We start from the raw sequence: 72089 nt of genomic DNA, 5'->3' as shown, positions 1-72089 counted from the left end.
TTATAGATCAACCTGATGAGGTAAAACCTATAGGTTGTAAATGAATCTACAAGAGGAAAAGAGGTGTAGATGGAAAGGTACAAACTTTTAAAGCTCTACTTGTGGCAATGGGTTATACTCAGGTTAAGGGAGTGGACTATGATGAAACTTTCTCACCTGTTGTCATGTTAAAGTCTATTAGAATTCTCTTGTCGATAGCCACATATTATGACTATGAGATATGGTAAATAGACGTCAAGACTGCCTTTTTGTATGGTAATCTTGAAGAGACCATCTACATAAATCAACCAAAAGGATTCATTGAACAAAATCAAGAGCAAAAGGTTTGCAAGCTTAATCGGTCTATTTATGGATTGAAACAAACATCTTGATTTTTGAATATAAGATTTGATAATGCAATCAAATCTTATGGCTTTGATGAGAATGATGATGAAGCTTGTGTTTACAAGAAAATCATCAACAGCTCAATAGCTTTCCTCGTGCTGTATGTGGATGATATCCTACTCATTGGGAATGATGTAGGTTTTCTGACTGATGTTAAGAAATGGCTAGCCACCCAATTCCAAATGAAAGATTTGAGAGAGGCACAGTCTATTATAGGTATCCAGATTATAAGGGATCGTAAGAACAAAATATTGGCCTTGTCTTAGGCAACGTATATGACAGGATGCTTGTCAGATATTCGATGCATAATTCCAAGAAGGGTTTATTACCTTTCAGGCATGAAATTTTATTGTCTAAGAAACAGTGTCCTAAGACTCCTCAAGAGTTTAAGAAAATGAGATGAATTCTCTATGCATTGACTGTTGGCATATGCAATGTTATGTACTAGACCTGACATTTGCTATGCAGTAGGGATTCTCAATCGATATCAGTCCAATTTAGGATTAAATCACTAGACGGCGGTCAAAATGATCCTCAAGTATCTTCGGAGAACGGGGGAACTATATACTCGTGTATGGAGATAAAGATTTGATCCTTACAGGATACATAGAATCTGACTTACAGATTGATCTGGATTCTAGGAAATCCACATCAGGGTCAGTGTTTACTCTAATAGAGGAGCTATAGTATAGCGCAGCATCAAGCACGGATGCATCGCAGACTCCACTATGTAAGCCGAATATATAGATGCTTGTGAAACTGCTAAGGAGACTATTTGGCTTAAGAAGTTCCTTACTGATTTAGAAGTTGTTCCAAATATGTCTTTGCCCATCACTTTTTATTGTGATAGTAGTGGTGTTGTGAAAAATTATAAGGAACCTAGGAGTTAACGAAGAGGAAAGTACATAGAATGGAAATACCATTTGATTCGGCAGATCGTGCATTGAGGTGATGTGATTGTCACGAAGATTGCTTCAGAGCACAACGTTGTTGATCCGTTTATAAAGGCTCTCACAGTAAAGTATTTGAGGGTCATCTAGAAAGTCTGGATCTACGAAATATGCGGCACATTGTCTAGGGTAAGTGCGAGATATTACTGGGGTATAGTGTATGCCCTAGTATGTTGTATTTTTTTACTTTATTTGTACTGTACATTAGTCTCCCTAAGCTTTAGAACAAGAGATTGTTGGGAATGGTGTCCTAAATCTTCTTGTAATCTTGTAGTTTGTAAACTTTGTATAAACATATTATTGTTAATAAAATAATGTTATTTTATAAGCATATACTCAATCTAATAAACTACGATTTGAGGGCTGATATCGGGTCTTGAACATAGTGGTCAGACAAATTGATGCAAGTGATAGTAGACATGCGAGTGGTGGTATCCTATATTCACTCATTCCTTGATGCAGGGGCATGTAGATAAATTGCTCCCTTAAGGGCTGATATCGGGTCTTGAACATAGTGGTCATACCCTCTCCTGGCCCGAGAGGGACTTGGTCATAGTTAGACTATGACCCATTGTTCATCAGAGGAATCAGTGGTACTTAAGAAGTTAGATGTAACTATAGGGGAAAAACGGTATTTTGGCCCAGCTGTACTTACGAGCAATTTATGAAGGGTCATCGCACCGTTGATTGGTTATATCCAATGGACACAGAAATTTATCTGTAGTGCAAAGAGTGTAGCTGTCGGTCTTTAGTGGAGTGACTGATGGTTAATGGATGTTGGGTAATTTAATTAAAGATTTTAATTAATTATTCGAGTACCGTTAGAGCTTCAATCTAAAGGTTCATAAGGTCCTCTCTGTAGCTCAAAAAGGGATTTAATTGAGATTTAATCTATGGATTAATTTGAAGAGTTCAAATTAATTGATGGAATTAATTATATATGATGTAATTAATTATAATATATTTGATACATTATAATTGAGGGGAAATTGAATATGATTCAAATACCAATTATATGAATACGGTTCATATAATTAAATATAAATTTGATTTATATCGAGATGAATTAAATATTGGATACGATTCAAATAACATTTATATGGATGAGATTCATATAAGTGGATTTAATATAAATGTGATTTATATTAAATGCCATGTTGGTGGGACTCAAGTTATTGGTAGAGTATTCTAACTTCCTAATTAGCTCAAAAGAGAAGAATTCTCCCAAGAGAAAGGTCTCTCTAGAAACTTCCCTCTCTTCCTCTCCATCTTCTTTCCCTCTTCCAAGGATTCAAACAAAGCTCAGAACTCTTGCTTGAATCCTTTATCCCAAGAGAATGCATAGGGTTCTCAAGTGGTGATGTTCGTTCTTGAAGAAGGAAATCCACGTGGAAGGAGTTTCGTTTGTGGCCTATACGATTAATTTCTTTAAGAAAGAGTTCTTCAAAGGTAAGGGTTTCTGAAACCCTATGTAATTGCTTTAATGCATGCCATAATTTTAAGTAAATGCATATCTTGTTGTTGTTTTACTGTAAAACTTTATATTCAATAAAATTGGAATTTGGAACGATCGTTGTTTCTGCTCAAAGGATTTTTTCTAAAAATTTTCTTTAGGTTGTTCCCTTAAGCACCGCTTCCTGGTCTTAAACAGATGGGCCCCGCCCTCTCATGGCTGAAAGGGTCATGATTTATTAGTTTGACTATAATCCAATTGTTCAATAGAGAATCAGTTGGAGCTTAAGGAGTAAGATGTATTTATAGGGGTAAAACAATATTTTTTGACCTAGCTATAAAAATAAACAACCTGTAAAGGATCAACTTATTGATCATGGTTAAATTAAGTGGACATAAATATATCTATAGTGAGAAGAGTGTAACCATCGAGCTACAGTGGTATGTTTCGGTGGTTAACGAATACTGATTAACTTGGGTTAAAGAGTTTAACCGATTAATCTCAAATCGTTGGAGCTCATGATTTGTAGGTCTATAAGGTTCTTCTACTACCTCGTAAAACATTACATCTTGGATTAGAAAATTGAGCGAATTTGAACTGTCCAAATTCGAAATTAGGGTTTTCAATTTGAAATGTTCAAATTCAAATTTAGGTTTTGGATAATTATATTCAATATAATTAACGTTTAAATTTATCAAAATTAAACGTAATTGGAGAGTTTAAAATATTTAAATATTAATTACATTAATAGGGATTCATGTTTAAATTAGATGTTTTATGAATTTAATATTTGATATTAAATTATTAATTAATTAAAATAAAAATAATTTTTCATTTTTTAATTCAATTTATGGAAATTGAATTAAGTTTTAAATTATTCTTAAATTGAATTAATTTAAAACTGAAAAATGAAATTGCTAGTGGATTTATCCCAAATTTGAGAATTTTAGTGGATTTTTCCACAAATCAACACCTTGTCCACTCAATTAGTGCTAATTGAAGTGTGATTAACTGAAAATCTAAGTGTTTGCATGCTTAAACTTGTTAAATACTCTAAATTTCAAGAAGATTTTTATGGAAATAAAAGATGAAGAAGAAGAAGAACACAAATGGTTTAGGCGGAAAACCCTAGAACTAAAGAGAAAAAACCATGATAGAGACTTATATTTTATTATTGAACTGATACAAAATATAGGAAGACTTGCTTAAAAAAATAGACAGATGGAAACCCTAGGCCCATAAGAAAATTACAAAAAAAAACCCATAGGGTAAAGTAACTTCTTTCGACACTCCTCCTCAAGTTGGGGCATAGATATCCGTAAGACCTAACTTGCTGATACAATAATTAAAACTCTATCTCAATAAACCCTTCGTAAGAACATCTAAAACCTGCTAATTAGAATGAATATAGGGAATGCATATGCTTCCATTGTCCAGTCTCTCTTTGATAAAATGTCTATCAATTTCAACATGTTTGGTTCTATCATGCTAGACCGGAATGTTTGCAATACTTATTGTTGCTTTATTGTCACAGAAAAATTTCATCGGATCACTGTCTTGATGAAGATCTGTCAATACTTTCTTCAACCAGATTTCTTCACATATCCCTAAACTCATGGCCCTGTACTCGACTTTTTCACTACTTCTGGCAACCAACCCATTTTTTTTACTTCTCCAAGTGACCAGATTGCCCAAGACAAAAGTGCAATATCCAGACATTGACTTTCTATCAACAGCAGACCCAACCCAGTTCGAATCAGTATATGTTTCAATGCAACATTTATTTGACTTCTTGAATAGTAGGCCCTTACCAGGAGTGCCTTTCAAATAGCGTAAAATGCGTTCAACAACTGTCATATGTTCCTCGTAGGGAGCTTGCATGAACTGATTAACAATACTCACTGTATATGATATATCAGGTCTAGTGTGAGATAAATAGATCAATTTCCCGACTAATTGCTTATATCTCTCTTTACTGACAAGAGCTCCATTGTTAGTATTGCTTAGTTTTTCAATCCCAAGAAAGTACCGCAATTTTCCCAAATCTTTAATTTCAAATTCTTCGGTCATCTTTGTTTTAAGTCTCATAATTTCAACAATATCATCACCGGTCAACATAATGTCATCGACATAAACAATAAGCACTGAGATATTTCCTGAACCAGACTTCTTTGTGAACAACATGTGGTCTGAGTTCCCCTGATTATACCCATTTCTTTAACAAATGTGGTGAGTCTGTTAAACCAGGCTTTTGGGGACTGTTTCAACCCATACAACGACTTCTTTAATCTACAAACCCAGTGGTTAAACTGGTTTTCAAAGCCAAGTGGAGGGCTTATATACACTTCTTCTTCAAGTTCTCCATTAAGAAACACATTCTTTACATCTAATTGATAAAGAGGCCAATCTTTATTAATAACAATAGATAACAAAACTTGGACTATATTGAGTTTGGCTACAGGGGAGAATATCTCAGAGTCATCTATACCAAAGGTTTGAGTAAAGCCTTTGGCAACCAGTCTAGCCTTGTATCTACCAATCGTGCCATCAGACTTGTACTTAACAACAAAAACCCATTTACATCTAACCGTCTTGTGCCCCTTAGGAAGAACAACCTATTCTAATGTCCCATTTTTCTCTAGAGCTCTTATTTCTTCCATAACTGTAGCCTTCAACTCAGGAGTTTCCATGGCAACATGTATACTATTTGGAATCACCACTGTATCTAGGCAGGTATTGAGAGCCTTGAACTCGAGAGATAAGTTACTGTACATCATATAACTTCCCCCCATAGATATGAAGGAAGAGAGGTAGATTTCATAAGAGAACGAGTGACTTCTACAAAATGCCTATTTTCCTCTCGGCTACTCCATTCTACTGAGGAGTGTAGGCACACGAGCTTTGATGGACAATCCCTTTAAAAGCTAGAAAGTCCCGGAAAGAGTTGCTAACAAACTTATGCCCATTGTCACATCGCAAAATTGTAATTTTTGTGTTGAACTGGGTTTCCACGATAGCATATAATTGCTGGAATACAGAGGACACCTCAGACTTATTGGCCAAAAGAAAAACCTAGGTAAGTCTGGTATGGTCGTCAATAAAGGTGACAAACCAACGCTTACCTGTAGAAGTGGTGGTTGGTGAGGGACCCCAGACATCACTGTGGATAAGATTAAAAGGTCTAGATGATTTGTAGGGCTGAGAATGAAAGGGGACACGACTTTGTTTGGCCCGGACACACATCGCAATGTAAAGATGATATATTAATATTATGAATTAAATGCGAAAACAGATACTTCATGTATTGAAAATTAGGATGTCCAAGATGGTAATGCCATAACATAAAATCAGTTTTAGCAGTAGAAAATTTTAACAATCTCTAGAAGAAGTATCATTAGTCAGGAAACAGAGCCCCCTATCGTGTCGGGCAGTGCCAATCATTGTTCTTGAGCTCAAATCCTGAAAAAAAACAAAGTTGGGTGAGAAAACAGTTTGACAGTTCAGGTCGCTTGCAATTTTATTGACAGTTAATAAGTTGTGTAAAATCTTAGGGACATGCAACACATCACGCAATATTAGACCCTCGAAAGGAGAGGGATGTCCTTTTCCTGCAATAGGGGCAAAGGACACATCTGTAATTCTAATTCTTTCATTGTCGGCACTCGGGTGATATGATATAAAGTGATCAGAAGAACCAGTTATGTGATCTGTGGCTCTTGAATCCACAATTTAGGTTTTTTTTTTTTTTACCATTAATGCTAATAAGACCGAAGGACTGAGTCGTACCTGAGTGTACAATAGTACTAACCCCGATAGCACTTAAGTTATTTTGACCATCTGCTTGAGTTTGAGCTTGGATTTTATCACTCATCGAATCGCTCACCAGAGCTCGTCTAGGGCCAGACTTGTCCTGTGACTGACGTCGTCTATTATTTGGAGGTTTCCCATGCAACTTCCAGCATTGGTCTTTCGTATGCCATGGTTTTTTGCAGTGCTCACAAACAGGTATCAGGCCCATAGGATTTCGTGGCGAAAGCAGCAGCATTAGTAGATGTAACTACTGGATTATTCATCGCACTAGATCTGTCTTCTTCCAAGCGTATTTCAGAACACACCTCCATAAGAGATGGCGTAGAACGTTGGCTTAGTATCCTACTACGAACACCATCAAATTTTGGATTTAGCCCACCTAGAAAATCATACACTCGACCAGCTTCTTCAATTTTTGAATACTGAGTCCTGTCATATGTACATGTCCAAATAATTTCACGGCATAGTTCCATTTCTTGACATAACAAGGATAATTTGTTGAATTATGATGTCACGTCCATAGTCCCTTGCTTGCATTCGTGGACTTGCTTGCGTAAGATATATAGACGGGATGCATTCTGCTTCTTTGAACACAACTACTGTATTGCATCCCAAATACCTTTGGCAGTCGCCATATAGAGTAACGGTCTGCCTATTTGGGGTTCCATGCTATTCACCATAACTGACCGTAGTAATGAATCTTTTTCTTTCCAGATGCGTTCTTGGGGGTTACCAGGCCCAGGTTTTGGTAGCATTCCAGTTAGATACCCAAAAAAATTTCTTTCTTCCAGAGTCATTCTGATGGATTGTGACCAAGAGAAATAATTTTGGTCATTCAGCTTTTCTCCAATAATAATTCCTGCAGAATTTTCCATTGATCCCGACAACAAATTTGCAGTAGGTATAGTATTGAAAGAATTTATCGGGTTTTCAGAATACAACTGAAGATTGGATGGCTCTAGTTGATCACTTTGTGGATGTGTGCAAATAACCGTTCCAAGATCTGCAATCTGTTGCTCTAGGGAAGCAAATCGCCTTTGAATCTCAACAGGGAAGACACCCAGAGACCGCCCATTGCCCGTATCTTCCATTCAAAGCTGCAGGAATGAAGCTGTGAGCCGCGCCACTACAGTCGGACGTAACTGTTGTTAAATGAAAAACCCACAGCTAGTCAAGCTGAGAAGATCGACGCGGCTTGTTGTCTGCGACCGAGGGTTCGAAGCTGTTTTGGGTTTTCGTGATCCGCGGTTGCATTGACGGTTGGGCATTGAACAGTCGGGCATTGTCGAAGGGTTGGATGCCACTATCAAAGGGTTCCTTACAACGTGCGGCCTGGGCGTCGTATATTAGCTGGGCATGATCATCCACAGCTGGGCGTGATCTGGTCTGTCCGTCGACCGGTTGGGTTGTCTGTCCTACAACACTGATCTATTGAAGAAGACACGGAAAAGCAACCTCTAGGTACTATTGGACAACCTTCTTAATCGTGGCAGCCATCTCAGAGTTGGTCGTTGAAGGGGACTCATCAATAGTGGCTAGGGTTTCGTCGCCTTGCTCTGATACCATGATGAAAATAAAAGATGAAAGAGAAGAAAAACAATAATGGTTTACGTGGAAAACCCTAGAACCAGGGAGAAAAACCACGATAGAGACTTATTTTTTTATTATTGAATTGATACAAAATATAAGAAGGCTTGCTCAAATAAATAGATAGATGGGAACCCTAGGCCCATAAGAAAATTACAAAAAAGCCCCTAGGGCAAAGTAACTCTTTTCGATATATTTCATTCATGTAATTGATTTTCTGAGAATTTCTGAAATTCTCTCAACCCAACTCCTATACTTCTCAATTTAGAGTTTCCACCACTCAATCCAAGGTTTTGGAGATCCAATTCGTGGAATTCAGCAAGGAATTGAAGAGAATCAGCAAAGGTATACACAAATGAGACCCTCTTTCTATAAAACTTTTTTTTAGCATGCTTTGAACTCACATTAAGTGTAAATAGAGTGCTTATGATTCTGTTACCTTCTGCTTTATGCATGTTTATCCTATCATTAAAATGCATAAACATGCTTAATCTATGGTGGGATTTATCTAAATGATATCCATAAAGCATTTAATTTGCAAATGAACAGGTAGTTTGACCCCTAGGATAAAATAAAACAATAAATTACAATAATTATGCAAAATTTATCTTAAAACTACTTCTGCCGCTCCAAAACCAAATTGGACCAACTCAAACTTGAAGGAACCTATGAAGGTCCCTAAGCGAAAGCGTGAAGATCGATCCAAGTTTTATTTTCATAGAAACAAAATTACATAATACAAACATTATGCATAGTCATAATTTTACAGCATGCAATCATATATGGAAAAGAGAAAATTAGGGTGACAAAATACTTACCATTAAAAAACCTTTCTTCTCGAAAACCAATTCCATCCTTCGGTTTTGTCACAAACAATCGCGAACGAAAAAATGATCCAAATGAACACCACCACGATAAGAACCTCCTGTATTCTTTTTTGGGATGAGAATAAGGAGTTGTGGGCTCTTAGATATTTGGAAGAGAGGAAGAGACTGAGAGAAAAATAGTGATTTTCCAAAGAAAAGCTTTTGTCTTTTTTTGGAATTGGAAGAGCACACCTTCCACACCACCACATGCACACATTAATAGAGAGAAATAGGGGGAGAGAGTTGAGTTACAACTCCCTCCCAAAATCATTTTCAAAATAAATTAAAAATTATTTCGAAAACCATTTAATATATATATTTACATGATATCTACCTTATCATATAATATATATTAAACTATATGTTATATCAAATATAACTCATAACATATAGTTTAATATTGTATCTAATACAATAGAACTTATAGTTTTCATTCTCTCAACAATGCATGATATATAAATCCTATTTGTACTCAACTTAATTATATGAATCTAATTCATATAATTAATATTTGAATCAAATTCGAATATTTATTTCCTCTGAAATAATGTATCAAATACATTACAGTAATCATATCAGATATAATTAAGTAAAAAATTAATTATATCACATATAATTAATTCCCTCAATTAATTTGAACAATTGAAATTAATCTAAAATTGATTCTCATCAAATCCCTGTTGAGCTACAAAGGAGATCTCATGAACCTGTTGATTAAAGCTACAATGTTAATTAATTAAACTTCTTTAATTAAATTGTTCAACATCTATTAACTTTCGGGCACTCCACTAAAGACTGATAGTTGCACTCTTCGCATTACAGATATATTTCTGTGTCCATTGGATATAACCAGTCAACAATGCGATGACCTTTCACAAATTACTCATAAGTACAACTAGGCCAAAGTTACCGTTTTTCTCTGTTGTTACATGTAACTTCTTAAGTACCCACCGATTTCTCTAATGAACAATAAGTCATATTCCAACTATGATCAAACACCTCTCGTGCCAAGAGAGGGTAAGGTGCCACATTGTTCAAGCCCCAGAATCAGTCCTTAAAGGAGCAATTTATCTACTTTCCTCGACATTGGAGAATGAGTGAATTCCGTCTTGTGTAGTTCTATTCCTAGCTTCCCAATCAGGCGAATCCCCAAAATGGTAGGCTTATTGAGTCGATGATCTGGCGACTCTCACCTATACAAATCAAAAGACCACATTCATAGGCAGGAGTTCACAACTCACTCAGGATTCAGGTCATATCACCTATGGTCATCTTGGTGAAATGTAAGTCTCTATTATTAACGGTGTTATATAATGAGACTAGTTATTTCATGGTCCGGTCTTATACAAAGACCTTTGTATAGAAAATTCCCGATAACATGTCTCCACATGAATGATTTGGATCAGATCATTTGTAGCATTTTACAATAATTGTAACATCTACAAAGGAGGTTGTATTCATAGTGTCACCAGGATAAGGTATCCGACCTTATTCGTCTACTACAGACCATTAGGTTATCACTTAAACATGATCTACCTGTATGTCTCAACATACATGTTTAAATTATAGATGATCTTGGATATTAGTTTATTTGTTTAGTGTCAAATAAAACATCTCATATGTTATTAAAAAAAAATAAATCATTTGTACAATACAACTATAAATTACAGAACCATATGAGATTTAGGGCATCAATGCAATAGAACGACTCAAACCGTTTTGAACTAAACCCCAAAACCACGAACCGAGCCAAAGTTAGTGCAAAACCGAACCGAACCACTTTGAACCTACTAAACTGGACTGAAATACTTTGGATCGCTACTTAACGCGCACAACACAACCCTAATATTGCATGTGTCGTAACGTTGCAATGTCATGAGCAACGTTTTTGTCAAAATTGATCTCGATCTTCATCAATTACAACCCTAGTTCTAGACATGGACTTACAAAAGACTCGAATTACATGATTAAATGCCCATAAACATAGGAGCCTTTAAATTCGATCAAATAAAAACATGAAATTATACGGCCGAAAACTACCGTAAACATTCATTTGCAAAACTACATTTACAATGCAACTAATCCCACCAAAACCCAGTGCAAATTTCAGAAACCTAAATTAATTTTATGACATGGCTCTGATACCAATTGCAAGGATCAATGCCTTAATGCAGCAGAAGAATATAGAACATACTCGAAATTAATTTAGGAATTCGTGAAATACCAGTACATTGGGAAATTCAGAATATCACAGAGTTTTATGAAATTAAACCTACTATAAATTAGATCTAGGTTAAGCATGCTATAGGAAAAATTCTATAGAGAAAGAAACAAAAATTCTTACTCTCGTTTGAAGACTCGAATGAAAAACCACCAATTCTCCAATTGAGATTGAAATCAACCCACCAGTGTTCCTCTAATGAATAACCTGTTTATGGTCCAACCATTAAACAAAAACCCTTCTCGGGCAAATGAGAGGGTACGACTCATTTAATTACCCTAAAGTCAGGAAGGAGTGGAATCCATATTGTATTATTATGTTTCCAACTGTTGATCGGTCTTGATCCCAAAATGGTAGGCTTATTGAATCGGCGAACTGGCAGCTTTCACTGATACAAATCAAAGGACAATTCATCGTGAACATGAGTTCATGACAGACTCAAGATTAAGACTAAGTTACCTAGGTCATCCTATTGAAATAAAAACCTAACTAGTCGATGAAGTTACATCTAGTAGTTACTATTTTACAACCCAATCTTATGCAAACTCATTACATAGGATACCTCCACTTGCATGTCATCTATACGAATGCGTTGGATCATTATATTTGTATCAAATACAAAGTGGATCATATCCATAGTGTCACCAGGATAAGATACCCAGCCATATTCCTATACTATAGACCCTTTAGGTTGTACCTTGAACATTGATCCCCATATATCTCCACATACAATTCAAGGCTCATAAGATAGTCTAGGATATTAGTTTATTGAATTTAGGGTTATTAAGACAAAATGAATACAACACTATCGGTAACACTTATTGAAATAACATTGATAACTCTTTATTGATAACAGTCAATTATCTACATTTACTACTACGAGTATTAGGGCATAAAATCAAACAGAACGAAGCGTGAAGACGTTAAACATCACTTCTCTCTATGACATCTAACATCGCATCTCCTAACATATCATGTGTCCAAGGCAATGCAAACTTCCAAACCTATTTTAAAAAATAGTTTACATTCATTAACAAAGTTTAAGAATTCAACTCAGTTTATATCATCGTACTATTTAAAAGGATTTACAAACCAACAGTAGGATTATTTTTTTTTTTTTTAAAAAAAAAGGCCTCCCAAGACATGAAACTCACGAGTTTTAACTATCCTAGAATATTCTCAAATATATGCACAAACAATACGGAAGATTCTAATAATAGTAGTGGCGTTTGACAACTCAGCAAGCACCAGGAACTTGATCGCCCTGAGGGGGAGGAAAACATAAAACATTAAAACATGAGCTAAAGCCCAGTGAATGGTAATTTAATATGAACATACACTTTCTCTTTTGTAAAACATCAGTGAAAACCATTAACAAATTTGGAACGTCAATAGTTCTTCAAGTCAAGAATCATTCAACAATGTCATAACACATGGAACTCATTCATGAAAACCATGATCAACACATAACACAGTATAAAACAGAAGTTAACATAATCATTAAGCACTCCAATCACACTTAATTTGAGACAAAACCATGCTAAAACATAATTTATTCACAAAGAGGGTTTCAACATATCTACCTTTGAAGATTTCCACTTACTCCTTGCTAAATCCATGAAATTGACCTTCAATTTCTTCAGTGGACCACCAAAAGTATCTTCTCTACTATTCTTAGCCTTGGATTAAGTGGAAGAAACTCAGAATTGAGAGGGATTAAGATGGGTTTGAGAGAGCTTGAGACCAAAACTATTTTTGCTAAAAATTTCTCGAAAAATAGATTGCATAAAGCTTCAATCTTAGATTATTGAAGTTGTTATCATGTTCAAGCATGCAAGTACTAACTAATTCAGCGGATTGACACTTCAATTAGAAATTAGTGAGTGGGATAGGTGTTAAAATGTGGATTAATCCACTAACATTTAGTGAATTTAGGGTAAACCCACTTTCACATTTTAAAAAAAAAAACAATTTAATTTGATTTTAATGTAATTAATTTTACTTTAAAATTAAATTAGACAAAAACTAAAATTCAACTAAATTGAATTTTGTAGATTAAAAATTATTCATTTAAACAATTAATTAATTAAATAATAATTTAATATCAAATGTTAAATTAATAAAACACCAAATTCAAGCATGAATCTTATTCATATAATCAATATTTAAGTATTTTGAACTTTTCAATTACATTAATTTCATAAAACTAAATGTTAATTATATCGAATATAATTAACCAAACGCTAGATTAAAATTTGAACATTTCAAATTCCAAACCCTAATTTCGAATTGGGATTTTCAAATTCGCTCAATATTTTAATCCAAGGTTTAGTGTTTTACGAGCTAATAGAGGAATCTTATGAACCCACAGATCATGAGATCCAACGATTTGAGATTAATCGATCAAACTTAATCTGAATTAATCAATATTCGTTAACCACCAAGAGACACCACTATAGCTCGATGGTTGTACTCTCCTCACTGTAGATATATTTCCGTCAACTTGATTTAACCATAATCAGTAAGTCGATCCTTCACAGGTCATTTGTATTTACAACTAGGTCAAAATTACCGTTTTACCCCTGTAAATATATCTTGCTCCTTAAGCTCCCATTGATCATCTATTAAACAATTGGTTTATAGTTCAATTAGTAAACCATATCCCTCTCGACCATGAGAGGGTGAAGCCCCTTTGTTCAAGACCAGGAATTAGTACTTAAGGGAATAACCTATTTGCTAACCCTAAAGTGGGTAGGAGTGAATTCTATCTTGTAGGACTATGTCTCCAGCTATCTATTCTGTCTTATCCCCAAAATGGGAGGTTTATTGAGCACTGTTGTTTAACTACTCTCACCTATATAGTTCAAAGGATAATCCCGAATAAATAGGAGTCATAGTTAGCTCAGGATTAAGATCGAATTATCCTAGATCATCGAATTGAAATAGTCAGTTTTAACAGTAGACAGTCGTTAGAAAGAAAAGTGATTATTTCGTTGTTTGGTCTTATGAAAACATCTTTTGCATAGGATGTACCCTCTCGTATGTCTTCACATGAACAATTTCGAAATCACATCATTTGTATGAGTACACAAAGTGGGCAGCATCTATAGTGTCTCCAGGACGAGATACTCGATCTCATCCATATACTTATAAACCTTTTAGGCTATATACTATAACTTCATCCTCTTTTATGTCTCTACATAAAGTTAAAGTATTCACATTATAACCTTGGTTTTATTTATTGGATTTTATAACAAAATGCAATTTCAATAATACTTTTATTGATAAAATATGTTTCTAAAATTACGAACTGCGAGTTTTAGCACATTCTCAACAATCTCCCACTTGGACTAAAAATCTAGTGGGTTACAAATATACACAAATATACAATGTTAAGAAGAGAAAACATACAATAAAGTAGGGCATCTATATATCCTTGACATTCTCCTACTTGCCCTAGATTTATGAAGCTCTTAGTCCCAGTCCAACCAGGTGACCCTCGAACACTTTAGTTGTAAGGGCCTTCGTAAATGGATCAACAAGATTTTCTTCAGAGGCTATTTTCATGAATATCACGTCTCTTCTTTAAACTATCTCCCTGATGATATGGTACTTTCTCTCAATATGTTTTTCACGCTTGTGTCTCCTAGGTTCCTTTTAGTTAGCAACTACTCCACTGTTATCACAATACAGGATGATCGGCAGATGCATATTTGGAACCACTTCTAAATCTATCAGGAATTTTCTGAGCCATACTACTTCTTTAGTTGCTTTTCATGCAGCTACATATTCAACTTCCATCGTGGAATCAGCAATATAACTCTGTTTAATGCTTCTCCACACTATAGCTCCTCGTTGAGAGTGAATACTGATCTTGAAGTAGATTTCCTAGAATCTATATCAGTCTGAAAATTAGAATTAGTGTATCCTGTAAGGATCAAATCCTTAGGACCATACACGAGCATATAGTCCCTCGTTCTCCGAAAATACTTTAGGATGTTCTTAACAGCAATCCAATGGCTATGTCCAAGATTAGATTTAAACCTGCTGATGGTTCCAACTGCAAAGTATATATCGAGATGTGTACATAAAATGGCGTACATCAAGCTCCCGATTACTGATGCATAAGGAATTCTTTTCATTTCCTCAACTTCTTGAGGTGTCTTAGAACACTGTTCTTTAGACAAATGAATTCCGTGTCTAAAAGGTAGCATACCCATTTTGGAATTTTGCATGTTATATCTTGACAACATTTTATCAATATAATATGCTTGAGATAGTCTTAGCATCTTGTTCTTGTGATTTCGAACAATTTGGATTCCAAGAACATATTGTGCATCTCCCAAATCTTTCATTTGAAATTACGATGCTAGACATCTCTTTATGTCAACAAGGAATCTTTTCACATTCCCAATGAGCAGGATATCATCAACATAAAGGACCAAGAAAGCTACAGTCTTGTTGACATATTTTCTTGTAAACACAAGGTTCATCAACAATCTGAACAAAGCCATAAGATTTGATCCTAGTATCAAATCTTATATTCTAGGATCGAGATGCTTGTTTTAATCCATAAATGGATCTATTAAGCTTGCAAAAAATTTTCTCTGACCTTGTTCAATAAACCCTTCTGGTTGAGACATGTAAATGCTTTCGTCAAGATAATCATTCAAAAATGTTGTTTTGACATCCATTTACCAGATTTCATAATTATAGAAAGCAACAATGAATAAAACTATTATAATAGATTTCATCATGGCAACAGGAGAGAAAGTTTCTTCATAGTCTACCCCCTCTCTTTGGGTAAAACCTTTTGCCACAAGTCTGGCTTTACAGGTTTGTAACAAGTTTGGTCTTGCTTTCTCTTGTAGATCCACTTGCAATCAATAGGTTTTACCCCATCTGGTTGATCTACAAGTTCCCAAACATAATTAAAGTACATCGACTCCATTTCTAGGTCCATGGCTTTTATTAATTGATCTCTATTTACATCTTCCATTGTCTGTTTAAAGGTCAATGGATCTTCTAAACCATCATCAAGTATGATGACATGGGTTTCTATTAAACCCATATAGCAGTCAGGCTATTAAACAACTCTCCCACTATGTCGAGGCATTCTCAACTCATGAAAAGGATGTGATGGAGTAACAAATCTTGTTGAAGGTGTAAACCCCGAATTCGAATTTCCCTCCTTAAGAATATTGAAGTCAAAAGTGTTATGATAAAGAAAAGGGGGGGAAATTCAAAGAGTTGAGGCATAGATCTCTAGGGTAGGACTTTTCTTGTGCACCTAGAAGAAAGAAGGAAAATTGCTTAAGTGTGAACCTTACATTGAAGCCTTGATACATTAAGGCCAATGTTGGCACTACAAACATGTGCAACTACGGTGAAGAGGTGTGGTGCAAGGCATGCGCTGCTGAGGGCTATGCGAGCACGAGTTAACAAGCCCAAGAGGGATTCCATGCGGTGAGCATTGGCCTATGCGTTGATAGGGCACGGACACACACATAGACAAGGACGTGAAAGGCTATGCGGCTATGAGTGTGATAGCTTGAACGGCCAGGCAAGGCGTTGGTAGATGTATGTGCGCAGGCAAGTTGACGCAAGGTAATGCATGGGGGTGAACACTCGGTTGCTCACAAGAGGTTGCACGAGTGTGCGCGCAAGGCACTGAATATGAGTTGAGGCGCACGACTGCGAGGTAAGTGATTCTAAGGCCATGCGATGCGATACCAAGGCTGATAGGCTAAGCAGTGAGGTTTGCTATGTGATAGTAGGGTAGGGTTGAGCCATGCGTTGAGTCTATACAATGTTTAAGCAAAGGCCATGATGAGAAAGGTTAGGTGTTGACACTAGACTAAACGATGGGCAAGATGAACATATGGGAGAATATTGGGTGCATAGGGATGGTTGTTGAAGCAACCATGCCCCAACTTAAGCCATAAGGTTGATGAGAGGAGACTTGGAGGATAAGGTCTGGTGACAACACGATGGATATGTGGCTCCACCAAATGAAGCATCGGACTACCCTAGAAGGAGGTGGAAGCATATTAGGGCATGCAATGGAAGTGTATGTGCTAGACATGGCATGGGAAGGGCAACTCAAGCTCATGCAAGTATGTGGTATCAAGGTTTTTTATGTTGGAGAATGCATGAAGCTGAGACTTAGGATTTTCATGCATTACAGATGGCATACATTGAAGACTTGTTGTTGATGACAAAAATCTTCCTTAAAGCCTATAAATACCCAAATAAGGTCTCTTTTCAGCTCACAACTCATTTCCTTCAGAAGGAGACTCAAAAGAGAGTGTTTGAGGAAAATTAGGGTTTTTAGGATAAGTCCATGCATTGACCATAGGAGGGTTGCGTTGATCAAAAGTAGGCCATGTGCCTAATATTGCCTATTCGTTGATCAAGTGCTGTCTAAGAGTTCTAAAGGTCTTGCAATGCGTCCAACAACTTAAGAGAAGCTAGCCTTAAGTTCAACTGCTGTCCAAATATGTCTAGAGCCTATTTCATATCAGTATAAATTGGTAAGCTAAGACCAATAAGATATTCTAAAGTTATTTTAACCCTAACCATAAGATTGTGAGCGAACTAATGAACTAGTTTGAGCTCGAGAATTAAGAAGAAACTAGGGAAACCGGGGAACTTGCAAGGAGAAGAAGGTTCTTGCAATTAAACTGTGAGTGGTATTCTTTTAAAGATTTTAAGTATATCCTTTAGATTCTTTGTTCTATTATAGCATGAGTAGCTTAGATGATAATGAGAAATAAGGCTCGGGATAATCAGGAGGCCATGAGGCCTAGTTCCTGTGCCTATGGTAGAATCTCACAGGATGGTCAGGAGGCCGTGAAGCCTAGTTCCTGAGCCTATGGAAGAAATCTCTGTATGGGATGGTCGAAGGGCTGACACCTAGCTTCTAAGCCCATAAAAGAGGATCTATGTGCACATAGGAGACAGAGTAGCTATAACGAGATTATGAAAAATAAAATGACTATTTACCGTGCGTGTAGGTAGAACAGAAAATAGACTCGTTCGAAATGGAGGTTTGCGTAGTAACCTCGTGGTGTGATATACTTATATGTTATAATTTGGAAAAGACTCTTAATGATGTTGCCACTCACTGACCTTAAGGCTCACACTCTTCTCTTCTGTTTTTCTTTGCAAGTAGCAGAAGAGTCTAGGTTGCTACTAGAAATCGAAGTCTGCCACGAGCTAAAATGTTATTAACTAAGTTGCAATCGAAATGGGAAAATATTTGTAAAAACTCTAATGAAACTTGTACAAAGTGATGATTTTCAATTGAAATGCATTTTTTAATTTTTTTCTTAAATACCGATCTAAATTAAAAGAAGTTTTAGGCAATAGATATCTCAAAAGGATGGTATCTACTGTCCTCATGCCTCCTTTTGAGGTTTCAAAGGTGAACTCGTGTAGGGGGTGTGACAGAAGGACTAGCTTGATCAACAAATCTTGTTGATTTATCTGTAGATTCTCTGGACATCTCATCTAATACTAGTTTACTACGAGGTTGATGATTTCTAACTTGATCTTCCTCTAAGAATGTAGCATTTGTCGATACAAATACCTTATCTTCTTGAGGATCATAAAATAGACCACCTTTTGTTTCTTTACGGTATCCTACAAATAGGCATATCTTTGAACGTCGTTCCACCTGAAGGAACTCTTATCAAAGAGTACCTATGAGCAGAAGCAAGATCATTCCAAATTCATTGTGACAGAAACACCGCATTTACAAACAAAACAACAAGTTATGCATATAACAACAAATTACGACATGCTTTTCAAACTTAAACAGCAAAGGGACGAGAGACATACCTCTTGAAGAAATTTTCTTCCTTTGAACTTTCGCTCTCGTCAGGACTCAGCAACTCTCACTCTCACTGTGAAAACCAAGTCTATCATCCACCAAATCTCACTATCGTCTACCACCATGGGCTTCAACACGAACAGGCAGCAAGGAAGACATAATCACTCAGTGACCTCGGTATTCTCTAAGTGAGAATCCAGAAGGTGTGGACTCTGTTGGATTTTGGTAGAGGGGTAGAGGAAACAACGATCATTTACTACGACCAAGTGGAAGAGGTATAGTGTCTATCGTGTAGACGGGTGCTTTATCATTTAGCAAAAGGTGCACGATCGTTTAATAAAAAGAAGTTCATCGTATAGGCGATCGTTTAGGTGAAATCCCGCACACACGATCGTTTATAAAAGACTATGTGATCGTTTAGGAAAGCTATGCATGTACACGATCTGTAATAAACTTTGAGCTATCATGTATGCTCTTGTTTGCTAGGCGATGGGCAGTGTACTAATCGTGGAGCGATTGTCTGATCTCTTTGCAAAATGAAAACTATTTTCATTTTATCCTTCAGTTACGAAAACCGATTGCAACCTCCCACTATCTCATTCGATTATGGAGAAACACCGCCAACAATTATCTTATAATTGTTTAATTAAAAATATATATAATCATAATATATCTATAACCTATAGTTTAATATCACATCATATGCAACATATAGATCATAGTTCTTTTCTCCTCCAATGAAGATATTAAATCATATTTATCCTTTTCCTCCAATTAATGTATCTCATACATCATGTCAACTATATCATATATAATTGACCAGTTTAATCATATCATATATAATCAAACTCCCTCTTGTCAATTTGAACACTTTAAACTGACCCCAAAACTTATTCTCAACTTGAATCCATTGAGCTACCAAGGGGACCTTATGGATCTGTGGCTTAAAGCTCCAACGATATGTGAATAGCTGATTAAACTCTTTAGCCATGAGATCCACCATCCGTTAACTACCAGGCATTCCACTTTGAGCTTTAACATTCATCGGACCACAAAGGTCTGAATGTATAAGTTCTAAAGATTCTTTGGCTGTAAGACATTTTTCTAAATAAGATCTTTTAGTCATTTTTCCCTCAAGACATGATTCACATGGAGGTAAAGATCTATCTTCTAACTAATTTAGATTACCATTCTTTACTAACCTCTAAATCCTATTGAGATTTATGTGACTAATGACATGCAGAAATGCATGTCATCTTAGGCTTTTTACTTAGAATTATGAAAGTTGTTAAGCAAAATATGTGGTAATTGTGCTAGGAATTCATGAGAAAATGAGCTTGCATCGATTAGCATGATGAATCTTGGTAACCCATTATTATGCGTTATTATGCATTCAATGTTTATTTTTGTAGCTAATGCAGGAAGTGGACGCAAACGCGGAAATCGAACCACCGCATAGACGACCGCATGCAGAGAAACTCTCTATCGCAAAGGTGAACGCGTCGATCAATGCATGGATGTTGCGGTAATCAGCCATATACGTCCATCGCATAGGAGTTGAGCTCGTCAAGTGATTGCGGTCATCGTGTAGAGTTGCGGTATTTAGCGTATGCGATCACTGAATGATTGCAGCTACGCGATAATGCATCAACGCAAGGTTGGTGGAATGAACGCATCAACGCATCTACCTTAGAAAAATCAAAAGATGATGTTGACATTTCACCTACTACGCCGTTAGCTGCAAAGGTTTAGAAAAGAACTAACGCATCGAATGTCAGACTCAGAGCAGTCCATTAATGCTATTGACGATCTAAGCTCTATAAATAGAAGTCGATGAGCAGAATTCCAACTTGTCCGGGGATTATCCTTGCAACCCAGGGTTTTCCCTGTGATCCAGAAAAAATGTGTGAGAAGACACTTGAGAGTTCTTCACCTCCTTCATCCATTCTGAGTGACGACCTGAGCCTTCGACCGGAGCTAGATCTCAAGAGAGTCAGTCTACCACCCATCCATGGCACCACTGGCAGCCTTGACGCACATCCGTTAGAAGCAAGTTTTTGCTTCCAGCCGGTCATTTCATTTTCCTTTCTTTTCTTATATTGTATTGTATGATATTTTGTGATTAAGGAATTAATACAATTTGTTTTCAATGCATTTCTCTGTTTCCTTCGATTCCATTTCCATCTTCTTTGCTTAGCATCTTTACCTTCATTGCAACACTTAGTGAGATTGCTTATATATCGCATACTTAGTCATGTTGATTAGGGATATGAAGCATGTAGCAACCCATCAAGAGGTGTGCATTGCGTGAGTGTGAAGCTGCGACAATGCCTGTCTATAGGCTAACGCAATGCTTTTCTACAGTAAAGTCAGCAACAACCAACTGCTCGGGAGGGTAAGGGGTTGGTCGCATTAACCACTCTATGCATTGTTCACTAGAGATAGGAGTAATATTAGGTTAGCCAAGTTCATATGGTTACCTTGAAGCTCTATAAATAGGTATGATATTATGTGGTCTCCTTCTTTGTGTATGTGTCACTTTCATCGCATAATTAAGAATAGAGGCTTATGTGCAGGTCCTATAGACTTATCGCATATATCGTATGCATTCTAGCATTAGAAGTCGTAGCATTCACACTGGGAGGTGGTTTACTATTGTATGTGTGTTGCATGATCGCATGGCTTGCGTTGACTAAGGTTGCCCTTGCGGTCACTCTTAAGGGTTGCAATGAAATCATCTCCACATTTTATCTATTTTCCCATTCATTTATTTCATGTCAAGAGTTGTCGTGTCTCTACCTCCCATGCATATTCTCATTGCGTTGTCTGTTACTTAGGAGTAGGAGTAGGGTTAACTTAGCAACCTTCCCATCCATTCTTTTATTTAAACTGCCGCATGCACATTATCGCATTCATTTTGCTACAAGTCCCTGTGTTCGACCTCGAATCACCCGATAAACTTGCGTTCGCGTTATACTTGCCATGAAAGCAAGAAAACTTATGACAGGACGCATGGTCATCGCATACATTTGTTAACGCATAATCATTTCAATGTATGACCATCGACGCATGACAATCAATGCATACCTTAAGAACATGCATCGCATATTGTGTCCAAAGGATTTTAGTTGTCGAGTATTTGATGTTTAATTTCTTCGTCACCAAGTTTTTGGCGCCGTTACCGGGGACTTGGTGATGCGTGGAAATTGGAAGTCAATTTTACTCGACAACCAACCTCCCTTAGACGCGGTATGCGATGCATGTTCCTAAGATATGCGTTGATAGTCATGTGTCGATGGTCATGCGTTGGAATGAAAATTATGTTAACGAATGTATGCGATGACCATGCGTCTTGCCACAAGTTTTCTTGCATTCACGCCAAGTATAACATGAACGCAAGTTTCTCAGGTAATCCGAGATCGAACATAGGGACTTGTAACTATATGTTTGCGGTGATTGTGCATGCGGTGGTATAAATAAAAGAATGAAGGGGATATTGCTACATTAATTCTACTCCTATCCTATCTATCAGACAGCACAATGAGAATATGCATGAAAGGTGGAGATGCGACAAGCCCTGACATGAAATAAATGAATGGGAAAATGGATAAAATGCAGAGATGTTTTCATTGCAACCCTTAAGAGTGACTGCAAGGGAACCTTAGTCAGCATCAAACTATGCGATCATGTTACAACCATACACGGAAAGTCATTTTCCAATGGAAATGTGGTGCTCCTAATTCTAGGACGTGTCCATAGAGCTTATTCCTATATCTCTATTCTTGTCCTATGCGATGATGCAGAATGCATGAAAGCAAGGTGACCGCAATCAATCATATCCTATCTCTAGGATGCATACGATGTGTTAATAACTTGTTTTATGTGTTCTAATTTGGCTCTCCTAAGCCTAGATTCTTACCTGACCTTCCCAAGCCTAGATCCTATCCTTAGATCCTATCCTTAGACTACCCTAATGGACGAATGAAGCATACATAATACAAGACAATCGCATAAACTTCGCTGACCTATGGTTGCTACTATCCCTAGTGAACAACGCATACCTTGCTTAATGCGTCCAACCACTTACCCTCTCGGGCAGCTGATTGTTGCTGACTTCACTCATAAAAAAACAATGCGTTAGCCCATAGACAAGCGTTGCAGCAGCTTCACACTAAGAAAATAAGATTACTCACATACTCGCACAATGCACACCTCTCGATGGGTTGCTACATGCTTCATATCCCTAATCCATATGACTAAGTATGCAATGCCCAAGCAATCTCACTAAGTGCTGCAATGAAAGTAAAGATGCTAAGCAAGAAGATGGAGATGAAGTCGAAGGAAAAGAGAAATACATTGAAAAACACATTGTATTAGTTTCTTAATTCCAAAATGTTATACAATACAATATGAAAAAAGAAAGGAAAGAGAATGCTCGGCTGGAAGCAAAGATTTGCTTCCAGCGGACGTGCGTCAAGGCTGCCGGTGGTGCCATGGATGGGTGGAGAAGCTGACTCTCTCAAGATCTAGCTCTGGTCGAAGGCTCTGGTTGTCACTCGGAATGGATGAAGGAGGTGAAGAACTCTCAGCGTCTTCTCACGCAATTTGTCTGGATCACAAGGATCCGTCATGGGCGAACCTCAGGCGAAAACCTTGGATAAAATGAATTTGAGCTTATCGGCTTCTATTTATAAAGCTTGGCCGCTGACAGCATTAATTGGACTATTCTAAGTCTGACGTTCGACGCGTTCGTCCTTTCTGAACCTCTGCCACTAATGGTGTGGTAGGTGAAATGTCAGCATCAGCTTTGGATTTTCTCGAGGTAGATGCATTGATGCATTCATTCCACCAACTTTGCACTGATTCTATTAGAATGCGTTGTCGCGTAGCTGCAGTCATTCAATGGCCGCATTCACTTAACACCACAACTCTACATGATGACCACAATCGCTTGACGAGCGCAATTCCCATGCGATGGATGCATACGACTGATTATCGCAACATCCATGTGTTGATCGATGCGTTTGCCTTGCAATGGAGTGTTTCTTCGCATGCGATGGTCCAGTTTCCACTTTTGCATTCATTTCCTGCATTGGCTACAAAAATAGAACATTAAACGCATAATTAACGCAAAGTATGGGTTAGCTGAGATTCGATATGCTGATCGATGCAAACTCTTTTTCTCATGAATTCCTAGCATGATCGACGCATATTCTACTTAACAACCTTCATAATTCTAAGTAAAAGACCTAAGATGACATGCATATCTACATGTCATCACTTGGCAACTAATTGTCTGTTAAGTTTTGTGTCTCTGCAGGCAAACTTTTTATCTTGGGAGTATTGTAGCTTGTGCGACCAGGTTGCAAATAATATTGAAGTCTAGGCGATGCTCTGAAAGAAAATATTGACCCCAAGGTAAAAGGGCAATCAGTCGCAAAAGAGCTAAAGGTAATTCTAAGCACATGACGACCGCATGCGCCCAACAATTTTTGGAAGTTCCAATGGTCAAGGAAACTTGACCCAAGCAGTTGAGAGCAATCTTCTGCATGGAAGACTCCTTGCGGTGACAACACTCCAATTTTTTCAAGGACGTCTTCTACTCTATCTTTAACTTGCTTTCTTAGTTTAGGTTATTTTTATTTTTATTGTTATTTTGTATATATGGTTGCTCCCTTGGATATGGTACGTTTGCTCTTGTAGGTGCAACAATAAGTCTCCTCAGTTCGCAGAACAACAAAAAAATTCCTTTCATCCTTCAATGCATGGCTTCAATCGCGTGAATTCCAACGCATGATCGCATGCATTATTCCACCTAAGGTTCTTTTCTTGTTATCTTATATGCCTTATCCTTTTGAAATTCTTCCTTTCCTGATTGTGTTACTTTGCGGTGTTTCTATGATGGTACATATAATTCACCGCATCTTCTAACTAATCAATGCAAGGCATTCTTTACTTTTATTAGCTTCTTCAAATTTTGAAAATATTAAGTTTTATTTTGTGCAAACCTCTGCTCAAACATTTATTACCGCATTCTTGTAATTTTTTTTTTTAGCTTTGTGGTGAGAACGCTGCCAACCTCTAAGTTTGGGGGTGGCAGCAGTCTTGGAGAATTGCGATCATTGCATTCGAGCATTTGAAAAAAAAAAAGAGCTTTTGAGAATAATAACTCCACTGTCAACACAATGGGGAAACCCATGTTGATAAGAGTTAAGCTGTGAAAGGCACTTGCTCGAAGTTGGATGTCCGCATGACATACGTGGGGGCAAGCCAAAACGAAGGCAAGTCGCCAGGATCAGCGCATATGCGCAACTCCTCTGTCGGGCGCAAGCCAAATCAAACAAGACAAGAGTTGAGTTGAATATGGAATGCAACCAAAGTTAGATGCCCGCAGGACACACGTGGAGGTAAGCCAAAACGAAAGGTGTAACCAGGTTCAACGCTGCATTTGAATAAGTCATCACAAAATTTTGTAGTATTTTGAACAAACACATTCTCAAAAGCTAAACACAAAGTTGCAGTGAATGAGTAAAAATTTTTTGATCAAAGGCTTGTCGGATATAAAACTAGAAAAGATCTTTTTGAAGAAGTAGCCAAAGTGGAGGAGAGCTTTGCAGTGATGGTCGGAGGTATGAGGAAATTATATTCTGAGAAGTTGGTCATCGCAAAAAAAAGCATGAAGGTGAGTTAGAATTTCTTTAATATAACGCATGTTTGAGGACAAGCATGATTTTAAGTTTGGGGGTGTGATGACATGCAAAAATGCATGCCATCTTAGGTCCTTTACTTAGAATTATGAAGGTTGTTAAGCAGAATATGCGACAATTGTGCTAGGAATTCATGAGAAAATGAGCTTGCGTCGATTAGCATGATGAATCTCAGCTAACCCGTTATTATGCATTATTATGCATTCAATGTTCTATTTTTGTAGCTAATACAGGAAGTGGATGCAAACGCAAAAACCAGACCACTGCATAGACAACCGCATGTAGAGAAACTCTCCATCGCAAAGGTGAATGCGTCGATCAATGCATGGATGTTGCAGTAATCAGCCGTATGCATCCATCGTATGGGAGTTGCGCTCGTCAAGCGATTGCGGTCATCGTGTAGAGTTGTGATATTTAGCGAATGCAGTCACTGAATGATTGTGGCTACCCGATAACGCATCAATGCAAGGTTGGTGGAATGAACGCATCAACGTACCTACCTTGGGAAAATCAAAAGATGATGTTGACATTTCACCTACCACGCTGTTAGCTACAGTGTTTCAGAAAAGGACTAATGCACAGAATGTCAGACTCAGAGCAGCCCATTAATGTTATCGACGATCCAAGCTCTATAAATAGAAGTCGATGAGCAAAATTCCAAATTGTTCGGGGATTATCCCTGCAACCCAAGGTTTTCCCTGAGATCCAGACAAAATGCGTGAGAAGACACTTGAGAATTCTTCACCTCCTTCATCCATTCCGAGTGACAACTTGAGCCTTCGACCGGAGCTAGATCTCGGGAGAGTCAGCTCTACCGCCCATCCATGGCACCACCAATAGCCTTAACGCACATCTGCTGGAAGCAAGTCTTTGCTTCCAGTCGGTCATTTCATTTTTCTTTCTTTTCTTATATTGTATTGTATAACATTTTGTGATTAAGGAATTAATACAATTTGTTTTCAATGCATTTCTCTGTTTCCTTAGACTCTATCTCCATCTTCTTTGCTTAGCACCTTTATCTTCATTGCAACACTTAGTGAGATTGCTTGGGTATCGCATACTTAGTCATGTGGACTAAGGATATGAAGCATGTAGCAACCCACCAAGAGGTGTGCGTTGCATAAATATGTGAGTAACCTTATTTGCTTAGTGTGAAGCTGTGGCAACGCCTGTCTATAGGCTAACGCAATGCTTGTCTACGAGTAAAGTCAGCAAAAACCAACAGCCCGGGAGGGTAAGTGGTTGGTCGCATTAAGCACTATATGCATTGTTCACTAGAGATAGGAATAATCTTAGATTAGCCAAGTTCATGTGGTTACCTTGTCCTATGAGCGCATCATTCATCATTTAGGCATACTTGGGAGAGTAGTCTAAAACCCAAATCTAAGACTAGGAAGAGCGGATTGGAACGCATACGTAAGAACGGGGAACTTAGAGATAAGCTCCGTTTGCTAACTGATGCGTTATTTTATTGAATAAAAATATAGATGATATGCAATGATGGATTGCATTGTGCACTCAAGTTTCCCCAGCGGAATTCAAGTGTAAATTCCCCTGAGTTTCCTGGTAAGTCCAGGGTCGAACACAGGGACTTGTGAAAATAGTTGCGTTGGTAATGTTTATGAAAACTTTGTGGTAACCAAACAAATAAATAAAGTGTTGGTTGTGTTGTTGTGTTGATGAAAAGGAAGTAAATAAAAGCGGTGGATTTGAGAAAGATAGTTGCGTTAATAGATGCAATGAATATAATGATGAACGGGTTGAGAAGATCTTTAGTTAGCGTTACTCGAGAATGCATCAGACTATGCGATCATGTTATAACCATGCACAACGAGTCATTTTCCAACGTAAATGCGATGTTCCTAAGTCTAGGACGCATGTTTGAATGCAAAATGTCCATAGAGCTTATCCCTAAGTCTCTACTCTTGTCCTATGCGTTAATACAAAATGCATGAAAGCAAGGTGACCGCATACAATCATATCTTATCGCTGAGATGCATGCGATGCATTAATAACAAATAGTGCTCATTCCTAAGCGCCTATCTCTCGTTTATGCGTTCTAATCTGGTACTTCCAAACCTAGATTCTGACCTGACCTTCCCAAGTCTTGATCCTGTCCTTAGACTACCCTCCCGAGTATCTCTAATAGACGAATGAAGTATTCATAAACAAGACAATCGCAAGAATAAAGATTTCCTCGTTATGCTAGCTAATTACTTCTCAACCCATTCAACTAATTTAGCTAGTCATGCATGAACAACAGAGAGTGAACAAATATAGAGAAAGAAATTCCATTCTTATAAATTAGTTGAATACAAAATGACAGTGGAAAGTAAAGGTAGAGAGCCTGGTAGCAATTCCTTGCTGACCGAGGCTTTTTACACTGAATCTCTATTCTGAACTAAATATGTTCCCACTTCCGTAGGCGTCGGCTCTCTCTCTTTCTTTGAGCTTCTGATGCTTTCCCAAGCTTACCGAAACGATCTACCGACACACTTTCTTCCTCGCGTCCACCTTAAAATGAAAGAAAACTATGGACAAAAGCGTGAACTTATAAAGTGGTGAATGAATCGACTACTTAACCCCTTCTCTGAAGAATACACTTGGTATTTATAGAGCTTCCATGGTGAAAGTCGCTTCTCTCTCCTGGTTGTACAGAGCTCCATTTGATCTCCCAGAAGCGAAAGCTGAATCAGTTGCAGGCTATAATGTAGAATATGCGCGGGATGCGATCCTTAATAGTCCACTGTTGGCAGAAGCCAATGTCCCGGGGTCTCGGGGACTCATGGGACAGCTTTAATTCCTGACTAATGCGCCGGATAATTGTCACCGATAAAGTTGAATGTACTTCGTGACTGTTATCGGCTGTCAACTTAATTTAGATCCGACTGTCATCAGCTTTCTGTCCTATCGCTCTTAATTATCCTTTCACCCAGATGCACACGCCATGTTGCGCTGACCAAATTGCGGCGATTCTCCTTGGGCTAATGTTTGTGAGCAAGATCAATGCAAAGCCTTGTGGTAAAGTTGCGCTCGACCAATGAATTCCTATGATCGCATTCTTTGCATCAACTGTTCTAATGTGTTAGATGCATGTGACCGCAATATTATAGATTTTATGCTTAATGCACGCAATTTAACATATTTCATCAACGCAATCCAACATTGTTTAAGAACTTAGCACTATGATAACGTGCATTTCTGCCTGTTATCACACCCCCAAATTTAAACAATGTTTGTCCTCAAGTATAAGTGATGGGTTATTTTATTAAGTGGAAATACGGATGATATGTGTTGATGGATTGCGTTGTGCACTCAAGTTTCCCCAGCAGAATTCAAGTGTAAATTCCTCTGAGTTTCTTGGTAATTCTAGGGTCGAACACAGGGACTTGTGAAAATAGATTGCGTTGATAATTTTTTATGAAAACATTGAGGTAACCGAGAAAATAAATAAAGTTTTTTGTTGTTGATTGCGTTGATTAAAAAGAAATAAATAAATGTGGCAAATTTGAGAAACAAAAGTTGCGTTGATAGATGCAATGAATATGTGATGACTAGGTTGAGAAGATCTTTAGCTAGCGTTACTTGGGAATACGTCAGACCATGCGATCATGTTACTACCATGCACAACAAGTCATTTTCCAATGTAAATGTGATGCTCCTAATTCTAGGACGCGTGTGTTGAATGCAAAATGTCCATTGAGCTTATCCCTAAGTTTTTACTCTTGTCCTCTTCGTTGATGCCAAATGTATGAAAGCAAGGTGACCGCATACAATCATATCTTATTGCTGAGATGCATGCGATGCGTTAATAACAAATAGTGCTCATTCTTAAGCGCCTATCTCTCGTTTATGCATTCTAATCTGGTACTTCCAAACCTAGATTTTGACCTGACCTTCCCAAGTCTAAATCTTGTCATTAGACTACCCTCCCAAGTATCCCTAAGGTATGAATGAAGCATACGTAAACAAGATAATCGCAAAGGATGAAGATTCCCTAGTTGTGCTAGCTAAATGCTTCTCAACCCACTCAACTAATTTAGCTACTCATGCGTGAACAACAGAAAGTGGACAGATATAGAAAAAGAAATTCCATTCTTATAAATACGTTAAGTACAAGATGTCAATGGAAGTTTAAAGTAGAGAGCCTGGTAGCAATTCCGTACTGACTGAGGATTTTTACACTGGAATCTCTATTCTGGCCTAAAGATATTTCCGCTTCCAAAGGCGTCGGCCCTCTCCCTGTCTTTGAAGCTTCTGGCACTCTCCCGAGCTTACCGGAACGATCTACCGGCACACTTTCTTCCTCGCGTTCGCCTTAAAATGAAAGAAATATGGACAGAGGCGTGAACTTGTAAAGTGGTGAATTAATCGACTGCTTAACCCCTTGTCTGAAGAATGCACTTGGTATTTATAGATCTTCCATGGTGAAAGGCGGCTTCTTTCTCCTGGTTGTACAGATGAAACAGCTTTAATTCTTGATTGACGTGCTGAATATTATCACCGATAAAGCTGAATGTACTTCGTAAATGTTATCGGTTGTCAACTTAATTTGGATCCGACTGTCATCAGCTTTCTGTCCCATCGCTCTTAATTATCCTTTCACCCGGATACGCCCACCATGTTGTGTTGACCAAGTTGCGGCGATTCTTCTCGGGCGAATGTTTGCAAGCATGATCAACGCAAAGTCTTGCGGTGAAGTTGCACTCGATAGATAATTTTCTATGATCGCAATCTTGCATTGCGTTAACGCATATTCTGCACAAAAATACAAAAATCAATAGTTCTAATGCGTTGAACGCATGCGACCGTAATATTATAGAATTTATGCTTAATGGACGCAATTTAACATATTTCATCAACGCAATCCAACATTGTTTAATAACTTAGCACTATGATAACGTGCATTTCTGCCCATTATCACACCCCCAAATTTAAACAATGCTTGATCTCAAGCATAAGCTAAAGATTTCTTTAGCGAGTCCATCGCAAAGTCCTCTTCCTAGATTTCTCAAGGATATTTCATTCAAGTCTTATATACCAGAATTTTCTTAAGTTTTATTCAAGTCTCTTCCTAAAATATTTATAAGACTTAGGGATTGCAAGCTTAACTTTCAAAAGGACTACACTAAATTCTGAAACATCGCATGATTTATTTTAAAAAGAAAATTTTCCAACGGGGTGTCAAATGATTTATCCTTGCACAAAAATTTTCTTTATTGCTATTTTTTTCTGACCTTGCACTGATCCGAGTGCCTTGCCTTTGTTTTGGCTTGCCCCCACGGGTGTCATGCGGAAATCCAACTACGAGCAATACACTCTTTCTCAGACTAAACTCATTCCGATTTGGTATTGGAGTTGCGGTCATTGATTTATGCGTTGATCTTGGTGACTTACTTTCGTTTTGGCTTGCCTCCACGTTGTCATGCCGACATCCAACTACGGGTAAGTTCCTTTCACAACTTAACTCTTATCAATATGGGTTTCCCATTGCGTTGACAGTGGAGTTGTTATTCTCAAAAATGTTTTTTTTTTTAGAGAATAGCAAGGTTAAAAATAAATACCTCACCCCCAAATTTAAAATGCGACAATGTCCTCATTGCCAAAAGAAATTAAAATAAGTCATGCGATGGTCATAGAATGCGTTGTAAAGAAAGGTTGAAAGAAAACTAGCAAGCCCCTAACTTCAAGAAATATTTCATGAGGTGACTATTTTAAGACTAAGTTGACTCTAGTGTATACGAAAGAAATAGAAGCATATTTTTCATCATTGAAATCATACTTGGATAAGGAACAGAATGCGGTAAACTACTGAATTTATCAACTTGTTAAATGATTGCGGTAATCAAGGAGGATGAGGTGATAAAACTTTGAAAAGTAAAATGCAATGTGATAGCGCAAAATTTGAAATAAGGATAAGGAAGAGTACACCCCCAAATTTTGCATTGCACCCGCAATGTGTATTGATGCATCCATCCTTGCGGCGATCTTTGCTTCTGTGGATTGCGGTGATGGAGTAAGATCATTTGCTTCTTCTGGTAATATCTCCGCAATCTTGTGCCTTAATCATTGTAAATAAACAAAGAGAGGGTCAAATGATTTTAAAACAAAACAAGAATTTTTTTTTTCTTTTTTTTTTTTAGAGAAAGAAGGAAATTATAAGAATGAGTAAGATGCAGATAGTTCGAATAAAAGTAAAGTGACGAAGGAAAGAGAGTTCAAAAGTCATGTAAGAGGGTAGTTCGGATTTTTTAACTTTGCGAAGGTTGTTTCTGGTTGGAAATCTCCTCCGCAATATGCCTTGATCTATTGTCCATTAATCTTGAATGTTCAACTGCCATCCTCGGTTATCAGTTCCACCGCACCATGTGGAAATATTTCTTTGATGATGAAGGGACCGGACCAGCGCGATTTTAATTTTCTCGAGAAGAGCCGCAATCTTGAATTGAAAAGTAAGACCTTTTGCCCGACTTGGAGGTTTCTAGTGCATATGTATTTATCATGCCAGCGCTTGGTGTGCTCTTTATAAATCTTCGCATTCTCATATGCGTTGATCCTCCATTCTTCTAGCTCGACTAGCTGCAGTTTTCGCGATTCCCCTACTTTCTTTAAATCAAAATTCAGTTTTTTGACTGCCCACAATGCTTTATACTCCAGCTCCAAAGGCAAATGATACACCTTGCCAAATACCAACGCATAGGGGGACATACCTATTGGTGTTTTAAATGCGGTCCGGTATGCCCACAATGCATCATCAAGCTTCATTGCCCAATCTTTCCGTGAAGGTTTTACTACCTTCTTAAGTATCAATTGAATTTCACGATTGGACACTTCAGCCTGGCCATTCGTTTGCGGATGGTATGCGGTGGCCACTTTGTGAAGGATATTATACTTGTGCAACAGCTCCTTGATATTGTGATTGACAAAGTGTGATCCTTCATCACTTATGATGGCACGGGAGTGCCAAAATGAGTGAAAATATTTCTCTTGAGGAACTGGGAGACTACCGCCGCATCACTTGCGGCGTATGCTATTGCTACCCACTTGGAGACATAATTGACGACCAATAAAATATAGTGCTTGCCATGCAAATGAGGGAATGGCCCCATGAAATCAATCCCCCATACGTCGAATAATTCCAGCTCCAAGATGGTGTTCATTGGCATTGTGTTCTTCCATGAAATCTTACCTGTGCGTTGATAACAATCACATTTCATTGCGTAGTCAACCGCATCCTTGAATAATGAAGGCCAAAAGAATCCACTTTGCAAAACCTTGGCTGCAGTGCATTGCCTTCCAAAGTGCCCACCATATGGTGAGTCGTGGCATTGTCACAAAATGCGTTGTTGAGCAGCATTTGGTACGTATAATCGAATGATTTGTTCTGCACCTCTTTTATACAGATTCGGCTCATCCCAATAATAATGTTTGCATTCATGCTTGAGCTTCTTCTGTTGATGGTAAGTGTAATCTTCAGGAAATTGTTCACAAACCAAATAATTAACGATGTCTGCATACCAGGGAAATTATTCTATGTGGAACAACTAATCGTCTGGAAACACGGCACTCACTTCAGATTCATTGCGGTCAACCTCAGGATTTTCCAGTTTAGACAAGTGATCCGCAACTTGATTCTCTTTCCCCTTTCGATCAATTATCTCGATATCAAATTCTTGAAGGAGGAGAACCCATCTGATCAACCTCGGCTTTGCGTCTTTTTTTGTCATTAAATATTTGATTGTCGAGTGATCAGTGTGAATGAATACCTTGGTTCCCAACAGATATGCCCTGAATTTCTCCAACGTAAAAATCACAGCCAGGAGTTCTTTCTCAGTAGTGGTATAATTTATTTGAGCAGGGTTTAGAGTTTTACTCGCATATGCGATGGGGTGCAAAATAGTTTTCTTCTTTTGCGCTAATGCAGCCCTCATCGCATACCCATTTGCGTCGCACATGATTTCAAATGGCATTGTCCAATCCGGCGCAATTAGTACGGGCGTGGTAATCAGCGCATCTTTTAACACTCTGAATGCGTTGAGGCAATTGTTGTCAAACTCAAATTTTCTGTCCGCCTCTAATAACGCAAGTGGTTGTGCAATTTTAGAAAAGTCCTTGATAATCGTCTATAGAATCCAGCATGCCTTAAGAAGCTTCGCACAGCCTTCACGCTGGATGGAAATGGGAGTTTTTCAATTGCTTCAATCTTTGCTTTGTCCACTTCTAACCCTTCTCGGGAGACCTTGAGTCCCAACACTACACCCTCTTTCACCATGAAGTGACATTTTTCCCAGTTGACCACTAGGTTCGTCTCTTCACATCTTTTCAGAATTTTCTCCAAATTGGCTAGGCAGACTTCATAAGTGTTCCCATATACGGAGAAGTCATCCATAAATATTTCTATTGAGTCCTCGAGATAATCTGAAAAGATCATCATCATACACCTCTAAAACATGCTCGGCGCATTGCAGAGGCCAAACGGCATGCAGCGAAAAGTGAATGTCCCATATGGGCAGGTGAATGTGGTCTTGTCTTGATCTTCAGGAGCTATCATGATTTGATTATATCTGGCATACCCATCCAAGAAGCAATAAAAATCATTCCCGGCTAGTTGGTCTAACATTTGATCGATGAATGGCAGAGGGAAGTGATCTTTCTTTGTGGCCGCATTCAACTTGTAGTAGTCCATGCATATGCATCATCCAGTGATGGTCCTTTGCGGTATTAATTCATTGTTCTCATTTGGGACTACCATCATTCCGCCCTTCTTCGGCACACATTGCACGGGGCTGCCACCCACGTCCTATCTGCTATGGGATAGATAATGCTCGCATCCAGCCACTTGATAATCTCCTTTTTGACGACCTCTTTCATCGCAGGGCTAAGTCTGCATTGATTTTCAATTGTTGCTTTATGGTCGTCCTCAAGACGAATGTGGTGCATGTAGTACACGGGGTTAATTCCTCTGATGTCAACGATCGTCCAACCAATTTCTCGCACATGTTTCTTGAGAATGCCCATCAATGCATTCTCTTGATCTTCGTTGAGCGCAGAGGAAATTATCACTCGGAGCTTCTCATTCTGCCCCAAAAATGCGTACTTCAAATGGGTTGGTAGGGTTTTTAGTTCAAGTGTTGGTGGTTCCACGAGGGAAGGTTGTGTTGTTTTTCTTTCTTCTTTTAGCTCTTCTTCTTGCGTTGCGATCATTTCTTCTTCTTTGTTTGTTTTTGCTATGATTGCATTGCAGGCAGCTACGGATGGCATCCTCTTCTTCACGCTCTTTATCAGAATTTTTTTCTCCAATCAAATTAAGTTCATCATCAGAATCTTGCAGGTCTTCTTCATCCAGAAATTTCATGGCATGAATTATATTAAATTTGAGCTTCTGTCCATTTATACTCAAGGTGATTTCTCCACATCAATTTGAGCACGACCCGTTGATAGGAAAGGTCGCCCCAAAATGATGGGCACATCTTTGTCAGCCTCATAGTCTAGAATAATGAAGTCAGCTGGCAGAATAAATTTATCAATCTTGATCAGTACATCCTTCACCTTACCTTCTGCATGAACCAGGGATCTGTCAGCCAATTGGAGAGTCACTGATGTGGGCACAAGTTGCCCCACATTTAGTTGTCTAAAAATTAACAGCGACATCAAATTTATGCTGGCCCCCAAGTCACACAAGGCTTGCCTAATATAGAGTCCTTCTATGGAGCAAGGAATAGTGAAGCTCCCAGGATCGCTCATCTTCGGTGGAATAATGGATTTGGAACTTTGCGTTAATGCCACCGTAGCAAATTTTTCAGTGCCACTTTTCTTAGTTACCATGTCCTTCAAAAACTTGGCATAGGCAGGCATTTCTTCAATCGCTTCACTGAAAGGAATGTTAACATGTAATTTCTTTAACATAGATAAGAAGCGTTGGTATTGTACCTCTTCGTTTTTCTTCTTTCTTAGCCTCTAAGGGAAAGGTGGTAACTGAACTTTCACGGTTCCCGTTTCATTTGACTTTAAGGTCGACGCAACCTCAAGTTCCACTGCTTCATTTTCTCTTTCTTTTTCTTGCGTTACCGCAATCTCAGGCTCAGTTGCGATGGAAGTTGTTCTACTATGCTCCTTCTTTTGCCCTTCCACAGTCTTTCCACTGCGCAATGTCACAACCTGACATTGCTCCTTACCTGATCCCCCTGGGTTGCGTGGAAGTTCAATAGATCTTGGCAGTGCCCCTTGTAGTTTACTTTTCAGCTCACTCGCAATATGGCTCATTTGCAATTCGAGGTTGCGGATGGAAGAAGCTTGACTTTGAAGCACTGTCTCGTTTTTCTCTATAATATTGCTTCAATAGGCTCTCCAGAGAAGAGGATTGCAATGGTTGTTGTGAGCTACCTGCTTGATTGCTTTATTGACCGTTGTTGTGTTGGAAGAATCCTGGTGGCCCTTCTTTTTGCACCACAGGTTAAAAATTTTGTTGTTGATTCTTCCAAGCAAAATTGGGGTGGTTTCTCCACCCGGGGTTGTAAGTGTTTGAAAAAGGGTTATTCTTTACAAAATATACGGACTGTGGATTTTGCGGGCAATCTTTCATCGCATGTCCATCACCACAAGTCGTACACCTTGCGACGTTTTGACTTATTGTGTTAATTTGCCCACCTTGCAGTGTTGGACTGCTGATCGCCATTCTTTGAATCAAATTCTTCAATGCGGTCATTTGGTTTTGTAATGAAACAATGGCACCATTATTTGCGTCATAATCTTTAAGTCTCAATCTTTGGTCACTTTCCTCCAATCTTCATGGTTCTTGGAGATGCGGTCCAGGATATTCTTCGCCTCATCATAAGTTTTGTCAAGCAGACCACCAACAGTTGCCGCATTGGCAGCGGTCTGGCCAATTATGCGGACAATCTTGGACCAACCTTTTAAACCTCGCCCAGGCATCGCTGAGCGATTTATCCATGTCTTGTTCAAAATTTGTAATAAGCTTTCTTCGTTTTACATTCTCGATAGGTGGAAAATACTTTTTCATGAATTTCTCCACTACCTGCTCCCAAGAAGTAATCTCTCCTGGTTTGAGCCAATAAGCCCATTTCCTAGCCTGATCAGAGAAAATGGGAACAATGTTAGTCGAACTTCCTCAACAGAGATGTTTGGGAACACAAAAGTATTGCAGATTTCAATAAAACTTCGGAGGTGGGCATGCGGGTCCTCGCCACGCCTTCCTCTAAATTGACCTGCAATCTGGATCATCTACAGCATCACCAATTTCATCTCGAATATAATTCCATCGAGCACAGGCCTCATGATTCCCGGAGAGAAATCGTAGAGGTTTGGCGATGCATAGTCTTTAATGGGCCTATTACGATCGTTTGCCAACAAAATCGGATTCGCCATGACATTATTATCATTTGGTGCTCCATTTCCAGGCTACTCTGCCATTTCTTCTTTGTCTGATTGTGGTTGCTATTAGCGATCTCTTAATCTCCTTCGAAATGTTCTCTCAATCTCCGGGTCGTAGTTTGCCAGAGATTGAGAGTTCTGCAAAGAAATCACAAAAATTACCATTAACAATCTACTTTGCCGAAGTCCCCGGCAATGGTACCAAAAACTTGATGCGTTATTTTATTGAATGGAAATATGGATGATATGCGATGATGGATTGCGTTGTGCACTCAAGTTTCCCCAATGGAATTCAAGTGTAAATTTCCCTGAGTTTCCTGGTAAGTCCAGGGTCAAATACAGGGACTTATGAAAATAGTTGTGTTGGTAATGTTTATGAAAACTTTGTGGTAACCAAGTAAATAAATAAAGTGTTGGGTGTGTTGTTGCGTTGATGAAAAAGAAGTAATAAAGGCAGCGAATTTGAGAAAGATAGTTGCATTGATAGATGCAATGAATATGTGATGAACGGGTTGAGAAGATCTTTAGCTAGCGTTACTTGGGAATACGTCAAACTATGCGATCATGTTACAACCATGCACAGCAAGTCATTTCCCAATGTAAATGTGATGCTCTTAAGTCTAGGATGCATGTGTTGAATGCAAAATGTCCATTGAGCTTATCTCTAAGTCTCTACTCTTGTCATATACGTTGATGCAAAATGCATGAAAGCAAGGTGACCGCATACAATCATATCTTATCGCTGAGATATATGCGATGCATTAATAATAAATAGTGCTCACTCTTAAGCGCCTATCTCTCGTTTATGCGTTCTAATCTGGTTCTTCCAAACCTAGATTCTGACCTGACCTTCCCAAGTCTAGATCCTGTCCTTAGACTACCCTCCTGAGCATCTCTAATAGACGAATGAAGTATTCATAAAAAAGACAATCGCAAGAATGAATATTCCCTCGTTATGCTAGCTAATTGCTTCTCAACTCATTCAACTAATTTAGCTACTCATGCGTGAACAATAGAGAGTGAACAAATATAGAGAAAGAAATTCCATTCTTATAAATAAGTTGAATACAAAATGACAGTGGAAAGTAAAGGTAGAGAGCCTGGTAGCAATTCTTTGTTGACCGAGGCTTTTTACACTGAATCTCTATTCTGAACTAAGGATGTTCCCACTTCCGCAGGCATCAGCCCTCTCTCTGTCTTGGAGCTTCCGGTGCTTTCCCAAGCTTACCGGAACGATCTACTGACACACTTTCTTCCTCGCGTCCACCTTAAAATTCAAAAACTATGGACAAAGGCGTGAACTTGTAAAGTAGTGAATTAATCGACTGCTTAACCCCTTCTCTAAAGAATACACTTAGTATTTATAGAGCTTCCATGGTGAAAGGCGGCTTCTCTCTCCTAGTTGTACAGATGCGACAGCTTTAATTCCTAACTGATGCATCGAATAATTGTCATCGATAAAGCTGAATGTACTTCGTGACCGTTATTGGCTGTCAACTTAATTTGGATCCGACTGTCATCAGCTTTCTGTCCCATCGCTCTTCATTATCCTTTCACCCGGATGCGTCCGCCATGTTGCGCTGACCAAGTTGCAGCAATTCTTCTTGGGCGAATGTTTGCGAGCAAGATCAACGCAAAGCCTTGTGGTGAAGTTGCGCTCGACCAATGAATTCCTATGATCGCAATCTTTGCATTGCGTTAACGCATATTCTGCACAAAAATATAAAGATCAACTGTTCTAATGCGTTGGACGCATGCAACCGCAATATTATAGATTTTATGCTTAATGGACGCAATTTAACATATTGCTACGAGTCCTCATATTCGACCTCGGATCACCGGAGAAACTTGCGTTCACGTTATACTTGGCGTGAACACAAGAAAACTTGTGATAGGACACATGGTCATCGCATACATTTGTTAACGCATAATCATTTCAACGCATGACCATCGACGCATTATCAACGCATACCTTAAGAACATGCATCGCATATTGCATCCAAGAGATTTTAGTTGTCGAGTATTTGACGTCTAATTCCCTGTCTTTTAAATTTTGCTATATTTTGTAAATATTTTCAACAGTTTTACCATTTAAAATAATTTTTCATCATTTTATTATATACATTTCAAGGTTGTTTCCAAATATGAAAAAATGAACCAAAATATTTATAAATATAGTAAAATTTTACTGTTTATCTGCGATAGACTACTAAACTGTGATATTTTACTATTATTTGTAAATATTTTCAATCGTTTTATCATTTAATATAATTTTCTTACATTTCAGATATTACTTTAATTTTCATTTTCTAAACATTTCAAAAACTTATTTCCATTTTAAGTTTTTTAACGAGTGTATGCATATATGTTATGAATCCCACATTGAAAAAATCAACGGATTTCACACTCGTTATAAGATAGATATGCTACTCCTCACATTGCCGGTTTATTTTGCTTGTCATGATTTTGTCACTAATTTTACTTATTCTAAATATTACATATCAATCCATTTAAAATTGTATTGATATGAATTTTAAAACACAAATTAAGTACCTAAATTTTTAAAGTCTTATCTCTTATAAGTTTATAATTTTTTAATCGTGTCTAACAATTCCTTTAAAAATGTCTGACACCATAAATTTTTAATTTTGTATCTAATATTTTCCAAATTTTTAAAAATTAATCCTATTAAAAAAATTTCGATTTTGTGCCTAACTGAACTTTAAATTTCTAATATCCTAAACATTAGGATCCATTGGTTTTTTAAAGCATATTATATACACAAAGTTAATTTTTTTATATTATAATATTTAACTTTTATCATTTTTCAAATATGATACTAAACAAAAAAATTGAAACCTTAAAAATCTATTTAGCACAAAATAAAAAAATTTAAGAATTTATGAAACATTTTTAAAAATTTATGGACATAAATCTAAAATATTGTGAACTAAAGTTCTAATAGTATAGTCAAAGTGACGTACAATTATTATCATAGTCTTCCTCCTTAAAAATCGAAAGTTCAATCCTTCGTGTTCGTAGTTATTGTAACTAAATTTTTTTTTTTTAAAAAAAAAAAAACAATCTTATATTACATGAAATTGTGCCCCTAACATAAAGTTCTGGATCCACTAAATTCAGAACTTTTGTATTATCTTCATTCTTCAATACATCCATGTTTAAATGAGACATGATTTGATGAAAGGTATCTTTAAGTTGACATCAATGGACTCAATGTCCATACCCATAGGTCACATATTTTAAATCACGTACAAGATCAATTATATTAATGTCGGTTCTCCAAGACCATATTCCTAAATCTACATGTATGGCCAACTTTGTGCATGCTTAATCAATTTTCCTTGTCAAATTAATTGAAAAATTAAATGAACTCAATTCTCTAATATATTTTTTTCATAAATTTTCTAACGTTTTCTTCCCTTTATTCACCTTTACGTCTTAATTAAAACGTCAATCCCATAGAAATCACTCAACATAAAATTGCAATGCGTATATATTAATATCCAAATCTAAGGTCAATTTTTCATGGAATTAGAAAGTTTAGAACAAAATTAATACACATAAAGGATAAAAGCTCATCCATTTTCCTTGTATGGATTAGCAACCAAACCAATGTAACCAATCTTAGCATATAGTTAGGTCACTTTATAGATCACACATATAGGTTCACACTTTTATATGTAATATAATATATAGTTTTTTTTTAAAAAAAAAAATAATAAAGAAGATATTTCAGGATTAAATAAATAGGGAAGGTCACTGTCATCAATCCCACTAGAATTGGGAAAAAGAATTTCAAGAGGAACAACCTCTTCTGGGTAAGTTACGTGTTGGAAAATAAATAGTGATTATAAAATTGGAAAATAATTCTTTTAAAAATAAATAAATAAATAAAACCTAATTTCCAAATTAGGATTCAAAGTTTTTGGGAGCTTACATCTTAATAATCCAATTGGGAAGGCGGAATTGAACCAAACAAAAACACACCTCAAGCCTGCCTAATTGGAATGTTCTGATTATTTGCCAAAATATCCACTAAGACCGCCTGATTTTTTTCCATATTGGTAATCATTTAATTTTTTTTTTTTAAATGAAGTCTTATCTCATTTATATTTTGGGAAATTATTTCAACTGTTGAAAATATTTACATGATATAGCAAAATTTTAGAACTATCAATGATAAACATTGATAGATATTGATAGACTTCTATCAATGTCTATCAATGTCACTGATAGAAGTCTATCAGTGTCTATCAGCATCTATTTTTTACAGTTCTAAAATTTTGCTATATTTTGTAAATATTTTGGTTCACTTTTCTATATTTAAAAAAAAAAAAACCCTTTATATTTCTTACAATGATTTGTTCTTTTAAATACAATGGTTGAATTTTTAGCCAAATTCTAAAAACAAAAATTTGCCTTGATTTTTAAACCATTAGTGAAAAGTAGATAACAAATAAAGAAATTTAGAAGTGCATGTAGTGTCCATAGACTTAATTTTAAAAAACAAAATGGTTACCAAATGAATTTTAAATTTTAAATTTCAAGCAAATCATTATAAACCCCCGTCACTTAAAAAAATTAAAATTACTTGATTTTTTTTATTTATATCTAATAAACCTCTAAAGAGTATTTGATAGTTCCGTGAGCTTTCAATTTATGTCTCAAATCCCTTGGAAATGTGAAATAAGTTTCAACTTACAATTTTGTGACTAATTAATAAGTTTTGACAACATTTTCAATAGTTTTGAAAATTAATGAATCTATTAAATATAAAATTAAAATGACTTTAATACAACATTAGACATTTAATTTTCTATCCAATAGATTCATAAATTTGTGAAAAAGTCTAGATCAATGATCTATTATTGTACATAAATTCAAAGTTGAAAGGCTTATTAAACACACATAATCAAGACTTTAAATGATGTATAATAAAGTTCTAAAGTCTAAGGGAGTTATTAGACACGCATTTGAAAGTTAATAAATTTGTTAGACATTTTTGTCCATGAATATCTACTCGACAAAAATCTAAAATTTTTAAGTACTAAACTTGTAATTTAACCAAAAATTAGAAACAACCCTTGGAGAGAAAAGTCCATAACCCTAATTAACCAACTAAATTTATGATCTTAAATTTATAAATATTATAAAATTAGTATACTTGATTCGTTTTTATTATCTGAAGACACATAACTAGAGGCTTAATTCGACATGTTAGTTAATGAAAAGGCCAAAAAAAAAGATGTCAATATCAATTTTTATAAATAAAAATAAAAACTATTTTATGAACCAAGTATGTAAGACTTAATAAGATTTGGCGGTACAAGATCCAGAGTAAATAAGCAAAAAGAGAAGATTTAGAGGACCATATTGCAATTTTTTAAAACGGTTGATTGGTCAGTTATGTTGATGTATATTTCGCTCTTTTTTAGTTTTGGTTTTTGAAAATTAAGTTAATAAAAATCTCTTCTTAAGAAATATGTAAATCATTATAAAAAAATTGGAAGAAATAGACTTAATTTTCAAAAACAAAAAATAAAAAAGATAAAATGATTATTAAATGAGACTCTTTTTTTAAAAAAAATTAAGTCAATAAAAGTCCCTTCTACCTTTAAGTTTCTTTACTTTTTTATCTACTTTTTACCTATGTTTTCAAAAACCGAATCTTAAATCTTGAAAAAAAAAAACAATAATAATTAAATTTTAAAAAAAATGTTTTTATTTTTAAACTTTGGTTAAGAATTTAACTTTTTCACATGAAAATGATAAATCATTAAAAGAAATTGAGAGAAAACAAATACATTTTTTATAAACTAAATTGTTACCAAACAAAACTTTAATTTTTAATTTTTTTAAAATTATGTTTCTTTTCTTACCACTTTTTTACCATAGTTATCTTCTTAGACTAAGTATTTAAATTCTTAGTTAAATTCTGCCTAAAAAACAAATTTTTAAAAACTATTTTTTTTTTTTTCAAAATTTGTCATGAAGTTAGAAACCACACCCAAAAAAAGTAGACCTAATTTCAACTCAAACTTGTGAACAGCTTGGGGACCAATGTCAAGCCCTTTTTTTTTCCTTTTCTTTTCCTCACAAATCAAACACTATATATCTTCCATTTCCAATATATATAAGAATCTACTTCTTGTAGCCTTCAAATATAGACAAATTCCCATTCAAACTTCACAATCTAGACACCAAATTTCCACATGTTTTTAAAAAAGTAAAGTAACCACAAAAGGAGAAACAGAAACATGTTGTAAAATGAAAATCACAAGCAAAAGCTGAGAATAATAAAAAGAAAAAAAAAAAAAAAAAAAAAAAAGAGACAGTATCCAACAAGGTACACAGTTCCTAAATATACAGGTAATTAAGTTTCATCTATATACTTTTTTTTTCTCATAAAGTATATAATGAAACATTTTATCAGAAACCATTTTCAGTTTCTATTTTTTTTTTTTTTTTTTTTTTTTGGTTGGTCATGTTGGGTTTTTTCACTTTTAGTGTTAAAAATAAATGCTGCATGTAAATAAAAACTCACCTTTTTTTTTTTTTGTAATATTATTTTCTTGGGAAATTTTCAAGGGATTTTGGAAACAAGCCATTTTGTTGTTAAGTGAGGTTGGATGAAACTCTACAGGAAGCCATTGTTATTATTATTTTTGCTTCTTCTTTCTGGTGGTCCTATGAACAACTCAGTTTCCACATCCATTATCTCCTGATGGTTTGATGATTCTGATCTCTGATTGCTTTCTTGTTTTTTTGATGATTCAGTTCTAACCTGAAAATAATTCCCATGCAAAAAAGTATATATATTGTGAGCCTTTTATTGTCAGTACTCATATGGATTTGGACTTATAAGATAAACAATTTTTTGCCTGTATATGGAAAGTTGAAGTTACAAAGATATAGTTTGACTTTGAGTGTTATGTTTTAATTAGTCTCTAGATCAATTTATAGAGTGTTGAATAAGCCTCTAAATTTTTTTTAGAGTAATTGTTTTAAATAGGTGTCTATCACTATGTATCATTAATAGGTAGTGATATTTTGCTATATATAAAAATAAATTTGACTCATTTTCCTATATTTGAAAACAACTCAATTTTTTATATCATATCCAATGGGGTTCATAAACTTTGCAAACTGTCTAATAAGCCTTTGAACTTTTAGTTTTTGTCCAAAAAGTCTTTGAAATTTAAAAAAGGGTCTTATGAACCACTAGTAGAGACAAGAAATGTTTTGGAATTTTGATAATTAGGGAGGTACAAAGAGATCTATATTTTTTTAAAGTTTCAAAGATTCATTAGATATAATACTTAAGCTTTCAAACAAGTTAATCTTTTAAGTTAAGTTTTTTGGATCATCATTTAGTTTTTGAAAATTATGCTAGTTTTCTAATATTTCTTCTCAATAGTTTTGATATTTCTTAAGGAAACGTTTGAATTCATAGGCCAAATTCTAAGAACAATAACATGTTTTTTTAAAAACTTCTTTTTTCTAGTTTTCAAAACTTGATTTGAAATTTGATATTAATATTTCGAAAAAGTAGATAACAAAAACAAAGAAATCAATAGGAGTAAGTAATGTTTATGAGCTAAATTTTTTGAAAACAAATGATTATCAAATGAGGTCGAGTTACAATTCTACGGGTTGGATATGGATTCTAATTCCTATTCATATTGGAAATAAGAGAATAGTGGAACTTATCAGAGAAAGAGAGAGAGAATGGTACTTAGGTTTACTAGAAAAGAATTTATCTCTAGTTTTTCAAGTCAACTTTTTCTTATTTGTCAATTTAAAGTTAAAATTACTTATTCTACTTATTAGATTGTGATTAAGTTTAATGTAATCACAGAAAGGAAATTGATATTATGAAAAGAAAAGAGGATTGTTATAACCTTAATCTGCAGTGCTGCATTTTCTTCCAGCAACATTTTCTCCTATATACCAAATGAAAAAAAAAAATGCAATCAACAACCACCTCTAACAAAAAGAACATTTTTATTTAATTTCTAACAAAATAATATTATTGAAAGATTTAATCAGTATTTATATCAATAATTCATTGACAAGCAATTAATTACACAAGAAAGTAAGTGAAACAAAATTACCTCTTCTTTCAGCTTCATAATTTCTTCCTTCAGCATTTGATACTGAGAATTGACAATAATATAATATATGATAGTGATATATATAAAAACATTTCAAATTTTTATAAAGAGACAATTAAATCAAATTCAAGGAAAGAGGGATACTATGAATAAATCATAATATGTACCTTTCTAGACCTAATTTTGCTTAAGCTTCTTTCAAGTTGCCTTTCAAGCTGCTGCAACTCATCAATGGAACACAAATCCAAGCCATCTCCCAACAGTTTTCTGTACCATTCAAAACAGTATTGAATGTATATGTGTTTTAGGGCATGTTTTGAAAGTGGTTTATTGAAACGGTTAAAATCATTTTTGTCGTGTTCAAAATCACTTTTAACAAACATGATTTTAATGATTCATGTTTAAACATTAAAATGGTTATGAATGATTAAATACATGTTTTAAGTGATTTCAATCATGACAAAAGTGATTTTGAAATCACTTCCAAACCATGCCCTTAATATATAAGAAAAATAGGGAAATGAGTTTGTTTTTGTTTATCAAAATAATCTCAAACCTTTTACAAACTTCAAGGTGCTCTAACTTCTTAGTCATGCTAAAGGAGTCATATTCCTTCTCCAACTTTCAATCCCAAATAAATTCATCAGTTCAGATTATTCAAATACACATCAAACATAAAGACAAAATGGGGAAAATAATACACATGAACATTCCCTTCTCCCCCCCACCCACACCAACATTCCTAGCTATCATATTTAGTAGTACTAAAATGACTTTGAAATGTTTTGTGAGTTTGATTTTGATGTCTGATTTTAACAACTCAATTTTCTGTTTAGATTTTAGATTGTTTCTAGACACAACATGATAAGGGAACATGACAAACTTAATACAGATTAGTATTATAGTAAAATTGAGATTTAAAGTTGAATGTCCAAAGTAGAAAGTGGGTGAAAATGTAAGAACTAAAGGTTTAATTTTCTAAAAGAGAAAACTCATAGCAATTCGAGAATCAAAGCTACCTCCAAACTTAGACCTAAATATATCAAACAGATGATACGTGAATCGATCTTAAGAAACTGTGTTTTCAAGAGAAAAAAAAAAAGCCCAAATTTTTACTTTTTATGAAGAAGTTATTGAATGAAACCGCCATAAAGTTTTCCCTAATAACCATAGGATTTATGTACAAAAATTTACATGACTCTAACAACCATTGGATACATATTCAAAATACAGATATTTCTGTGTGGAGTAAAACTGTTAGCTACGTTGGAGTGGCTTCCTTCAATAACTTCTCTCTTTCTTAACTTCTCTTTTTTAAGGAAGAAATTAAAAGAAGGGTGGGAAAAAAAGAAAAAGAAAGCAGAAAAAAAGAAAGGGAAATGATGTTTGATAGCCATTTAGTTGCTATTTGGTGAAGGTCAAGCTTTATAAATACTATATCTATCTTTGTATGGATAATGTATTATGTGTGTTTTAGAAGTGATATCAAAATCCAAGTCAAGTTTAAAAAACTAAAAAATTTAGGTCCCGTTTGGTAACCATTTGATCTTTTATTTTTAGTTTTTGAAAATTACGCCTACAGAGATGCTACTTCCACGTCCAAATTTCTCCTACGTTATTTACTTTTTACTAATGGTTTAAAAAATCAAGTCAAATTTTGAAAACTAAAAAAAAGTAGCTTTTAAAAGATCGTTTTTGTTTTTGGAGTTTGGCTAAGAATTCAACCACTATACTAAAGAATAATGCGAATCATTGTAATAAATGGAGAGAAAATAGATTTAGTTTTCAAAAACTAAAAACAAAAAAGGAAATGGTTACCAAATGGAGCCTTAATTTTTGAAAAAATTGAATTCACCCTTAGTAAATATGAACATCATGGTACTTTTCAAAAGTCAAATAATAATCAAATGGACTTTTTGGCCCCATTTGATAACTCTTTCGTTTATTGTTTTTGAAGATTAAGTCTGTTTTCTCTTCTTATCTTATAATGGCTTGTATCTTTCTTAAGTATGAGAGTTGAATTCTTAGCTAATTTCCAAAAACAAAAACAAGTTCTTAAAAACTACCTTTTTTTTAGTTTTCAAAATTTGGCTTAATTCTCAAAAACTAAAAACTAAAAAACAAACTAGGTTTAGTTTTTAGCTTTTAGTTTTTGGTTTTTGAAAAGTAAGGTTATAAACATCACTTCCCCTATAGATTTCTTTGTTTTGTTATCTACCTTTTAAAAATATTTACAAAATCGAAGTCAAGTTTTGAAAACTCAAAAAAGTTAGTTTTTAAAAACTTATTCTTTGATTTTTGAAATTCAACCAAGAAGATAAAAATCATTGTAAAAAATTATGACAAAACAAGCATAATTTTAAAAATCAAATAGTTATCAAATGAGGAGACCTTTTGTTTGAAAAACCAAACCAGGCATATATTTCTCTTACACATTCTTTACATAAAAAGCAACACATTAATGTGTTTGAAGAACAACAAACCTGCATATCTTCAACTGCGTTGTTACTTGCCATCAAATCTTTGGTTCTGTTCTGATAGCGATCAATTGTCTTGTTCATACTGAAACATCAACAAACAAACAAAGTTAACTCCAACAATAAAACTAGGAATATGTCTTGTTCTTGTTATGAATCCCCTTAATTTTAAACTTTAGCCTTAGATTGTTAAAAAGTTTAAAACTTTAATCAAAGGGTTAGTTTAAAAATGAACGACCAAGATTTCCCATGTTCATTGGGATATGCCCTTCAAAGTCATGCGTGGGAATAAATAACCAAATTTGGAGCAATATGAAATTTTAACAAAGATCGATAAAAGATTATCTTTTTTTTTCCTTTTTTTTTTTTTTTTTTTTGCCCCCTCCCCCTCCCATTGGATTGTGAAGCTAAATATTCCAAATGATATCCCTAATAAAGCTATTAGCTTCCTATTTTGGTATAGTCTAGCATTTCCTTAAATTACTACCTACTTAGTGAGACATGACTCAAACTAGATGCTCTCATGTCTCAACACTAGGAACTAGAAAAAATCAACCTTTATTAAAAAGAAATTTTTGTTTATCTACAAAGCCTGAGGCTTTACCTTGGAGAAAGAGAAATATGTTATTTCTTTTAAGAAGTACTTTAAATTTATAATATATATATATATATTTCATTTAGTGATGGTATAATTCAAGCTATAATAGCTATCCCTCTATGTCTGAGAAGCCTATGAAATGAAATTCAACAGTCCTTAATAATGGGAAACCTTCATGAGTCTCACAAAGTCACACCTTGATTTTAGTCAAAGTAAAAAGCTCAGAAGTTTTCACAAATATAATGATGGTAACCAAACATAAAGTTTGAGTTCTCCAAGGTTATACTTTGTTAGTCATTTGAAGACAATAGATTCAACAAAAATGACAATAGTTTGGTAATATAAATTTAACATTAAGATTTCAATTAAAGAAATTGTTCAATAAATATATGGAGTAGTTACCAACAGGCATTATTTACCTAATAAATTCATAGGATTATTATTTGACAACATTAGTATGTTAAATCATCCATCTATTATTAGACCTAACTAAAGTAACTTAAGTTGAACATGAAATATTATCTGTAACAAAAGCTATCTTCTAAAACATTAAATTATGTAACCTTATTTTCAGAATTTTCACTGTTTTGGTCGAATTTCAAGAACGATTCCACCAAACACATGTATTCTCAATTATTCAACAGGAAACGGAAGCTACCAAACAAAATAAGCCCTAAATCAGTAAGAGGACTCTAAAATATCTATATAAAGATTTGGAATATGATTAAAGCAACTTTAAAGTTTAAGCCATTAACACAAATCTGTTGGGGATATAGAAATAAGAGGAAGGACAGTACTATTTTTGTTTGCTAAAAAGAGAAAGAAGTAGAACCAAAGGAAATAGATAGTATCCAAAAGAAAATAAACAAATACAGAAGTTTCATTATTAACCCCAAAAGGACAGTGATTTAAGAGATTTGTGGATAGATTTTTTTTCTCTTTTTTTTGGGGGGGGTGAGGGGGAAAACAAAAAATTGTACCTGCAATTGGAAAATTCATAAAGTTTGCCTCTTGGAGAGAAAATGATAAGTGCAACTTCAGCATCACAAAGAACTGAAAGCTCAAAAGCTTTCTTGAGTAAGCCATTTCTGCGCTTTGAAAAGGTAACTTGCCTGCTTGTAGCATTCTCTATGCGCTTCATTTGTGTTTTTCCTCTCACCATTTTCGCTCTTAAAGCTATTTACCTTATTTGAAAACAAAAAAGATTAGATTTTTACATCATAAATCTCACAAAAAATCAAAACCCAGATATCAAAACATAATTTCACTCAAAACCCAGAAATCAAAACATGATTTTACTCAAAACCCATTTGGAAAAAAAAAAATGGATCAAAATCCTTGCAAGGACTCACCTATGAGTAAATCTTGAGGAGTAAGGTTGATAAATGGGGAAAAAATCAGAGAAGACCTAAAAGGAAGAGGGATTTAATTTTTTTCTTTTTTCTCTTTTTTTTTTGAAGGGAGAGTCTAGAAAGAACCCTAGAAATGGGGGTATAAATAAGAAATGAGAAAGGATTAGAAAGATAGATAAAAGATACAATTTTTAGAAGGAAAGAGAATTTGAATTGACGAAGAACCTGATCTCTTTCTTTCTTTTTTGGGAAAACTCAAGTAAGAAAATAGGAACCTCCCAAAAAAAGAAACCAAACAGAATAAATGCGACCACTTGAGAAACCCATTTTTTCCTTTAATTTTTTTGTTTTTTAAAAAAAGAATTCCCTTACATTTCGGTGCACGAGGGTTAGTGTGCTACTAGCTGGCGGAGTGACACGTTGTTAAAGTGACTGACAACCACTGCGGCCGGTGACCCTTGGAGAGGCAAAGAAGGCGTTTGGAGCTGAGAACAGCAAACATTCCTGTCGGTTGCCAGTTAAACCGGGGAGGGGAGGGGTAATTTGGGGAATTTGGCTTTTGGTTTTTAGTTGGGTTTGGGTTGCAGGTAAAATTTGGAGCACTCGTCGGATACCGTAAAAGCTGTTTTCGTTTGAGGGTTTAAAGAAATGTTTCTCCGTACGTTAAAATTTTTTATGGGTTTTATTGTTCCGTACGATTCGCTTCAGAGCTGGACCAATTAAATCCCTCCACGTCATTCACTGGGAACATCCATCGTACTCTATCACGTGGCTCTTCCTTATTGATTGGTGCGTTTTTCTTTTTTATATATATATATTATCTATAGCAAATGAAAATATCGAGAACAATTTGCAATATTATTTTCCAAAAAAAGGAGAGAGAGACAACAATTTGCAATTTTTGCCATTGCCTAATTTGCTGTCTTCTTATGAGCCATATGTGCTAATTTTGGTTAAATATGAGGTTTGTGTCTAAAATTTATATTCTCATTGTTGGAAAATGATTTCTATTTTAACTCATATTTTACATATCTATTAATGAAATTTTAATGATAATCAATTGCAAAAGAATTGATGGTGTTAGTTACAAATAAGTCGCAATGTTTACTTCTAATTGATTAAAATGCAGCAATTAGAAAATATGTTATAGGAATTAAAAGGTTTTTTTAATTTTTTTTTTTAAATGTAGAATTTCAAAAGGTGAAAAAGTAATTGTTTTAGAACTCACCCATCCAATTCAAATTTTGATTTGTAAAAACACATAATCTTGATAAAAAAAATTGTTTTAAAATTAAAAAATTACAATTCAAAACAAAATTGTCGTTATTTGATTTAATAATATAATACTATTTTATTTTTAAAAAATTATATTTTGGTAACATGTTAAACCGAAAATTGTGTAAAAGAAGACTCCTCTCGATTTCGATCTCGTTCATGCAAATTTGTCAAAAAGAAAAAAAGGAAAAAAAAAATTTACACATAGATGCTAACTTGTTTCTCGTTTTATTATAAATGTGGACTAGTAAAAATATCATACAAAAGAAAAAATTAATAATATATTTGGATATGATAAAGATATGAATATGTGATTATGAATATCAATATCGATATGAATTTCTAGAGGCTATAACTAGATGTGGATTTTCGGAGAAAATGGCAAATGGTGGAAAATAAGCGACTACACAGATGTGATTACATATTTAGGTGTGGGCCTAAAATTGATTTCTATTGCATGGTGTAGTAAAAATACAATCAATGGTAGTGAAATAGGTCGTGCATTTTCCTATTATCATTGGCTGAATATGTTTACACTCTGTCAAAGCATGGCCTAATTTCCTTTCATTCAAGGTTAACTATGATTTTGTTTTTCAAACGAGCAATTTAACTTTCAACCGAATTTTGTTTAAAAAAAATTAATTAGATTACGAAAAATAAATTAAAATGTAGCTACACCTAAACTAAAAAGTAAAACTAGTGTTTGAAAGCTTTATTAAAAAAATCAAATAATTATCGAATTGTGATAAGATTTTATAGTTAAGTTCATTTTGATAATACTGATATCAATGTGTGACACGGGACATCTATTTATTTCACTTAAAACTTTAAGGCATGTTTAATTGTCGTTTAATATTTTAAACAATATTTACTTTCTCACAACTTCTTTGTTCGATCTTCATCATTTCAAAGAGACATGAAATTATAGCACAAATTCTAAAGCTAAACTACTTTTTCTATGTACTCTTTCATAATTTGGTTTTTTGTTTTTTGAAATTAAGTTTATAAACACTCATTTCATCCACAAATTCTTATATTTTATTATTTATTTTCTTCTAATATTTAAAAAAATAAGTTGAGTTTTAAAACTTACAAAAAATATATAGTTTTCAAAATCTTATTTCGCTTTTAGAATTTAACTAGAAATTTAAATGTTTATTTAACAAATGTCAAAACCATAGTTGAAAAAAAAATTAGAAGGAAACTGGAAGCATAAATTTAAAAGATAGAAATCTAAAAATGAAATCAATATCAAAGGAGAATTGATAGGTCTAAGGTTAATTTTTTAGAGAAGTCTATTTCTGTTGCCAAATTTGTTCAATAATTATTATTATTATTATTATTATTATTATTTTGTAAAATTCCTGAATATTATAAAGCTCCCGTTTTTTAATTATTTTATTTTTTGTTTTTTATTTTTTTAAATTAAGTCTATTTCCTCCTCATTTCTAACATTGATTTACATATTTCCTAAGTATAATAGTCGAATTCTTAGTCAATTCGAAAACCAAAAACAAATATTTAAAAGCTATTTTTTTTAGTTTTCAAATTTTGGCTTGGTTTTTTAAACCATTTGTAAAAAGTATATAACAAATGAAAAAAAAAATTAGAGGTGGAAGTAATGTCTATAAGCTGATTTTTTTTTTAAAAAAAAAAAACAAAAATAGTTACAAAACAGGGTCAAAATTATTCATGACCTTGTGCTTTGGTGTCTTCTTTTGGATCTTCTTGTTTTTGAAAAGTGGTTTTTTCTCCCTCTACTTCTTAATTCTCGAGAGGGATGTGTTGACTCGTGGTGGGTGATTACAGTTGTTTTTTAATATAATGCGCTTAAAAAAGATCAAATAGGGTCTTAGTTTCCAAATCCTGGTTTTGATTTTGAAAACAATTCTAGAAAGTAGAAAATTAAAAAAAAAAAAAAAAAAAAAAAAAAAAAAAAGTAAAAGAAGCATTTTCTAAGGTTAATTTTCAAATATAATAAAAAGAAATACTAGACTATAAACCTAAATTTTTCTAATTATCTTTCAATAACTTCTCATAATGTTTTTGAGTTCAACCAATGACTGAAACTAAACTAAAAATCAACTTCAATTCAAAGATGATCAAATAAAATAAAATCAACTTCACTTAAAAAATTACCTAAAATCAAATCAACCACTATACTATGTAGTAACAATGACAGCAAAAAATATTTGCAATGAATTAATTAAGTTATTTATTAGTCAAACATTCTTCTTAATTATGTCTACATCAAATTCCTTTGATAAGTTTTTTTATTCCCCATTTCAAGTTTTTTTATTCCCCCATTAAAATGGAGAAGAAAACAAAATCCGTAATTAGTTTCAACTTGCAAACCGTATACTAAGGAAAATGGTAAGGAAAATGTGCCAAAAAGTTAAATGTGCATTCACTTTGAACTGAATAAAAAGTTTCACTTTATAGTTTATGACTTTAATAAAGCAAGTTGGTGGTTAAATTTTTAGAAATCGAATATTTAGAAAATTGTTCTTCAAACTTCAATGAGCTTCTTCGTTTTTACAATTTTTAATTATAATTATTGGATGAGTTCTCAAGAGTCAAGTTGTGATCTGTCCATAAGCATGTTTTTACTATTAAATTACTATTCAACCACAAAATTTTAATTAATTGCGAAAATTATACTTTTTTTTTTCAATAGTATCTGAGATCTAATTTCTATTTAGTTCTTAAATTTTAAAATATTCACATTTAGACCACCTTTACATGAGGAGAAATGTAATAAATCAATGTTAATATTAAAAATCGACCCTATTTGATTATGTTTTTTTGTTTATCGGTATTTCTTAATCATAATGAAATGTGGGGTCATTTCTAAGTCTGTAGTCGAAGAACATAATCCAATTGAGGCGCGAAGGTGATCAATCTCATTGCATTTTAAAATTATGTGGGATCCACTAGCCGATTTTAAAATTACGTGGGATCCACTAGCCGATACCGTTACTGGTTACTGTTATTATTACTATTATAGTAGGAGAAGTATGGATTTGTTACATTTATGGTTATTGTTACCGTTTGACTCTAATTGGTAATAGTTTATATGTACATATTTATAATTTTCAGTAAATACGATCAAAAGTAATTCAATTACATTTGCAACTGTGTCCTATTACGATTGAGCTATCAAAGGAATCTCATTGCGATCACACTAGTTTTCATTACGAATTAGTAAACGAGGCCTTAGTTCTTAAGTTTTGATTTTGATTTCAATTTAGTCCCTAAGTTTCAAAATGTTACAATCATACCTTTGAGATTTGAGTTTTGTTTCAATTTGTTCCCTAATTTTCAAGATTTTACACTTTTAACAATTTTTTTTAAATACTCACTTCAAATGGTTGAAATCCATGTCTATTAATTAGTCTAAAATAGTTATGAAGTGATATTTTGAATTTATTTTAATAGTGATGGAAAATAGTGAATTTAACTATATAATTCCTTTAAATGTGTTAAATTAATTAACACACATTAACAATAAAGACGGATATTTAGTGAAAAATTAAGATTAAAAATGTAAATCTTAAAATCTGCAGACATAATTAAAACAAAACTCAAATTCCATGGGTAAGATTGTAACATTTTGAAACCTAGGGACTATATTGAAATCATACTCAAAATGTAAGAACTAAATATGTATTTTGAAACAACCAAATGAAAATTAGACTCAAGACCTAATGACCAAAAATGTATTTTTTTCCTTATTAATTATATCAATAGTTCAACACTCTCTTACTTTTGAGCTTAAAAATTTGTGAAAAATCCAACAAATAAAAGTCAAAATTAATTTAAAAGAAAATGACCTTAGATGAGTTCAACACGTTTTAGTGTGGCTCCTTGAGTCTCTTAAAACAATATGTTTGTCTTTTTTTTTTTTTTTTTTTTTTGAAAAATACTCGTGGAGTTACACTTATTTTTGTGTAGCCCACTCAAATATCCAATCACAAGTTGTTACGTGATAATTTTTTTCAATATAGTTTTTTTATATTTTATTCTCTTTTATAATTAAAGGAGTGTACGAAACAAGTAGCCTGAATTGTACCAAAGTATTATACATTTTTAATCAAAGTAGTCATGTTAATCATGGATTGGTTACTTCGTAAGAGTCAATTTTTTGTAATTTGGAAGATTTAATTGATAGTACAAATTCAGAGCATGTGATTTACACTATATACTATCTATTAACTACCACTGAATCCACATTTAATTGTATACATGAATACATCAACCTTCTTGCCAATCTTATTTCTATTGAATGTTTTGTCAAAAAAATTATATTTTATATTTTATATATAATGGCTTAATTTTATGTTTTTTTTTTTTTGGAATTGGAGTGTATAGCGAAATTTGAGTTTCATTCTGAAAAATAGTAAAACCGCCCAAGAATAAGAATTATGGCAACTCATGTGACATACACATGACCATAAATTTCTAAATGCCTGATTTGCCCTTGACTTATTCGTAGATGTTGTTGTTGATGAAACTACAAATATCCGGTAATTCTAAAATAGAAAACAAAGTCGAGGTATATATACAGGGTATGTCACATCCCCTCCCTAGCCTTGGCCCCAAGACTTGGAAGGGAGCATGAAGATATACTAATAGCATTCCAAGACAACATTTTAATTTAACATTTCCTCCTTTATCTATTAAAACCTTAACATGTTTACAATAACCTATATAAATTTCATACATGTAGCCCAATTTCCTATACTCTTTTATTACATGATCTGAGCGGTGCCCTGAGAAATTACCAAGTCCTGGTATTTTTGTGGTTGTAGACTCCTTCCTGAATGCTTCGGTTTGCCACCTGGGGAAGGAGGAGGGGGGAGAAAACATTTGAAAGAGTGTGAGCTAATAAGCCCAGTGAGTGGTGCCTTTTAAAATAATAATCACTTTACAAAACATATTTTTGGGAAGTCAATCACATAATCACAATTTCATAACAACTTTTTATGGAAACTTTCCTATAACCTGCTTTCCCTGCCAATGTGTACATCGACAATTCTTTCCCACTAGTCATGCTTAGATATCTTGACTATATTTTCTGCCAGTCGTCACCGACTATTATTTTTCACCGACCGAGGCTGACTATATTTTTCCCGCCAAGTACAATTTTTAAGCATGCTAACTTACGTATTTCGGGTAATCTTAGTTTCCATAGAAATTACATAGATAATATCATGGCAAGTAACATAACATCATAAGCATACATCTTGTACTTACCTATGCATTTATTCACATATCAATGCATAAAACTAAATAACCACTCACCGTAAGCAAGATTTTCTACTAAAACCACTTTGAGAATACCTTCTTGAGAGTTCCTCCATATCAATGAAAATTCCTCAATTAACACTTGTTATATCAATAAATAATGCTAAAATAACCAAAATCCCATTATATAATAAAAATACCAGCTTACCCCACTCCAAACTTAGCCATAATCCTAAAATTAGCCCCTTTAAAGGTTATTTGGACTGTGGCAGGCAGTTAGGCATTTGACTATGTGCAAGGTAGGCATGCTGTGTCGAACAGTGGGCTGATGCGTTGGGTGTATGTGATGCATCGCACGGTGGGCTACTGTGTTGGGCGTGCGTGTTGCGTTGGTGCGAGGCGCACTGATGGATGGACGCAGCGCCACAAGGCGCAAGGCGCAAGTCGTGCGTGCTGTGTGCTGGTTGCGTTGGCTGACTGTGCGTCCGGGCTGGCTCCAATGTTTCACCAACCCAACCTTAGCTCCTTCGGACCCCAATTAATTTGCCAGCCTAAATACTCAAGCGTAACACTCTAGATAAGCTTTCAACACAGAGATTTTGGTGATGACATGAATAAATTCTTCTCGCCCAACCCCTTTATTTATAGCCATCCTAAACTCACCTCCTTATGACAACTCAACTCCCATTTGTCCCTTTTTGAAGCTGCCAACACTTAGCCTATTCCAGCACAGCCTTGAGTTGTTCTCACCTTAGTTTGCCAGCCAAAATCCCCATCTTGCATGCAATCTCCTTCATCCACCTCCTGCTTAGGGTGATAAGACCTCTTTTGTATGTAATCTCCTTTGTCCACCTTCTGCTTAGAGTGATAGGATTGCCTTGTGTGATCCTCCTTTTTCCACCTCAATACTTAAACATGTTCATCTATCTAATTTGTTAGGCTTATCAACGCATTTCATAAATATTACCATCTCCCCTTGGAATTCTTTTCCCCATCAATTTGCCTTCCTTTTGTCTACAACGCATAGCAAGCCAACTCACTTCCATCGAAATCCCACTTAGCCATCGCATGAGTCAGCCATCACAAACGCATAGGGTGGCCACTCATCCTCGACACATGGCTCATTAGGTATGTCCGCACGGCTTGCTTGGCATGAACGCATAACGTTTGGCATAGGCATTGGCCATCGATGCATGGACGTGTTGCATAGGCGCTGATCATCGCTCGCTTGCTCAGCCGCATAGGCGTGCTTGGCCATATGAGCGTGCCTCGATGCATTAGTGCTCAACAGGGCTCTTCGACGCATGGTCGTTCAACAATGCGCTCGCAGCGTAGGCTGGTCGTTCGACGCATGGGCTGTGCGCTTGGCGCAAGGCATCGACGCATGGCTGCTCGGCAGGCTCGACAGCGCTCAACGCATAGGCATGGCCATTCGGCAGGCTTGGCAGTGCTCGACGCATAGGATGGGCGTCCGGCATGCCCACTCAACGCATAGGCAGGGGCGTTTGGTATACTTGCTTGATGCATGGGCTGTGCGCTTGGACTCGACGCATGGGCTGGAAGCCTGGCATGCCCGCTCGACGCATGCCTTGCCCGCGTCCGCATGCCCTTGTGTTAGTTGCATGCAAGTCCATGGCCATTGCTCAAGCCTTCTTGCTTCCAAAGTTTAGTACAACATGAAGCCAACTTCCTACGTACTCTTAGGCTTTGTGTTCAAGGTGCCTAAACCCTCCACATGCATCGGCCATACTCCTAACCACTTGCCACCCTTTTGATATAACTTAGTACATATAGCCGTACTCCTCCATATGTTTTCACCATTGCCCCAATATTTTTATTACTTAGATTTTCCTTCTCCAAATAATCTTCCACCTTAGATTTAGTGTTAGGGTCTTACATTTACCACCCCTAAAAAAAAAATTCGTCCCCGAAATTAAACAAAACTAATTTTACAACAAAAATTTATTAATTTGATTTGCCCAATACAGTTCTATTACATATCGGCTTTTACCCTAGTCTTCTAAAACTTTCTCTTTCCCTTTTCCCACGACTAATATATTGTCTTCCCTATCTTGAGTTAATCCATATAGTTTTCCCAACGTCATTTTTCCTATTTCCTCTTTTCTTCCTCCTTCAGTCCATCCTCCTTCAACAGTCGTTGGTCTCACTCTCGGGTTGCTTGGTGATTGTATATTTCCAGTATTCTTCAGCTGGGGACATTCTCGTTTAAAGTGTCCTGGATTGCCACACTTAAAACATGTGTGTGATCGTCCTTGGGTTTGTTCCTCTTCCCTAGTGATATTTATTACAGACCAAATATCTTGGTTTTTGGTTAACACTCACCATTGATTCCTTTATTTGGCTTTCCCCTTCAGGGTCTGATTTAGTGTTTGTAATTTCTTTTCTCCATCCACTTCTGCTTTTTACCCTGGAGGTAAAAATTCTTGGTTCTTCTCTTCGCCACCGACTCATTGATGAGTCTTTTTCTGGTCTTAAATCTTCCGCCGTTAAACTTCTTTCTACTCTCATCGCGGCTTCTATTAGCTTTGAAAATTCTCCTGAGTTCAAATCTCTTGTCTTAATCCTGATTCAAACCTCCGATAGCGTTCCTTTTCATCCACAACTATGTTCAAAGCATAATTGGATAGCTCTGTATACTTTAATTCATATTCTGCTACAGTCATGATTCCCTGTATGAGTTGTAGGAATTCATTTTGTTTCCTATCCCTGAATGATCGAGGATAGAATCTTTCGAAATTCTTCCCAACATATTTCTTCTTGCTTGCCTCTCCTATTCTTTATTCTTTAGTAGCTTCCACCAATCTTCTGCCTGTTTTTGTAGTAAGAATGTTGCTAGTTTTACTTTTCTGTTTTCAGGACATCTCATCACCCTGAAACATTTTTCTACTTGATTCATCCAAACTTCTGCATCTGCAGGATCCTTTGTTCCTTCAAAGTTTGTGGTTCTCAATACCTTTAATCGTTCTATCCCATATTTCTTCTTGGGATTAGGTTGTATATTTCTTAAACTTGCTTGGAGTCTTTGGGTGAATTTGTCCATTTGTTCTTCCTCCCTTGACTTTTCTCTTGGATGGCTTGAGGCACTTTCACTTTCGTTTCTAGAGGGTTGCCCAGTTCTACATTTTCCACTTCTCAGCATTTTGTCTACAACCATTCACATATAAATTAGACATGCATTATCAACATACTACTTTTATTTATAAACATAGTTTCTATTTACATTACGGGTTATCTTCAGTCTGCATAGTTTCTTATTTACTCACTATCCTGTAGTCGTAGGTTTTCGAAATTAATACGCATCCGCTCATTTCTCCACACGCATCTCTCCTGGACATGACCTATCTCTTTACAGAAAATACAAAACTTATAAGATTCCACGTTGTTGAATTCATAGGTAGGCTGTTCCTCGAATTCTATCACTATACGTCGAGGAATATCTTTCTTAGCTGCTCGCACCCACTCCTGGTCTACCGTCAGCTCGGGTAATATGTTGTTACTTCTGGAACTCGAACCTCCCGCCATCTCTCACTGGTATTTCTCTTGGATTTCTCTCGTTCTTTTTTGAAAAATATAACAATTTTTACGGATATGGCCAGTCTTGCCACACCCATAATAGATCCCGGTTCCTTTTAGGCATAGACTGCTATGATTTTTACCGCATTCCGGACATCCCTTGTTATTTCAGGATCCCACTAAGTTTGTATTATTCAAAGTAATAGAGTGTTCAATATTGTTGTTCACAGTATGCTCAGATATTTCAGAGGTTTCCCCTAGGTTAGCGCCGCGGCCTTCCCTTTGCGTCTAGGAGTCATTCCACCACTAGTTCTGCTTGCTCGGATTCATTTTCTATAGTGGACATTATTTTTAGATTATTATTTATTTCTATATCCCTTTCTCGCAATTTCCCATGTCCACCTATTATCCCTTACTTCTTTTCTTAATTCCTCTTGATCTTTTGTCATTTATTTTAAGATTTTCCTAATGTATTCCATTATATTTACCCTGTTTAGATTCTGACCTAGACCAATTTCTAATATTATCTGGCTTCTATACCTTAGGTAAGCCTTTTCCCGATGCCGCTTTGGCTCTAACTCACCCTTTTTTTCCTTTTTCTTTTTTCTAGATTCAATTTATACTTATGCTAGACTCTACTGTTCCCAGGTTTTACGTAAACCTTTTATCTGATACCAAACTATCACACCCCCTCCCTAGCCTTGGCTCCAAGACTTGGAAGGGAGCATGAAGATATACTAGTAGCATTCCAAGACAGCATTTTAATTTAACATTTCCTCATTTATCTATTAAAACCTTAACATGTTTATAATAACCTATATAAATTTCATAAATGTAGCACAATTTCCTATACTGTTTTATTATATGATCCGAGTCGTGCCCTGAGAAATTACCAAGTCCTGGTGTTTTGGTGGTTGTAGACTCTTTCCTGAACGCTTCGCTTTGTAACCTGGGGGAGGAATAGAAGAAAATATTTGAAAGAGTGTGAGCTAATAAGCCTAGTGAGTGGTGCCTTTTAAAATAATAATCACTTTACAAAACATATTTTTGGGATAATCTATGCATGATCATGTGTAATTTCATTCAATCATTATCCTCCAATCCCATTCTATACTTGGCATGTTCACATCATGCATATATTAACAATCATAACAACTTTTTATGGAAACTTTCCTATAACCCGCTTTCCCCGCCAATATGCACATCGACAATTTTTTCCCACTAGTCATGCTTAGGTATCTTGACTATATTTTCCGCCGGTCGTCACCGACTATTATTTTCCACCGACCGAGGCCGACTATATTTTTCCCGCCAAGTACCATTTTTAAGCATGCTAACTTACGTATTTCGGGTATAATCTTAGTTTTCATAGAAATTACACAGGCAATATCATGGCAAGTAACATAACATCATAAGCATGCATCTTATACTTACCTATGCATTTATTCACATATCAATGCATAAAACTAAATAACCACTCACCGTAAGCAAGATTTTCTACTAAAACCACTTTGAGAATACCTTTCTGAGAGTTCCTCCATATCAATAAAAATTCCTCAATTAAAACTTGTTATATCAATAAATAATGCTAAAATAGCCAACATACCATTATATAATAAAAGTACTAGCTTACCCCACTGCAAACTTAGCCAAAATCCTAAAATTAGCCCCTTTAGAGGTAATTTGGACTGTGGCAGGTAGCTGGGCGTTTGACTATGTGAAGGGTAGGCGTGTTGTGTCACACAGTGGGCTGAAGCATTGGGCATGCGTGATGCGTTGGTGCGAGGCATGCTGATGGACGGACGCAGCGCCGCAAGGCGCAAGGCGTGCGCACTGTATGCTGGATGCATTGGCTGGCTGTACGTCCAGGCTGGCTCCAATGTTTCACCAACCCAACCTTAGCTCCTTCGGACCCCAATTAATTTGGTAGCCTAAATACTCAAGCGTAACACTCTAAATAAGCTCTCAACACAGAGATTTTGGTGACAGCATGAATAAATTCTTCTCGCCCAACCCCTCTATTTATAGCCATCCCAAACTCACCTCCTTATGACAACTCAACTCCCATTTGTCCCTTTTTGAAGCTGCCAACACTTAGCCTATTCCAGCACAGCCTTGAGTTGTTCTCACCTTAGTTTGCCAGCCAAAATCCCCATTTTGCATGCAACCTCCTTCAACCACCTTCTGCTTAGAGTGATAAGACCTCTTTTGCTGTAATCTCCTTTGTCCACCTCATGCTTAGAGTGCTAGGATTGCCTTGTGTGATCCTCCTTTTGCCACCTCAATACTTAAACATGTTCATCTATCTAATTTGTTAGGCACGCATTTCATAAATATTGTCATCTCCCCTTGGAATTCTTTTCCCCATCAATTTTCCTTCCTTTTGTCCACAACGCATAGCAAGCCAACTCACTTCTATCGAAATCCCACTTAGCCATCGCATGAGTCAGCTATCACTAACGCATAGGGTGGCCGCTCATCCTCGACGTATGGCTCACTAGGTATGTCCGCACGGCTTGCTTGGCATGGATGTATAGCACTTGGTATAGGCACTGGCCATCGATGCATGGACGTGCTACATAGGCGCTGATCATCGCTCGCTTGCTCGGCCGCAAAGGCATACTCGGTCGCATGGGCGTGCTTGGCCGCACAGGCGTGCCTCGACACATTAGTGCTCGATAGAGCTCTTCGATGCATGGTCGTTCAACAATGCGCTCGTAGCGTAGGCTGGCCATTCGATGCATGGGCTGTGTGCTCGGCGCAAGGCATCGACGCATGGATGCTCGGCAGGCTCGATAGCGCTTGACGCATAGGCATGGCCACTCGACAAGCTTGGCAGTGCTCGATGCATAGGATAGGCGTCCGGCATGCCCGCTCGACGCATAAGCAGGGGCACTTGGCATACGTGCTCGACGCATGGGTTGTACGCTTGGACTAGACGTATGGGTTGGGCGCCTGGCATCCCCGCTTGACGCATGCCTTGCCAGCGTCCGCATGCCTTGTGCATGCCCTTGTGTTAGTTGCATGCAAGTCCACGGCCATTGCCCAAGCCTTCTTGCTTCCAAAGTTTAGTACAACATGAAGCCAGCCTCCTACGTACTCTTAAGCCTTGCATTCAAGGTGCATAAACCCTCCACATGCATCGGCTATACTTCTAACCACTTGCCACCCTTTTGATATAACTTAGTACATATGGCCGTACTCCTCCATTTGCTTTCACCATTGCCCCAATATTTTTATTACTTAGGATTTTCCTTCTCCAAATAATCTTCCACCTTAGATTTAATGTTAGGGTCTTACAGGATAATTGTTGATATTTGTCAAAGACAACTGCTCTCCTAATTTTGCTCATCTAGTTAACATAATCTTTATATTTTATTATTATTTGAGATTTTATTTAATCACTTTTCGAATTTATCTCACCTTAATAAAATATCCAAATTTTTCTACCAAATTTATATTTGAAATATCTATATATTATTAAATCTTCTTTTATCCATATATTTTATCCAATTCTCTATATTATTTTTCATAATTGTATACATACATTTTTTATGAATTAACTGTATATTTCTCACATTTTTAATAAATTAGTGGTATATGCTATTTTTTATATTATTTTAACGTTTTGGAAAAAGAAATATCACTTCCTAAAAAATGGTCAAGCATTGATTGTACAAGAATTAGTTGGATGGTTGCTCCAGACATAACTTTTGTTACTTACACAAAGGTTTCATCGATTTAGATTTTCTTGTGATTTCTTTAACAAGCTATTGTTTTTGCTATAACTTTACCATTAGGATCTGATTTAAAATAAACCAATCTCTTCCTCATTTTTCTCTTTTGAAATTTAAATTTATTTTTAATATAGAAATTAGATTTTGATAACTACTTCACGAATTGATTTAAAATAAACCAATCTCTTCCTCATTTTGTCCAACTATTTGTTTTGATTTGATTTAACTACTTTTCGAAAATATAAAGAATTAATCAATATTTAATTTATTTATCACCATTTGGATTTTAATTTATGATATATCTTTAGATTTTATATTATTTTATTCATTTTTATTATTCTAAATTCGGATTAAATTTGTTTATTTTAATTAGGATTTTATGGAATATTTTATACATATTATCATCTTATTATATTTTTATATCTTTAATTTGTCTTTTTGACAAACAAATAAGTATTTACTTTTGAAATCTTGTTGTCTTTGCTATGCCTCTCCAACAACGAGTTAGGCCTTTTCATAGGTTTATGAAGTTATAAATATAGTGTAATTGTTGAAGCTTATGAAAACGGATTATGAATACAGTGTAATTGTAAATAAACGAACTCCCTTCCTAAATTTTCTCCCTGAATTATATTTGAATTTATATTTTATTATCAAATTAGATTTTATCTAACTAATTATCGTTTTTTTTATCAGAATAAACAAAAACTTACCCCTTTTTTCTCTCCAATTTATATTTGAATTTATTTTTTATTTCAAATTTGATTATATCCAACTAACTTTTGATTTGTTTACATGTTTGTTACAAATTCAATTGTATCTAAATGTAAAAATGGCTTGTTGAATCTAAAAAGAAACATATAAATGGGAATTAAATTTTAAATGTTTGAAACATGTGAGTGTATATATATATTTTTCAGTTTTTAAATAATAATAATAATAATAATAATAATAATAATAATAATAATAATAATAACAATAATAATAATAATAATAATAATAATAATAATAATATTATCATCATCATAATTATTATTATTTATTAAAAGAAGATAACAAAAAAAAAAAAAAACCCTAATTCTCATCTTCTTCATCTTCTTCATTTAGTTGCCCCCAAAATCTCATTTTCTCCTTTGCAATCTCATATCTTCGATCGTTGGTTCAACAACTCTTTCTTGAATTTCATCATCTTGGCTAGCTTTTAACGACCACCCTCACTAAGTTGCTGACCTTTTTTCGCTTGCACATATGTTTTTTGCTTTTGTTTCTACTTTGAACATTATTTTCAATAATGACATTTTAGGATTGATAGTGTTTAAAGTTGACTTTCAAGATCTAATGAGCAAAATGGTCATATGGAATGAAGATGATAGACTCCCTACAACTGGTTTGGTGTCAAACGCAATCATACTTCCAATGGTCACATCGTCATGAAGTTGCAATTCCTTAACATATTCACTTGCCAACAACAAGCTTTATTGGTAAAATCAACTTTGCTCTTTCTCAGCTTGGAGGAAGTCCATTGTTGTATACATCCATAAGTTTCTAATGACCCCAGCTCGTCATCTTCCCTTGCATAAAGTACCATATTAGGTGACTTTTAATTTTGTTTCTGGAATGTTTAGATACTATGTATTTGTGGTTCTAGAATGTCTAAGTAGAGTGTATTTGTGGTATTCGTATTGTTTTTGAAATAGTGTATCTCTGTATTTTCATTTGTACTTAATTTGGTTGTTTTAGGGTAATTTTTTTATTTACTAATTAGTATTTTTTATTATATAAATTTGTTTTGCTATTTTTATAATTTTGAAACATTTTTGCCATTTTTTCAAATGAAACTATTTCTTACAGATTGCTTTCACTTATTGACTTAGTCTTTTGTTTTCAACAATCTCCACCTTGAAAGTATCTGTAAGAGATAATTGTTCCCTTTTTATATGATGTTAATCCTTTTTCAGGTAAATTGAAGCTTATCAGCTCTAGGCACAAATTACTCGTAAGTACAGCTAGGCCAAAATTATCGTTTTGTCCCTACAGTTACATCTAACTCCTTAAGTACCACTGATCCCTCTAATGAACAATAAGTCATAGTTCAACTATGACCAAACTTCTCTTGGTTCAAGAGAGAGTGTGGTGCCACATTGTTCAAGCCTCAGAATCGGCCTTTAAGGAGCAATTTATCTACTTACTCTGACCCTGGGGAAGAAGTGAGTTCTGTCTTGTGTAGCTATTGGCACACACTTAACATCAGAAAGAAAGAGACATTGGTCAGGCTTGGTAGGCGAAGAAGAAGACGAAACTCCTCATGATTGGCAAATGTTCTTCGACGGTTCTAAAAAAGAAGATAAGTAAGAAGGGACTTGAAGCTTACTATGAAGTAAACAAAGCCTACGCTGTCAATAGAATCGTCGGCCTAGAACCCAATAGGAGCTAATCAGACTCTCCCGAGGAATTTGACTAAGACACCCCTTCTCCCCTGGCTAATATGGTTCCAGTGGAATAGGCGGACATAGAATACGGGGAATGCGCATACTGTGGTGTTTCCAGCTCCCCAATTAGATGAATCCCCAAAATGGTAGGCTTATTGAGTCGACGATCTGGCCACTCTCACCTATACAAATCAAAGGACCGCCTATATAGGCAGGAGTTCAAAACTCACTCAGGATTCAGGTCATGTCACCTATGATCATCTTGGTGAAATGTAAATCTCTTTTATGAATGAAGTTATATGATGAGACTAGTCATTTTGTGGTTTGATCTTATACAAACTCCTTTGTATAGAATACCCCCGTTCACATGTCTCCACATGAATAATTAGGATCAGATCATTTGTAGCACTCTACAACAATTGTAGCATCTACAAAGCGAGTCGTACTCGTAGTGTCATCAAGATGATAACCTTGGATGTTAGTTTATTGGTTTATGGGTTTAATGCTACTAAATGTCAAATAAAACATCTTGTATTTTATTAAATAAATAAAATGTTTGTACAATACAATTACAAACTACAAGATCCTACGAGATTTAAGGCATCAACCCCAACACCTTTCTCATTGAAGGTTGCAAAAGCATCGCTAAAGGTCAAACATTTTCCCTTATTGCTTCTTTTCCTTGTTGACGGTTTTTATTTTTCAGGTTTTGTTTCTTTTTCAAAAACCAACAATCTTTCTTGCTATGCCCATCTTTCTGAAGGAACTCTTATACAAGAGTACCTTTAAGCGGAAGCATATCTTTCCTAAGACATTGTGACAGAATTACCACATTTACATTCAAACAGACAGATATGTATCATACTACAAAATTACCGGCATGTTTTAAGAATAACAAACAAGAGAACAAGTAAACTTACTAGTTAAAAATTCTTTCTTCACAGCAAAGCTCATTCTTTCCAAGCGAACAAGCTCCTCTCGCTCTCGTTGGAACGCCAAGCCAATCGTTCACCAAAACTACGGTCGTCTACTCATGAATGGTCTTCACACGAATAGAGGAAATGGGGATGACACCACCACTTGGAACCCTCGGTATTCTCAGTGTGAGAATCCAAAGAGTGAGCTCTGTTGGGATTTGGTAGAAGGGAGGAGGATATGAAGATCGTGTACAACGATCAAGCAAGTGGGAGAAGGGCAAATCTATTGTATAGACAAAATGCTTAATTGTTTAGGTGAAGTACACGATCGTGTAGTAAACAGGTTGCGATCATGTATACGACCGTTTAATAAATGCTCAGTGTCAGACGAACGTTTAGTAAAATGTAGGCGATCCTTTAGAAAGATGCCCGTGCATGCATATGATAGTGTAGTAAATTCGAGCTATCGTATAGTCTCTCAGTTTACTAAGCGTTAGGCAGCATACACTTCGTGAGCAAGATTACATGATAGTTTCAAAATGAAAACGACGTGCACAATTATCCCATAATTGTCAAATTAAAATAATAAATATAATCATATTATATTCATTAATCTATAGTTTAATATCACATATAAACCATAGTGTTTTCTCTTCTACTAGATATAAATCATATTTATATCCATTTTCCTCCAAATTAATGTATCTCATATATAAAGTCAATCATATCATATATAATTAACCAGTTCAATTATATCATATATAATCGAACACCCTCTTATCAATTTGAACATTTCAAACTAACCCAAAAACTGATTCTCAACTTCAATCCATTGAGCTACCAAAGGGACCTTATAGACCTAAGGCTCGAAGCTTTAATGATACGTGAATATCTGACTAAACTCTTTAGCCACAAGATCCACCATTCATTAACTGTCAGGCATTCCACTAAAGACCGACAGCTGAACTCCCTTTACCACAGATATATTTCTGTGTCCATTGGATATAACCAATCAACAGTACGATAACCCTTCACAGATGCTCATAAGTACAGCTGGACCAATTTACCGTTTTGCCCCTGTAGTTACATCTAACTTCTTAAGTACAACTGATCCCTCTAACGAACAATACAATATAGTTCTACTATGTGTAGACACCTCTCGGACCAAGAGAAGGTGTGTGACGCCACATCGTTCAAGCCCCGGGATCAGCCTTTAAGGGAGCAATCTATCTACTTATCCCTACTTCGGGGAATGAGTGAATTCCATCCTGTGTAGCTGAGTTCCCAGCTCCCAAATCAGATGAATCCCTAAAGTGATAGGTTTGAGTGGACGACCTGGCCACTCGCACCCATGCAAATCAAAGGACCGCCCTTAAAGGTAGGAGTTCTCAACTCACTTAGGATTGAGGTCATGTTACCTATGGTCATCCTAGTGAAATGAAGTCTCTGTCATGAATGGCGTTATATAACGAGACGTTAACACTCCGTGGTCAGGTCTTATAGAAAATCTTTGTATAGGACGCCCCCGCTCACACGTCCCCACATGAATGATCAGGATCAGACCATCTGTAGCAAGTCACAACACTTGTAATTATTCTACAAAGCGGGTCGCATCCATAGTGTTACCAGGATAAAGTTTCCTTCCTATATCCATATACTAGAGACCAGGGTTATCACTTAAGACATGATCCACTTGTATGTCACCACATACATGCTTAAGTTACATAATGACAACCAGGGGTTTTAGTTTATTGGTTTGTGGTAAAGCAAATAAAACATTCAATGTTCAAAGACAAGTAGTGAAGAAAATATCATATATTATACATCACAAGCATTCTACAAAACTGTGTTTACAAACTACAGGACACGAGAGTTTAGGACATCATCCCCAACAATCTCCCACTTGTCCTAAAGTGAGTGGGGTATACATAAACTAGGGCACTAAGGCCCAGTACATAAAAATCTCTTACTTGCCTTAGTCCAACCGCGGGTGGTCCCATAGACCCATGATCTGAAGGTGACCCTCAAACACTGTAGCCATGAGAGCCTTCATAAACGGGTCAGGAACGTTGTGCTCTGAAGCGATCTTTGTGACGATTACATCCTTTCGATTCACTATTTTGCGGATCAGATGATACTTCCGCTCTATATGTTTGTCGCGCCTGTGACTCCTGGGCTCTTTGGATTTCGCCACAACACCACTATTGTCACAATAGAGGGTGATGGGCGTAGACATATCTGGAACAACTTCCAGTTCTGTCATGAACTTTCTGAGCCAAATGGCCTCTTTACAGCTTCACAAGTCGCTACGTATTTGGCCTCTATCGTGGAGTCGGTGATGCACCCTTGCTTAGTGCTTCGCCACACTACAGTTCCTTCGTTAAGAGTAAAACCTGGCCTTGAAGCAAACATTCGAGAGTCCTTATCAATCTGAAAGTCAGAACCTATGTATCCAGTAAGGATCAAATCCCTAGATCCATACACGAGCATGTAGTCCCTCGTTCTTCAAAGATATTTGAAGATATTCTTAACTATGGTCCAGTGACCCTGGTCTAGGTTAGACTGATGCCTACTGACTATTCCCATAGCATAGTAGATGTTTGGCCTAGTATAGAGCATCGCATATATCAAACTGCCAACGAAAAATGCATATAGGACCCATCTCATCTCTTTAACCTCTTGAGGCGTCTTAGGACACATGTCCTTAGACAGAGTGACTCCATGCCTGAACAGCAGTAGGCCTCTGTTGGAGTCCTGCATCGAGTACTTGAGCAACATCTTATCAATATACGATGTCTAAGACAGCACTAGCACTTTGTTCTTATGATCCCAAAATATCTGTATACCTTGAACAAACTGAGCCTCACCCAAATATTTTGTTTGGAATTGGGTCGCTAGTCAGTTCTTAACTACAATCAATAGCCCTACATCATTCCCAATGAGTAGAATATCGTCTATATACAACACTAAGAAAACTACTGAATTGCTGACGATCTTCTTGTAGACACAAGGCTCATCAACGTTTTGGTCAAAGCCGTAGATTTGATCGTAGTATCAAACCAAATATTTCAAGATCGAGACGTCTGTTTCAGCCTATAAATGGACTGATTCAGTTTGCAAACCTTTTGCTCTTGACCTTGGACAATGAATCCCTAGGCTACACCATATAAATGGTTTCCTCAAGATTGCCATTCAGAAAAGTCGTCTTAACGTCCATTTGCCAGATCTCATAATCATAATAAGCGGCAATGGACAGGAGGATGCGGATCGACTTTAACATAGCAACAGACAAGAAAGTCTCCTCATAGTTGACTCCCTCCACCTAGGTATAACCCTTTGCCACAAGTTGAGCCTTGAAGGTTTGCATCTTCGCATCGGTACCCCGTTTGTGCTTGTAGATTCATTTACAACCTATAGGTCTTACCCCATCAAGCTGATCTACAAGATCCCATACTGAATTAAAGTACATCGACTCGATCTCGAGATCCATGACTTTGACCCATTCATCTCGGTCAACATCCTTCATTGCCTTTTGATAAGACAATAGATCCTCAACGTCGCCATCGACTACCATAGCCAGGATTTCTGTGAAACCCAAATAGCAAACGAGTGGATTCGCAACCCTCCTACTGCGTCGAGGTTCCCTCAACTCTTGAGGTGGAACCGACCTACCAGATGAACTACATCAACAACTCTTGCTGATAAAGCAGGCTCTTCAACAACTCTTGTTGAAGTTTCACTAGTTTCGTTGGAAAGCTCACGTAACACAACTTTATTATGTGGATTTTTCTATCTAATATGATCCTCCTTTAGGAAAGTAACGTTCGTGGAAACAAACACTCTATTTTCTGACGGATCATAAAAATAACCTGTGTACCTTTGGGGTAGCCTACAAAGAGGCACAATCTCGACTGTGGTTCCAACTTCTTGGGATTAGCCTCAAGCACATGTGTTGGCCAACCCCATATGCGGAAATGACGTAAACTAGCTTTACGCCCATTCCACAACTCCAGAGATGTTCTCGCAACACTCTTAGAAGGAACACAGTTGAGTATGTATACCGTAGTCTCCATTAAAAAACCCTAAAATGAGTCTGGTAAGGAAGCGTAACTCATCATCAAATGAACCATGTCCAATAAGGTTTTATTTCTCCTCTCCACTACACCATTCTGCTGAGGTGTACCCAGTGTTCAGAGTTGGAAAACGATTCCATGTTCTATTAAATAGTCCTGGAACCCCGAATCCAAAAACTCTCCACCTCGATCCGATCGAAGTGTCTTAATCCGTCTATCCAATGCATTTTCAACTTTAGCCTTGACTCTTTGAACTTTTCAAAGGATTCGGACTTCTGTTGCATCAGATAAACATACCCATACCTAGAGTAATCATCATTAAAACTGATAAAATACTGATGCTTTATACATTCATTGTCTCCCTCTTATCTGCTGTAATTTCTGGTAGAAGTATTTCTGGATCAAGAATTGCCTTGGATACTTTTTGTTCTCCAAGAAGAGCTTTGATTTTTGCTTTCCATAGCTCGAAATCTCCCTTACTATCAAACTTTTCAATGTAAAATCTTGTTGTTGCCATCATTCAGTTAAGAACTTGAATCTTGGTCTTTCAAGAACTAATTTCTTGATTTTCTTTTTGCTCTGATACCAATTTAATGGGCTTAATTTTATGTTTTTGTAAAAAAACCCAATACTAGAAATGATCCAAAAGATGAAGAAGTTGGTTTGATGTGTGATTCTGGTGAAGCCACATTGCACAGCTTAGAAGCACTTGTTTTTTGTTAAGAAAATAATTCTTTTCTTCTCTCTTAGATCATTTTCAGTTCAAGTATAGAAAAAACTCTCTCTCTCTCTCCGATTTTTGAAATCTTCAATGGCGATTTTAACAGTTTTTGTGATTTTTTTGCATACAGATGAAAGTAGTAGAAGATGAAGAAGAAGAAGAAGATGATGATGAGATGATTTAGAGTGGTTCGACAACAAAGGCCTATATCCATTATGAAGATGGGAACAACTTTTATTCAGAGGATCAACTTTAAAGAGGATACAGAAAGCTAAGTTTTTCTTTTCTCTGATTCATTCTCACAACTCTATTAGTTTTGAATATGGAGTTTTATATAGAGAGAATGATTTAGTTAGTTATGAAACTGTTTCTTACAGATTGCTTTCACTTA

At 35.7% G+C, this 72089-nt stretch overlaps 1 protein-coding gene across 2 annotated transcripts; it reads right to left on the bottom strand.

Moving 5' to 3' along the window:
- Positions 1-43753: 43753 nt before the first annotated feature.
- LOC120092764 (agamous-like MADS-box protein AGL19) lies at positions 43754-50085 on the bottom strand. 2 transcript variants are annotated; one of them, XM_039050955.2, is made up of 9 exons: positions 49991-50085; positions 49766-49892; positions 49394-49597; positions 47822-47900; positions 45895-45959; positions 45506-45605; positions 45339-45380; positions 45126-45167; positions 43754-44008 (listed from the first exon to the last, which is right to left on the bottom strand). In XM_039050955.2, exons 3-9 carry the CDS (start codon positions 49573-49575, stop codon positions 43862-43864), a joined length of 657 nt encoding a protein of 218 aa, XP_038906883.1. In that variant the 5' UTR covers positions 49576-49597; positions 49766-49892; positions 49991-50085; the 3' UTR covers positions 43754-43861. The 2 variants fall into 2 exon arrangements, with proteins under 2 accessions (XP_038906883.1, XP_038906882.1); XM_039050954.2 differs by lacking the exon at positions 49991-50085 and having other exon boundaries at positions 49766-49983.
- Between the last annotated feature and the right edge of the window lie 22004 nt (positions 50086-72089).

The sequence above is a fragment of the Benincasa hispida genome, chromosome 12 (assembly GCF_027475165.1).
Source record: "Benincasa hispida cultivar pf3 chromosome 12, pf3_genome.v1.1, whole genome shotgun sequence".
Classification (NCBI taxonomy): domain Eukaryota; kingdom Viridiplantae; phylum Streptophyta; class Magnoliopsida; order Cucurbitales; family Cucurbitaceae; genus Benincasa; species Benincasa hispida.
Note: the sequence above shows the minus strand (reverse complement) of the source record. Positions and strands in the feature narration are given on the sequence as shown.

Excerpts from the sequence above, each read along its gene's own strand:
- LOC120092764 (XM_039050955.2), bottom strand. The coding sequence starts at position 49,575 with ATGGTGAGAGGAAAAACACAAATGAAGCGCATAGAGAATGCTACAAGC. Across the intron at positions 45,381-45,505 it reads GCAAAATTAGGTCTAGAAAG|TATCAAATGCTGAAGGAAGA; the intron begins GTACATATTATG and ends GTCAATTCTCAG. Across the intron at positions 44,009-45,125 it reads ATGCAGCACTGCAGATTAAG|GTTAGAACTGAATCATCAAA; the intron begins GTTATAACAATC and ends AATTATTTTCAG.